The sequence below is a fragment of the Dermacentor variabilis genome, chromosome 8 (genome assembly GCF_050947875.1).
Source record: "Dermacentor variabilis isolate Ectoservices chromosome 8, ASM5094787v1, whole genome shotgun sequence".
NCBI classification, from domain to species: Eukaryota; Metazoa; Arthropoda; class Arachnida; order Ixodida; family Ixodidae; genus Dermacentor; species Dermacentor variabilis.
The window spans coordinates 150,289,625-150,361,713 of record NC_134575.1 but is presented as its reverse complement, the minus strand read 5'-3'; the positions used below and the strand labels follow the sequence as shown (position 1 = coordinate 150,361,713).

Here is a 72,089-nt window from a genome sequence, read left to right as displayed (position 1 = left end):
ACTTTGGTCTCCTGAATGGCTACAATATCAAAATCATGCTCCGTTACGAGGCGGTAAAATTGGTTTTGCCGCCTCTTGGCACTAAGCCCTCGGACGTTAAGTGTTGCAATATTTATTGACCTGTCTAAGGACTCCATATTGGTGAGTGACACCAGACCGAGCCTACAGCGCTCCCCCCACAGACCTTGCCTCGTAGCAACACCCAGTTCAGTCGACGCTCAGGGCATCGACTTGCCGCCGCCGCGTGTAAGCGACACCGACCGCTGATGGCTGGTGGCCACCTGAGGCTTTTTGGTTCCAGGCTCGGTCCCACGCCTCTCCGTTGCTCGTAGCCGGGTGTCTTGAGAAGCCGTGCTTGGTTTGCTGTGTCGGCGCTTCGTAGGTGTTGCCTCGGCGTCCATTGCAGCCTCATCCATCGAATCACTGTCTTCGAGCGTCGCAACGACCTCGCTTACTGCGGTCTTGAGTTCAGCTGTTTTCTCACCACTCCCCGACGCACTTAGTGGCAGCTGCTTTCCTATGGAGTGGGTTTCAGAAGGGCGCTCTGCCGAGCCTTCTTCGTACTTTCCTGGAACGCTAGGTAGCGTCGAGGAGTGAGGACGTGTTTACGCCGGCTCCGCGAACAACCAAGGATTCTGGTGGTTTTTCTGGCAAAATGATCTGCGATAGTGCTACAATCGATTTTCAGAAGTGACAAGGACCCTGTGGACAGAATTGTTTGTGCCTGTGAGTCGATTTTTAGTGATTTTACGGCTAAAGAACTGTACCCGGAGCACAACGCCACGCTAAGCCTCACCTCGGCTTCGGCATGGCCCCGGCCGTGGACGGCGTCGACGGACAGCTCCAAGCCAGCGGCGGCTCCCAGAGAAGCGGCGACATGGAAGTGACGGTGTAAGGCAACGAAAAGGATCGTAAGGGACCCGACAACGAAGGATGGTTCACCGTTTTGGCGAAAAGGAGGCAGAAGACTGTGCCAGCTGGCGCGGAGACGATGCTCGGACGCTCGGCGGACGCTCGGCGCGACGCGCTCAAGAAGGGAGCAGGGAAGAAGGAAGCGGAGCTATCGGTAGCATTGAACCTACCGAGACTGCCTGCCACGGGCTGGAAAGTGACTCTACGACTACGAGAAGGCCTCTCGGTGCTTCAGAAGGCACCGGAAGTGAGCCTAGGAAGAGCAGTGCGCGAAAGCGCGGGCGTCAGCCTACAAGAAGCCAAGGGAGACCGCTTCGTGATAAATACCAAACAAGGTACGATTATCTACCACACATTATCGATGGAGAATGCTAAAAAAATAAGCAAGATAGAGAAGATCAGAATCGGAGACAAAGATTACGGGGTCGTCACGTACGTGAACGCACCGGAAAGCTGTGGGCGTGGAGTCATTCACGGCATAGAGGAAATGTACTCCGACAAAGATGTCCTACTCAACCTCAACGAGGATGAAGACAACCCGACAATCCTAGAAGCAAGAAGAATGGGCAAAACCAGAACTTTCCTCCTAACTTTTGACGACGAGGAAGTTCCACGCAAGGTTTTCTTCATGGGCGCTATTCTACGGTGCTTCCTATACAAGAAGAGGTACGAAGTATGCTACAAGTGTGGCGGACTCGGGCACAGATCAGACGTGTGTGACAATGACGAACCGAGGTGTAGAGGCTGTGGGGCAACCAGACCGCAAGAAGGACATCAATGCGAGCCGCAGTGCCAGCTCTGCGGCAAAAACCACGTCACCGGGGATAAGAAGTGCAGGAATTTATTCCGCACCCCGTACATCGTGAAGAAGAGACGATGGGAGCAAAAACAAGCGGCCGATGAGGCGAACCAAGAGGAACTTCGTAAAATCAGGCCAAGCGAGAGATCGAGCAGCAGGACCAGGAGCCGCTCGGAGTCCTTCCCGAGGCTACAGACGCCGCAACAGCAGACACAACAGAAGGAAACAAGTAACAAGGTGAGCTGGTCAGGGAAAGTCTCCCAGGATTCAGAAAAGGATAGAGAAAACCAGGAGCTGAAAGAGCTTATTAAGAGGCAGGAAGAACAAATCAGAATACTGATTGAGGATAGGAAAAAGGAGAGGGAAGAATTTTTAAAGATAATCGAGGAGATGAAAAGAGAGAAGGGTGGAAACAGTACGAGACAGGAAGAGAGTGTAGGGGACAAAGAACCTAAAACAGATCGGCCCCCGCTCAAAAAGAAGAGAACGGGAGAGACAGACTCAGACAGCAAGATGGACAAAGTCACTCAGGATATTACCCTGATGAACGGAGCTATGATGCAATTCATGGAACAAACTCGAGCGGAATTTGAAAAGCGCGACATCGCCCTCAAAGCAGAATTTGAGAAACGCGACTTCGCTTTAAAAGCGGAATTCGATTGATTTAGAACACAATTAATTAACATTCAAAATGCATTGGCAAAATAACACGATCTGGCAGTGGAATTGTAGGGGCTTCCTGAAAAAGAGAGCAGTCCTACAAACATTCCCAACTAACATCGATAAACCAGATGTCATTGCGTTGCAAGAGTGTGGGAAAAATGCAAAATTGGCCGGCTACACAGCCTACACTGGGCAAGGAGAGAATCGGCAGACAGCTATTTTATTTAAAAGAAACTTAGCAGCAGTACTACACGAGACTGACACAAATAAGATTGATCACGTCCTAATTGAACTAGTACCGAGGAAAAGAAAAGATAGAAGCCTATACGTTCTTAACGTATACAGCTCTCCTAAGCAAAAAAAGAATTGTGGCTTCGATCAGCTCATCGAAAGGTCCAAGAACATTGCAGGGAACAGCCCCATAGTCATAGTCGGAGACTTTAACGCGCAACACACGGCTTGGGGGTACAAAACCTCGCAACAAAAAGACAGAGAATTATGGGATACTATCTCCAAGCATGAACTAACTCTACTAACAGATCCTCAAATCCCGACTAGAAAGGGAAATAGCGTTTCCAGGGACACCACACCGGACCTTACTCTCATAGGGGGACACATAACCGCACGATGGTGTAACACGGGAGAGGACTTGGGGAGCGATCACAGAATAATAGAGACGGTGGTAGAACACGGCATACCAACTCCCAAACCCAAGCAGTTCGAAGCGGTAAATTGGAACCTCTTTAGGCAGAAATGTGCCGAAAAAGTGGAGCTCAAGGATTTAAGCAGTTGGAGCAAAGCCCTCTTGGAAGCGGTTCAAGAGGCCACCGAAAAGGTGGAGGCGGACGAAACGCAAGAGGTAGTAGACCGGAAAATGGTCGGATTATGGCGGAAAAAGAGGCAGCTAGAGCAAAAATTGAAAGAGAATAGAAGCAATAGAAACATTAGGAGGGCATTAGCGCACCTGAATGGAGAGATTGAAGAATACGCACTCGAACTCACGAAACGAAATTGGAATAGCATATGCGAACAGATGGATCACAAAATTGGTAAATCAAGTACATGGCAACTATTGAGGCAGCTACTAGATCCCCAAAACAGCAAATCAGAGACGCGTAGCAACATGCAGAAGCTAGTGTATAAATACGAAGGTAGTAATGGGCAATTGTTCGCTGAAGTTAAGGATAGATATCTTAAATGTGGTCCGCAACAAACGCTGCCGGACTACAAAGGCGAAGAGAACCCCCTCTTGGACAGCCCCGTCACGGTAGGAGAAGTCAGGGCCGAGTTGAATCGACTCAGAACGAAACGAGCTGCAGGACCGGACAGAATCAGCAATCGGATGTTGAGGAACCTAGACAACAAGTCAATAGTAAACCTAACGAATTTTATGCAAGAGTGTTGGGAGAAAGGTACAATCCCCAAAGAATGGAAGGAGGCTAAATTACTCCTAATTCCAAAACCGGGGAAAAAGCTCAGTCTCGAAAACCTCAGACCAATATCCCTCACGTCATGCGTCGGCAAACTAATGGAACATGTGATACAATCTAGAATCAGCAGATACTTGGAAGACCAAGACATATACCCTCACACAATGATAGGCTTCAGAGCACACCTATCTGCGTGCGATGTCATGCTACAGCTTAAAGAGCAAATTATCGACCACCAAACGAAGGACACGAAAGCCATCGTTGGCTTAGACGTGGCCAAAGCATTTGACAACGTAGACCACAGGGCAATCTCAGAACAATTGAATAGCCTAAACGTAGGGAGACGTACCTACGAGTATATAAAGGACTTTCTGACTGACAGAACAGTAACGGTCAGTCTAGGAGGTAACGAGGAGAAAGGGATAGTGCTCAGTAATAAGGGGACACCGCAGGGCTCTGTGCTCTCACCCACTCTCTTTAACATAGTAATGATTGGACTCCCGCACAAACTTAAGGACTTACAGGGGCTAGAACATACGATCTATGCGGACGACATCACCCTATGGATAAATAGAGGCAGTGACGCCCACATAGAAGCAACGCTGCAAAAGGCCATCAATATAATTGAAGAGCACTTAGAAAAAGCCGGACTTAAATGTTCAGCTACGAAGTCGGAGGCTCTCTTCATCAGTCCACAGAAAATGCGAAAGAAAATCCCTAACCACGGGATAAAACTCACTGTTAATGGGGACGCGATTCCAAACGTAAAAGCTATACGTGTGCTAGGCATGCACATTCAGGACAATGAAAGAAATACGGAAACGATTAGAAAGCTTGAAATGAGCGTAAGCCAAACATGCCGACTCCTCCGAAGAATCGCCAACAAGAAGGCAGGCATGAGGGAGGCTAACCTATTAAGGATAATACAGTCCTTCGCGATCAGCAAGATCACATACGCAACACCGTACCTTAAACTAACAAGGGCCGAGAAAAACAAAATAGAAATCCTCATTAGGAAAGGAGTTAAAACAGCCCTAAACTTGCCACCATGCCCATCTACGGAGAGGATACTAAACATGGGCATTTCAAACACCCTAGAAGAGTTGATCGAAGCCACACTAGTTTCCCAGCAACAGAGACTAATGCGAAGCAGAGGTGGTCTGAGAATTCTAGCGAAACTAGGATACAAAACTAATAACAAAGTAAGAAACACGGGAGCCATCCCGTCACAAATCAGAGACAGGATACGCATACCAACACTCCCGAAGAATATGCATCCCAGTCACCACCAGGACAGGAGGAAAGACAGGGTTAAAGCGTTACAAAAATCACTAGATAAGCAGAAAGGGGTGTTCTACACGGATGCAGCAGAATATGAAAGCAGACCAGGTTTTGTCTCAGTGACGACACAGGCTAACGGTGAGAACTCAAAGAGCTGCAGTACCCCGCAAAACAGTGTGGAGGTTGCAGAGGAGGTGGCCATAGCCCTAGCTGTGACTCAAAAAGGGGTGAAAATCATAGTGTCAGATTCCAAAACAGCTATCAGGAATTATACCGCAGGGAGGATCTCCAAAGAGGCGCTCAACATATTGGAGAAAGGACCAATTCCAGAAGAATTAGTGAACCTTATACGGACTCCTGCCCACGAAGGCTCGCCCGGCAATGGGAAAGCGCATGCATTGGCCCGAGAGCTTATTTACCGGTCCACCAATGCAGCCTCTACAGCCAGGGAGCCCCTACAAAAAGAGGAAGGTATAAACACTTAAAGCGAAATTCTCGATTATTATAGAATGGGAAGGAAAACACTGCCAGAGGCGCATAAGAAACTAAGTAAGCAGGAAGAGATAACATGGAGGCAACTCCAAGCGGGGGTGATCTGCAACCCCTACATTCTGAAGAGATGGCACGATAGCATTGAGGACATGAGTTGCAAACACTGCGGGGCAAAGGCGGACATGATCCACATACTATCGACATGTCCTAGATACAATAAACCAGATAGGGATAGACAATCCTGGGATACTTTAATGACCAGCTCGAAGGAAGCTAACCAAAGAGAAGTCATCCGCATGGCCCTGGACACCGCTGAGCTCCAAGGAGCATCAGCCAGCTGAAAGGGGAGGAGTAAGCCGGAGAGACAGGAAGACTCTTGCCTCCTCGGGGCTTCTTTTTGCGGGTGCAAATAAATGTTATTTCTCTCTCTCTCTCTCGTACTTTCCTGTCGAAGCGTCTTCCACAGTGGCGTCTCCTGCCCGAGCGTCTGCAGCCTTGTTCTCTTGCGAACCTGCTGAGCTGGTGGACGCCGCCACTGCGGCCGCGTCGCTGATAGACGCCACCATCCCAGCCACGTTCTCCGCTTCCTCTTCGTCCATGAGCATCTCGCTTCGGTCTGCTTCACCGCCTACGCTTGCAACTCTGGCGTACGAGCGAGTACAATTAGCCTGCTCGTGCCCGAACGCTCGGCAAGCAGCACACCTGGGCACTCGGCGTTCACGTCGTATGTGTCCAGCGTTGCGACAACGAAGACATAACGGGGCACGTCCAGGCGCAACCACTAGCGCAGTGCCGCTACCAAGACGCATCTGATGTGGGATGCGTCTTGCGCAACGGATCGCGCAGCAAACGACGCACTTGACGAGTCGTTGACTCGGCGCCCTCAAAGTCCTCGGTCTTCCACCGATCACTGATGACTTCCTTTATATCGCCATACTCTCGGAAGGCTCGTCGAATGGTCTCAGAGTTGTCGTCGAACGCGACCCAATGTAGCTTAATCCTGAGTTCTTGCCTCGCTGGATCAATGACGAGGCATGGCCAGTTCTTCACCAGTAGTGGTCCGGCGTCTAGCAGCGTCTGCTTTGCCTCATCTGTCTTCATGTTCAGCAGCCACACGTGCGACATTTGGTAGGCACCAATTCCACCTACTTGCTGAATTACTCCAGCATCCTTCAAGGGCTTCCGGAAGTCGTCGATTCTATAAGGCGGTCCAGTGACGTCGCAGTGCAATACAACTGCGCGCCTTTGTCCTTCACCTGTTGGTAACGGAGGCAAGATTACACGTTAATCCTTGGGCAACGCTGAACACGGGGTACCACGGCCAACGTCGGCCGCTTTCGCAGCTCTCGAGGAGCCCTCCATTCTGCGTCCGTACTGCACGGCGTACAGAAGCAGAATGGCCACAGCTTCCTTTTTTTTTCTTTATAGCCTGACTTTGACAAAGAAAGAACAGCAATAGCAATACACAAAACAAAATATAAAGGATACCATGACCACGTGGTATTGACATAATCCGCCTCGTAGGGAGCTGGCTTCGCCACATTAAAATTCATTTTGAGCCATCAGTGGCTCCACCCTTGACAGCCACTCGGGAGTATCGCCACCGGCCTTCAAAATCTCAACAAATCGATGCACAGCTTCACGGAAATATATTTGCGTTGGTCGTGCGTCGGGATCGCAGTAGTATCCTGCCATTCGAGAGCGCCAAATAGTGTGGAGGCCAATTAACATTATTAAATCAAACGGAAAACCATCCTCGTTACTAATGGGTAGATAACGTATCCCGTAAGGGTCGAGGGGAAATTGTTTCTTTAGCGTTCTTTCTAGTACGTCCCAAAAAAATACCCCTCCTCAGCAATGAAGAAAAACATGATCTATCGTTTCTGGTTGTTTGCAGATAAGGCAGTGAGGACCCCATGGAAGAAATGAGCCCTTTTCCTGTAAGAACATTTTTATTGGCAACGTTTCAGTGTGTAAATTAAAAAAAAAAGGTTTTAACCCCTGGCCCAACTTGCATTTTGTTTACTCTCTTTAATACGTCCCTACAAGGGCCTCCACTGTACAAAACTCTGTACATGGGCTCCAACAGAACAACGTCACACAAATCCTTGTGCATTTTTTTTCTTTTTGATAGTAGATAAATATTCATGTGAAAACCTCGTTGCAAGGAATCTTACACTTGCGACAACTTCTCTAAAATATCCAAAAATGCCTCCCGTGAGTGTTTCGGTTGAAATAACAAAGTCTGGCAACGCGCGCCCGAGCCTTACCTGGCATGCGGTGCGCAAAAAAAGGATCGCTGACGTCGCGAAGGAAAAGAAACCTGTTCACAATCTGCCACAAAAAAAGGTGTCCCAGGCCCAATCCACCATTCTTGACTCCTTTGAAGAAATTCGTTCGGCTGCACCTTTCCCACTGCGTATCCCACACCAAAATGGCGAAAATTCGATGCAGCTTCTGTACATTGAGCCTTGCACAATATAACACCTGCATTACATACCACAGCCTACTAATAAAGAACAGATTGCACACGGTGGCTCTAGCAAAAATCGATAAGTTTGTTCCTTTCCACATTTCCGCCTTTCCACGTGTATCATGCGTCTGCGCTGTCCAATATATCGCGCTATCACGATGGCATTCTAGAGGTACTCCCAAGTACCTCATTGGGGTCGTAACCCAGGACACGTTTGCAAAGCGGTCGGGCGTCGATTGCCGTTCTCCGTGCCAGAGCCCTAGTGATTTGGCTAAGTTCACTCTGCTGCCTGTGACTTGGCGGAAGTTCTCTACACATTTAATAGCCTCAGTTACACCTTCCCTACTGGTTGAAAAAACCGCCACATCATCCGCATATGCCAACAGCTTGACTTCCGCTGCTTGCAACCGAAAGCCAGAAATTGTCTGTTTTTTCATGATGTTTAAGCACATCGCCTCTATGTATATGCAAAACAAAAGAGGTGTAAGGAGACAACCTTGGCGTACCGACCACTGCACACTAATGGGTGCCCCCAGACTCTGGTTAACGATCAATCTCGTCGTGCAGTTCCGATACGCCAGGGCGACACCCTCGCGAATAACAGAACCAACATTAACATGGTCTAGTATGCAAAGCAAAATTTCATGCGTGACACAGTCGAAAGCTTTTTCAAGGTCTAGTTGCACTATGGCCACGCGGCTATTTTTAATATCGCAGCACTCCAGCACGCATCTTGCTGTCTGAATATTAGTCGTAATAGATCGTCCCTTGATCCCGCACGTTTGATGCGGTCCAACGATTTCCTGGATTGCTGACTGTAATCTTCGCGCTAAAACTTTCATATAAATTTTGTAATCCACATTTGTGAGTGCAATTGGCCGGTACGCTGTTACTTGTCGTAACTTCTCTGCTTCGTCAGTTTTAGGGATTAAGAGAGTGTGTGATCTTGCATAAGACGGAGGCAATTCGTTAATTTCGTAAGCTTCATTAAACACTAACGTCAATATTGGCGCGATTCCACGCTTAAAAGCTTTGTAAAACGCCGCGCTTAACCCGTCCGGTCCTGGCGATTTACCAGGGTTTAAATTGTCTATCGCCGTTTCTACCTCTGATTCGGTTATTGGCAGCTCTAACCTATCCTTCTGCTCATCGTTGAGCCGCAGCAGTGCCCCAAGAAACTTATCCTTAAACGTGTTCGTGTCGGCAACATGTAAAGCGAACAACTCCTGATAGTACTTAAAAAATAAACGGTTAATGTGTTCGTTATCCGATAGGACACCTCCCCATTCTATGTTGTCTACGTGATTTCGACTAGCGTGGGCTTTTTCAATTCCGAGAACAACGCCTGATAGTACTTAAAAAATGCACGGTTAATGTGTTCGTTATCCGATAGGACACCTCCCCATTCTATGTCGTCTACGTGATTTCGACGAGCGTGGGGATAGAGTTTCTCGCCACATTACCTAGAGGGAAATCTGGCGCTGCTGCGCTGTGGTATGCATGGGAATGCCGGTATATTGTGACTTCCGATTGGCATCGTTCTCGTAGAGACAGGACACCTTGAAGACGCGCTTGGCAAGTACCGTTCCGTCTGTCATAATGATTCACTTTCTACTAAAATAGCACGTGAAAAGCTGTTTTAGCTTTATTATTACGCGAAAACATGTTTTGTTTAACTATGAGAACTTGTTAATGCGTGTACGACTATATGTTACGTAAAAAGTATCAGCGGGCCGCTAAAGTTGGAGGACAGACGACAAGGTTCGCGCTCGCTTTGAAACAGTTGGTCGTCTGTTCTTGCTTTTCTTCGCTTGGTCATGCACTGTGGGTGAGTAAAGATGTAATATGCGTGAATGGAAACATTTTATGAAGATTTTACTTTGAGAACGCGTTATTTGCGTAGCCATGTCCACGTTTTAGACGAAGCCTCTTACAACACCAGCCAACACGAGCCTCGCAGACACATATACCGTCATTCCCATGACGGCACGGTGCCCCCTTAAGAAACTCCCATAGACGGTGGCGCCAGATTACCCTCTAGGTGTTATAGTGAGAAACTCTATGAGCGTGGACTTTTTCAATTCCGAGGGCTCGTTTAGACGGCGTCTCCCCGGCAGCTACATGTTCCGCTCTCGCCCGAACCAGCGCACCACGATAACGTTCCTCTTCTATCACTTCAACTTTTTGTTTCGTTTTCCTAATGTCATCTATCCATTTATCAGGCGCTTCGCGTTCTTTTTCGAGCAGTTTTGCAAGCCCAGACCTTAGATTACGTTCATTTAGTCTCTCCTTGTACGCCATGGAACAAGACTGCTCTATTGCTTCTATGTTAAGTTGTTCCTTACAAAGCTCCCACTGTTGCCATATTGTCAGTTTTTATTCGGCTCTATTTTGCCGATTTCTTCAATTATCGCACGGTTGAAAGCATCGTCTTTAATCAGCTTGTTATTTATCTTCCACAGTTCCCAGCTAAAAGCACTGCCACGTTTTTGTGCCCCAATTCCGCACACTACTAAACAGTGGCCTGAGAAAGAAACCGGCACTACTTGATAACTGTTGCATTTTGGAATCACGTCCAGCGTTACATAAATGCGGTCAAGACGGGCATGACTTGCACGCTGGAAATTTGTGTACTTCACACCACCCGCGCCTTGCATGCACTCCGCCACATCCTCAAGGTTCCATTTGTCTATGATTTGCGACAGTACCTCAGTACTTGCATCCCTGAACCCCCGATCACTAGTCTTATCGCAAACACTCAGGACACAGTTGAAGTCACCCATGATAATCAGCTGTTTATCGAAACAGACGCTGCTCAACGCTTCGAAAAAAATCGACCCTTTCATTCGCAACATTTGGTGCGTACAAACATAACACACGCCATTCTGTATCGCTGAATGTGAAATCAACAGCAACACACCGACCTGACGAGCACGAGAAATTAGCATGCACGACCAGAGCCGGCAACTTCTTAATAAAAAGGACACAACCAGCAGATGTGTCGATGGCATGGCTTACAGTAGAATAGAATCTAGACGTGAAACGTCGCACCATGCTTCCGGTCTCATCCTCCCCGTCAACTTTTGTTTCCCGCACGGCCAATATATCAATGTCGTGCTCCGCTAAAAGCCGATACACCTGACTTTGCTTTTTCTTTACTGCCGAGCCCCTGACATTAAGTGTAGTCACCTTCAACGGAGATGCAGGAGCCATTTTCGCAAGGAAGTGAAAACGCCGAGAGCATGGAGCTTACCCTCCGCGTCTAGCGCGTGGCTAGACGCCATCTTTGATGCCGGAGCCACCCTGTGCAGTCGCCGAACCTTGCAGCGTCGGTGCGGGATCGCCGGTTCGCCTCTCAGGCGAGACGTTCGGTCGCTGCCGGAGACTGGCCCGCCTGGCTTGTGTTGTTTTTGCAGGCGGCTCCACGACGCTGGTGGCTGCCACCTTATCCCCTTCGTTGCTGGTGTGGCCATAAGGGAGCTTGGCTGGCGCGGAGGCGCTGACTGTGCGGCCGCCGTTCAGGTCCGCGTTCGGCGGGCTGTTCGCTGGTTCGACGACCTTGGGTGCCGGAACGCTCTTCCCATTCTCCGACGCCTTCGTCCGAGACGCAGTCAATTTCCTCGGGGTGCGTCTCTCCGTTGCTTGACGTGGTTGTATGACCACTGGCAAGCCCCGACGGGTCGGTCATTCCTGCTGGCTTGCCCACTTCTTTGGCTCCTTTCGCTACCTCTTCCGCCTCGTCGACGTCCATCAGCAGCTCCGTCGACTTGTCTTGCGATGCCAGCTCCGTAGCCACCGCGTATGTGCGGACGCAATCGCTGTCGACGTGGCCATAGCGTCTGCATATTGAGCACTGTGGCACCTTGCATTCACGTCGAACGTGGCCCGTACCACGGCAGCGTAGGCACTGCATTGGCCGCCCAGGCGCCACCACAAGGGCTAACTCTCCTGCAACGCGTAGCTGGTGAGGTAGATCATCGACCTTCAAGCCGGGTTTCAGCTTCTGGAGCACGGTCCTCGTTGTGGACCCCTTCTCCTTGACACCTGAGACACGCTAACGCTCCCAGGTCACTTCGGATACGTTGCCGTAAGCAGCGAGAGCCGTTCGAATGTCGTCGTCCGCCACGCCGTGCAACATCCAGTGTAGGCGTAGTTTCACCTGTTGGTCATCTGGATCGAAGATAATGCAGCGGCGTCCTTTTACTTCCAGTTCTTTGATAGCGGCCACCTTCTTAGTTGCTTCGGTGCTGTTGAGGGTCACTGCACAAACATGGTTAATTTGGTACGCTCCCAACGCTACCATGTCGGGAAGCGCACCAGCGTTGGCTAGGGCGTCGCGGAGGTCCTCAACCCTGTAGGGCGTAACTCGTGTACGTCGCCGTGCAAAAAAAAAAAAACGGTGTTAACCACAACACGTCCGGTGGGCAATGTAGGCAAAATGATGTCGTAGTCCTGACCATCATTGTCTTCGATCCTGTTTCCGCCGCTAGCAGAGGCCGCTATCGCCGCTCCACTGGAGCACAAGATTCAGCGTCCGCACCGAACGGTAGCCAGAAGAAGAATGGCCACGGCTTCCGAGGCTTCGCCCAGTGGTACGCTTATCATTTTATAGATACCACGTGAATTTTCACGACAGTGTTACAAAAATAGTTTTGGGAACAGTGTTACGCCATGTGTGGAGAGTCGAGACAGGCATTGTTGCCTACTCCAGGGTAGCGTACCGTACTGCTGCCGAGAAGTAGCGGCGCCTGCCTATCGAAGCTTGACCGACATTTCTTATTGGGTAGCGTGGCGTTGTCGGCGGGCTGCAGGCATCCGGTAGATCATGGCGACGAAGCAGGGGCGAGACGATTTGCTAGTGCGAAACTGGCACGGTTTATTCAAAGGTAGTTGAAAGAAAATAAGAAAAGCATGAAGTATGAAGTCGCAAGTATGAAGTCTGTCAAAGTACATTTCGGAGCCCCTTAAATAGGCTCTCTACAAGTTGTGGGCGGGATCTTACTTCCGTCGAATGACACGTGACAGGCACGGAGAGAGGGCCCCCGTGGGCTCCGGCTCAGGGGGGGTGAAGGGGATGAGGTAAGCACGCACGATGCCACGACCATGAGAGGAGGGGAAGAGGTCGCCCGTGGGCTTCGGCTCAGGGGTTAGGGTGAATGACCTCTCCGGCGCCCGTGGGCTCCGGTTCATGGGGTAGGGTGAATGACCTCTCGCCACGTGGTGCCAGACGCCAACCCTAACAGCATCAATCGAAAGCTGAGTCTCCGGACTACATACGCTGCACTGGGTATTACGATAGACGCCGTAGTTTATAAGGCATCGTTATTGCCTAGAAAATCGAGTAAAAATTTTCGTCATTTCCATAGGCTTCCATTACTAAATCTTTAACCGCTGTGGGAACAAAATTCTTACCATATCCAGCTTTAGTGGACACGTACCAACCAGCGCCCCAAGCGGCCCTGGCACGAAGCAAAAGCGTTTTCAATGGAACGAGCAGGTTTTTCGCGAATAGCAAAAGCTGCAGGTCGATTATCGAAAAAGGCAGGTGACAGACGTGTTCTGGAAGACAATCCACACGAGCCAAATGGAGTGATAACTCTGTGGGACGTAAGAATTTTGTTCCCACAGCGATTAAAGATTTAGCAATGGAAGCCTATGGAAACGACGAAAACTTGTACTAGATTTTTGAGGCAAGAACGATGCCGGTTATAAATATGGCGTCTATCGTAATACCCAGTGCGGCGTATGTAGTCCGGAGACTCAGCTTTCGATTGATGCCTTTCTCGACTCTCCACACATGGCGTAACACTGTTCCCGAAAGCGTTTTTTGTAACACTGTCGTGAAAATTCACGTGGTATCTATAAAAAGATGACCGTACCATTAAGCGCAGCCTTGGAAGCCGTGGTCGAATGTTTGGAGCAATCCCATAGCATGTGCTCCAATGTGGCTGTCTCCCTGCAGCACGCTCTGCACTTGTCATGGGGGTGCGATTCTGGGTACATCCTATGCAAGAGCGCCGGGCTTGGAATCGTTCTCGTTTGTAGTTGCCTGAATAGCACGGCCTGCGACCTGCTCAGCCCTTTGCAGGGCGGCGGGAGAAGTCTGCGGGCCAGCCGAAAGCCTTGGTCAGTTCGTTATAGCTGATCATCCGGTCTTTGGCGCTGAACCACAGCGGGCAGCCGTTGCCTTGGGCGCGGTGAGTTAGTCCTCGCGCTCGGGCATGTGCCGTTTCGTTGTGATTGGCATGCTTCTCCGACGCTTGCCCTGCGTGCGCCGGGAACCACTTGATTCGAGTCCTCTTGTCGCGGTCTGCCTGTCGGAGCAGGACGCGTGCCGCCGTTGTGGCAATTCTTCCTTTGGCGTAGTTCCTAACCGCCTGTCAGGAGTCGCTGAAGTTCATGTGGCATTCTCGGCCTACGATGGCCAGGCCGATGGCTATTTCTTCTGCTTCCTCCACTTGCTTGCTCGATGTGCTGGCGGTCGCCCGCACTTTGCCTCCGGAGTCGACCACCGCGATCGCGAAGCCGTTGCGGCCGCCATATTCGGCCGCATACACGTATCTGGCGCCGGTGTCTTCCGCGTGCAGGGCCGTCATTGCCTTGGCTCTAGCGCGTCTTCTGCCTTCGTTGAATTCCGGGTGCATGTTCCTCGGCAAGGGCTCAACCCGCACGTTCCGCCGTACGTGGTCGGGGACGGGACATTTTGGTCCCTGCTGTTCATGATATAAACGATGCCTAGAATGCACAGGATCTTTCTGCCGGCCTTTGTTGATGACACTCTTTCCAACTGAGCGGCTCTTTCCGCTTCGGCGAACTCGTCAAGCGTGTTGTGTATGCCGAGCTGGAGGAGACGTTTCGTGTTGATAGTTTCGGGTAGACCGAGTGGTGTCTCGTAAGCCCTCCGGATTAGGATGTCTAGCTTGTTCTTTTCGCTTTTCACCCACTTGTGGAAGACTGCCACGTACCCTATGTGGCAGAGTACGAAGGAGTGTATAAGTCTGACGACGTTTTCCTCCTTCATGACTCCCTTCTTGGTGGTAACGCGCTTGAGCAGTCTGGTGGCGTTGGCCGCCTTACCCATGATGCGGGTGATGGTGTCTTCGTTCCTGCCGAGCGCTGCGATCTTCATGCCCAGGACTCGGATCTTGCTGACCGCCGGTATTGTGTTACCATCGCTGGTGCGGATCTTGATATTTTCGTGTTTTCTTTGCTTCTTGATTCTGTGCGTTTTGATCGGTTGGTAAAGCAGGAGCTCCGACTCACTTGGGGAGCAACGCAGTCCCGTACCTTCCAGGCTTTCTTCGATCGTCTCGGCGGCGGTCTGTAGGGTGGATTTTATGCGGGCATCACAGGCCCCTTCCACCCACAGCTTAATGCCGTCCGCGTATATCGTGCATAGTCTTTTGGCAACTTGAATGATAACAAGGTTAAATAGCATGGGTGAGATGACGGAGCCTTGGGGAGTGTCCTGGCTCCCTAATGTCTTCTCGTCCGTCCTCAGGTCGCCCGCTCTGAGCTCCGCCGTTCAGCCCGGTGAGGAAGTTTGAAATATTCGTACGACCTCTCGCCTAGGTTTAGATGGGATACCTGGGCGAGGATGACAGAGTGCGTCACTTTGTCGAAGGCGCTTTCTAGGTGGAGTCCGAGGACGGCTTTGGTGTCCCTGGTTTCGCCGTCGATGTCCTGATGTTTGATAAGTAAACAATTTCAGTGCCCTCGCACTCTGTGAAGAAAGAGGACCAGCAAAGCTGTGTATGTGGGCCCCTTAATGGCGAACTGCACTTCCGCCGTATGTCGGCCCCGCATTGCACTGTGTTCGGGATTGGCCCACGTATGGGGAGTGCCTAATGCCTGCTTCACCTCAGCCGCAGGCAATGAAAATTGATATCACAATTCTGTACATCGTATCTAACAGCACATCTAAAGCGGGGAAAATTGATATATTACGCATGAATCTAAAAAAAAATTAGTAATGCGGAAATACAACTTTTCCACAACCCTTGTTCTCAACGTAACGACTTCACATAATATATAAATCGGCATATTGGATTTGTCCGCTTTGAATTGTCTAAAGGATGGTGTTTACAGAACCGCGATATCAGTTCTTGATGAGGAGTTATTAATTTGTAATCTTCGTGCTTCTGTATTTTTCGCACTTATGAATATTGGAAAATCTTTTACCAGAATTCAAGCCCTAAATAGAAATTCCGCTTCCAATAGTCACTAGAATTTACCTTTCTCTCCCGAATACAGCAAATTTCATTAAAATCGGCCCAGGGGTTATCTCAGAAAAGAGTATAGGCGTTTTACATCTACTTGAATAGGCCGCGTCGGAGTTGGGCCCGAGTTAAAGCTTACTCTTAACGACTTCGTTGTAAAAAAAAGGAATAAAAGAAAAAAAACCCTCGGCCCTCAATATCGCCGCCTCAGATTTCGCCATGATGGCACCGCCACCATCGGCACGGCTCCCTGAGCAGCTACTAAGCTGTTCACTTTCGTTATCTTCCTTCCCTCGGCGGCAGCGCATTGTCTTGATGCCAGCGACGCGCTAAGTCTGCACAATCATTCCGTCATGCATCGCTTCTGCGACCAAGCAAGATTTCGGCGGCACACGTTCACTGCCGTATTGACACTAAAACTTCAAATTGCTTGCCTTCGAGAAAGCAGCATGAATAAAAATGAAACGCGACTAAGTGGCCATGGGGAACATGTTCACGGGGCCATACTATTGATGACAGCATCACAAAAGGTTGGATGTGGTCAGGTTGACTTTACAGGTTCGGAAGGAATGACTGACGGGCTAGTTGCTTCATATCACATAAAGAACCGCGCTTAAGGTTAGCGCAGTTTGTGTGCGGTTCCTCTTTTGTGTCCCGTCGTGAAGTGCTGTTCTTTCTGTGGCTTGACAGTTGTTCTTTTTCTGCGTCAGTTACGTCTTCCAAGAGCGTTTCCTTGAAAAATTTTTGCTCGCATGGCTCTTACAGAAGCACGCTTAGTCGAAATTTTTTCGCTTGGCTGCATAATCTCGAGGACGGGCTCCAAACTGCTCATTTTCTTTAGGCACGTAAGAACCATTACTGAAAATTTAATTAACGTAGCTTTGTTAATTCCGCAAACAACTTCTCAACTTACTCCGCATCTAGAGGTTACCAATGTGAACAATCGAATGATAAAATGATGTTAACATTGTTTGTATCGTTTCAATAGTTTTGTTTCGTGCAGTTAAAAGCAGCCGGCATATTGATGGTGCTATAGACTTCTTATAAAGTAAGTGTGAAAGCTTGGACAGGTTATCTTGGCACAAATCAACTTCATGAGCTTAAGCACATGGCCAACCTTGCACGTCTGTCTTTACAACCGATTCTCATACATTATACAAGAAGCACCTCAGCGCTACGGTACATCCCACAAGGTGTGCGAGAACATTGTGCGCGCTCCCGATTAGGTTTCTGAGCGTTGGTGGCATCAGGCTCGGTTTCTTGGCATCATAAGGAATAAACAGCTTCCTAGAGGAAAGCATTGGGCACATTTTCAGTACTTTGTAACATATGGATCAGCACAGATGTGTACGTTAGAACGAAAAGTACTGAAATATTAAGGTGAGGGTTTCGCTGGATGTATTTTAGCTGTCTAATGATAAATTCTAAACAAGAAAATACTGTGATTTTGTGGCAATTAATGCTGACATGAAATATGAGCTGCGACACAGTACCCGTGGTGAAACTGGCACCTGGAATACAGGGCTACGTTGAACCACGATATGCTGGTTTGATAAATACCAGTAATTGGAAAGTTGTTCGCTCTTGAATTTCCTGTATGTCGCCGCCGCTGTGCAGTGTTGGGGGCCCTTTTTAAACCACAAGCACTATGTTTCAGCTAATATTGAAAGCAACTGTACTATTTTTTTTGGGGGGGGGCTTTTTTTAGCGTCTAACCACAGTTCCAAAGTTATCACTAGCTCAAGATGCGCCTGCATGTGTTTCTAATATCCAGTATGTTGTCACGGATTCAATAGCGAAAGAGCGTTATCTTATCAGATTGCGCGCGTGAAGCGAATACTGACGTACTGACGTACATTCTCCATCACATTTGACGACCCGAGATTGCGCTGCAATGTACGAGCATTCCAATCTGACGAACCGACGCCTTGATCCGTAGATCGGAATCAGATAAAGCACTTTGCGGGCAGTCATCGTTATGTTTGAGTTTTATTTTCTTTTCCAGCGCAAGCTCATCTTATAATGAGTAACATTCGTGACTGACGCTTTTGGGAGTGTTTTGTTCTTGACATTACTACGACGTGAGAGTATAGAGGTGCTCCACCTTCATTGAGTGAATACTGGGAAACGGACTAGGCCTTTCCTTGCGTCTGCGTTTACACATTTACCGCACCAATTTATTGTTCATAACTTACTTATTAATTTAGGGGGCTGTAAAGCGCAGCAACCTTTTATTAACATGATTTTTTAATAACACAGAAAATTTAAATGCTTATTAGTCGGCTTTCACCTCATGGTAAGGAATTTCAATAAATATATACTTATGATAATTAAAAGCCTATCCGTTTTACAACGTTTCATCTGAGTTCCCCTTTGCAAGGTGATACAGACTTGCAGGTGGTTCATATTGGGGACACTCGACATATGTCCAACCGCCAAACAAAGGGTTATTCTTAATGTTTAATTTCAGGAAGGCGTGTTACCCTCCTGTCTTTGATTCCCGTTCGCAAACACGCATAAGATGAAAGTGCTGCGTGAAGAGCGTCGTTAGTCCAAGCCAACCAGCTACCATAACTCACCTCGCCTATATCGCTGTCATTTATGCTTAGATAAGAAATATATATTTTTTAAATCGACACATCACGAATCCAAAAAGAGCTGCCTGCGACGAGCCAGCTAGGTTTCTTTCATTTCATACTTCGTCGTAGCGGCTAAGAGTAGCTCACGAAGCAGAGCACTGAGTGTGGATATGGCAGAGAAGGTTTTCTATATACTGTCTCGTCACCCGCCGAAAATTGCCCGCCGTGGTACTGGCCATTTCTAGAAAATTGTATATGTGACGCCCAGCCATTTGCAACACAGCAACTTTGTTTTGCGATGGGAGAGTCCAGGTGAGGGACAGGGTGGTTATGGAGATAATAATAATAATAATATTTGGTGTTTTACGTGCCAATACCACTTTCTGATTATGAGGCACGCCGTAGTGGAGGACTCCGGAAATTTTGACCACCTGGGGTTCTTTAACGTGCACCTAAATCTAAGCACACGGGTGTTTTCGCATTTCGCCCCCGTCGAAATGCGGCCGCCGTGGCCGGGATTTGATCCCGCGACCTCGTGCTCAGCAGCCCAACACCATAGCCACTGAGCAACCACGGCGGGAGGTTATGGAGATAAAGACACGCTATTTTCTGCAGTAACTTGGGAATGCATGAATGAATGCCTTCATTTATTGAGAAAAAGGAGGAGCAAGCATCAGTGGAAGCACGTTTCAACAGATTGGGAAAGAAGAGGGGGACAAAGAGGAAAAGCTGGGGCCCGAGTGGCAGGCGAAGTCGCAGCTTAGGGGCGAGAGAATATAAACAAGAGTTGGCGAAACCCGTTGAATTCAAGTGTAGATGTGTGATGTGCCGAGTAAATCATGGGAGTCACCGCGCAGCATCCGTACTTTGCGGCAGTATAAGCTCCCGCTGTTCTTGGCAACAAACGTTTACTGAAAACCAATCTTCGCAATTACTTATTCATCAGCCATGCCTAGCCACGTATTCCTCAGGGTCAGGGTCTGTGGATTACAACTAGGCTGTCCCGACAAGTTACGACCATAACGTGACGCTTGCGGTTATGGATGCCAAATTCGTGACTCTTACTATACTACTACTATACTGCGCGAATACTATAAACATGGGTTTACTGCACAAGTTAGTGAACAGACATTTTAGAACCGCGTTTTTCGCCTTACATACGCTCAACGCAAGCACCATTGGAGCATGTTACGGTGCGCGTCCCTTCAAGACAGAGACGCGAACGCAAACATAAGAACGCGTTAGAAGACAGGGTCTTGGGCCTAGTGCCAAACATATCCAAGCCAACAATATGTTAACAATCATGCCGTCGTTTCAATGCAAACAGGATATGTGTTTAAACTTCTGGAGTTACAGTCCAATCCGCCACCTACGGGAGCGCGTGAAGCCGCTGGGGACTGCATTGTTAGAGGAAAAGGAGCGCGGCCACAGTACGTGGCTGCGGTATACGCGCGAATCAACTTGTGCTTGCGGTTCTGCGATGAAAAAATAAAATGAAACCCTTTTAGGAAGTATATCAGTCCGCCACTGTGTGTCGCTGTTGTCAAAAATAAAATGTCATGGTGGTGGGTGCCTTGTGTTCTATGTACAATATGTTGCGAGAACTGAAAAACACTCGTTTCCTGTTTTCTTCATTTAGTAACCTGCCGCGTGCATCGGCACTGTGATGCCCTTTCGTCAATACGTGGTGCCGGCCGGTATGGACAAAACGACATGACCTCGAAATATAGTATCCTTATGCCATTTCTTCAAAATAATCACTATTTGTGTAAATGAGCGTTTGTGGTTTAAACCTAGAAAACAAGAAAAAAATATTCTACAGTAAGTCTCATTTTTGTCCGGCATTTCAGTTCTAGCTGAAAAGAGTCGGTGAAAGCAAATTTACAATAAAGCTAAGGCGACCCACAATCTGCACGCAGCCGCAAGCCTACATGCGCTCCAATGAGAATAACCTGCCAAAGTTAAGGTCATGTGTCAGCTGGCGGCTCAAGCAATCTTTACTTTTTTTTCGTTTCTGCATCCGTTGTGCCTGCGTCTGCGGCAAAAACGTGAAGTGGGAGGGCAGATAAACAGAAATTGGTGGAGGCAGGTGGTAGCGTAATGGTTAGCGTGCCCATCTCCCAAGTGCAAGATGGTGCATTTGGGAGATGGGCTCGAATCCCGGTGGTTTGTTTTTGAAGACAGCTTTCTGTGCTCTCTGGTGACTGCGAAGCTCAGAATGAGGCGGCATCCTGACGACAAAGGTTGTCGTCAACGTAAGAGAATAAGCGGGCGTGCAAGGTCACACCTAAAGCCGAAAGTACATTCAGAGGAAATACACTACGCTCTTGTCACAAAAAACAAAAACGTGGCGAGTAACGAGCGGTGTTGTTGAGCGAGGCTGTAGACGGACAATGTCACCATAGACAGGACCACGGTCCAATCCCGGTGCTCAGCGGAAATATACGTCGACAGCGTGTGAACTAGCGTGTAATTAATACTTCATTAAGGTCGTTGCGTGTTTGTGTTGTGTCTAGCAGGAGCGAGTAGTGTAAGAGATGACACTGGAGAGAAGGCGGTGAGAGAAGTCCGCGAAAAGTAATTGAGATTAGCCATATTGAACGTCGACGCCATGTTGAATAAAGCCTGCGACTTCAATTGCTCAGCCGCCAGAGAGGCTTGAGTGGTAGCATACCGCTGGGCGTATTTGGTAACCACAGCGATAGACACACACTTTGCGGAAGTAAACAGAGGAAAGGGACGTAGTCAGTTGGCCGCCCTTTTCGAGCTCTGGCATAGTTTGAAAAATGAATGTGGCGAAGTATGACGCACAAAATAGCATATGTCAACCCAAATGAATCAGCGTGGTCATACTTGCGCGACACGCCATGGTGGCCTGCCACCAGGACATCATGAAGTTGCAGCAATGAGAGTTTTCATTGGGTACTTGAGAATAAAAACGAACACATCAAAGACGTCCGAGGGACATTTCTAGGGTACGAGAGCACATCGCCCCCCCCCCCCCCAAAAAAAAAATCAAGAATAAAAGTTTACGAATAGGCACATCACAAGATCGCGCTCTACGGCGTTTGTTGATCATGTTTAGGATGACGTCAGCATTTCATTCAGCGTTTGTCTCTGAGAAAATGAGTTGAAATTCCGTTTATTTGCATCAGAATGGCAGGCGTAACCAGGCAAACATTGACAGCATTTCATTTGAGAGTGCCTGTCTACTCTGTGGAGATTACATATGACAATGACAACAAACACAAAGATTTGCTTACATCGATTCGCACAGACATGGGATCCGCATAATTTTCTGACAATCAATTTAAATGCTTAAGAATGGCGCTCACTAACGCAATACTTCCCTTCACAGCGAGCAAAAGCGACTGTCGTATCCACAGTAGAATTGATTTTAATGGCTTTAATCCCATGGACATTATATCGTTGCCAACTTCCGTGGGATTGGAGTCGTCAAAATGGAATGCAGTTGACAGGGAAATCAGGAGGCTAATGAACGGCAAGAAGGCAGAAGCTTGCGCAAGACCTCAGGGATATAAAATGACTTTTTGAGCAGCTTGGTCAGGGGGCCACGCAATGTTTTCCACGTCTATTAAAAATCCTCCAAAACCTGAACAGAGGCCGACAAAAATGCGGGCATTTTGGGTAAGGTGAAACTGCTGGAAATTTCCGGACAGCATTAGCCTAAATATAAAGGATGACTGAAATATAAGAAAGGATAACGTTGACAGGGTGGCCAAATTCTGGCACAAATAAATTGGCTGTTGAAGCAGTTCAGCTGAAACGCAATGGTGCGAAATAAGGCGAGAATGTCGGCAAGTGTTGAACAAAGGTCAAGTAGGTCCTGTGGCCGACGCCAGCGCTCGGCAGCTGTCAAGCGACTGCACGTATTAGCGAGATGCCTGGTCGTCAGTAGTTACAGTATTATTCGGGTCTGAAATATTGGACGCGGACTCCATCACACTGTATACAGTGCATTCTACGGTGTCATTCTTCGACAGATGGTACCGATTCTCGCGCAATGAGGATAGGAACAAATTGTCTCATGTGTCGGCTGTCACCTTCCTCCTACTGCCAACTTTCCTTCCCCTCCGTAGTTGCTTAGCTTTATTGGGTTCGGCTGATAATCACGAGGTCTCGGGATCGAATCCCAACCACGGCAGCCGTATTTCAATGGGTGTGAAATGCGAAAACCCGCGTACTTAGGGTTAGGCGCACGTTAAAAAATCCCAAGTGGTCTAAATTATTCCCGAATCCTCCACTACGGCGTGCCTCATAATGAAATCGTGGTTTTGGCAAGTAAAACCTCATAATGAGTTATGTAACATTCGTTAAGAATGTCCTGGGCAGTCGCAGAACTCTTGAATACAACTAAGTGTCAGGAGTTGTGCGCGAGGTATTTGAGTATGTGGATAGCCGTTATGGCGTTCGATAGCTGCTAGTCTACATTGCGGCTATGTAATAAAGGCGGAACGGCAACATGGTAGAGAATGTGGAGGACTTAGAAATACCGCATATAATACTGCACAATAATTTTAAATAGCGTTCTTGCTTCTCGCACGTGGATAACCGCCATAGTAGACTACTTTGGAAACTAACTGCAAGTACTGTATATGTCGTACCCAAGGGTGTGCCTGGCCTAGAGGCCCGAAAATGGAAACGTAATATTGCGAGCAGCGTCGGGCATAGCATGCTGATGGACGACGACACAGACTGAAGTGACTAGCGGAAGAGTGGACAGGGGACACTAAAGACGCTACAAGGACAAGCGCCAAGTTGGAAGTTTGCGCTTATCCTTGTCGCCTCTTTAGTGTCCCGTGTGTCCCGTGTCCACTCTTGCGCTAGTCACTTTAGCATGGAATGCCAACTCACCCGGTTTCACACCCTGCGACGACACATTGACAGTTTGCTCAACTTTTGTGTCGTGACTTTTGTGTCACTGTGAAAAACCAACATATCCATGTATATGTCTTAATACTTAAGCACATCTAGATTTGCTGCTGCGGCGGCAGCCCATGAGTGCGCATTGCAGAGTCGCTAGTGAAATAATTGTGTGCACCGTAAGGAATTCGATAGGGGAAAATCAAAATCCGTCCACGACGGCCTCTCTAGTAGACGCTGTGCGATGTTCGGACGTTAACAATGTGTGCCGACTGAAGAAAGGCTGCCCCGAAGTGCTTCTGACGGTTAGGCTAGCTTCTTTACTCCGTAGAATGAAAAAAAGAAAAAGAAAAGAAAGAAAAGAAGAAAAAGAAAAGACGCGCATCAAAAACCCGGATTCAACCATTGCTCGTCGCGACTAAACGCTCTTAGGATGACGAGTAATTTCCAGGCGACGAGCGAATACGCTTTATCAAGAACATGATAACGCCGGCGGGACAAGCATTGTGGCGAACTTCAATGCGCAGGGATAGCTTTTTTTTGGCTAACGTCATCACGCGTCACCGCGGGAAGTTGGAAAAGTTTAAGGTCAGTACGCCACGTGAGTGGCACTCACGCGAACTAAACCCCTTGTGTCCAGAAAAGCTGGATACGGTGCCATAGAGTGATCAGTGCATTTGGCTCGTGTGGATTGTCTTCCAGAACACGTCTGCCACCTGCCTTTTTCGATAACCGACCTGAAGCTTTTGTTATTCGAAAAAAACCCGCTCGTTCCATTGAAAACGCGCTAGCTTCGTGCCGGGGCCGCTTGGGGCGCTAGTTGGTACGTGTCCACTAAAGCTGGATATGTAAACCGCGCACGGCTACACGCGGGAGGGTCCAACCCTCGCGTGGTCGGGTACGTGGTGTCGCAACACATAAAACGCTGCTGACGCAGACGCCCCTGCGGGGAACCTCTGAAGAAAGAACTCTAGCGAATGACACGTGCGGGCATCATCGTCAGAGAAAGGGAGCCCACAGACTGTGTAAGCCCTCTGGTCTTGGTAAAGAAAAAAGACGGTGCTCCAAGTGTTTGCGTGGACCCCAGAAGATTGAACACGTATTTCAAGAGGCAACACTTCCCCTTACCAAGGCGCGAGGACTTGGAAGCACGACTAACAGGCGCTACCTATTTAAGCTGTCTGGATGCAAACGCAGGATTCCATCAGGTGCCCCTAGACGAGAAAACGTCCCAGATCTCTACGTTCCCGTCACCTTTCGGCAGATACCGCTTCTTAAGGCTACCCTTTGGTATCACGTCCGCACCTGAAGTGTTTCAGCAGGCGCTTTGCGAGATATTTGACGGTTTACCTGGCCTGATAACTTATAGAGACAATATCCTGGTCTGGGGCTCAACGAAGGAAGAGCACGATAGGCGCCTAGTAAATGTCTTGAAAGCCGCTGAAACAGCTGGGTTAAGGTTTAATCCTCAGAAGTGCAAGTTCGGCGTACGAGAGCTACGCTTTCTGGGTCATATCATAGGCGAGAAAGACACATAGTCAAATCCAGGGCTCGCTAAAAGTTTGGTTCAAATGGCGGTGCCAATGTTCACCGTATGTTTGGTGTGTTGAACTACATCGGTTAGTTCGTGCCGCAGCAATCTGAAAGAACGGCGCTATTAAGAACTCTTATCAAAGCTGGCACGGAATTTAATACGGTAGTTTACTGTAAGGCCGCGAGGCCGCGCACGAGTTTGTGCACGAGGCCCCGCTTCTTTGGTATAGCTCGCATGACGCTCAAAGCACGCGCCGCGTCAGATAATAAAGGGCCGTCGTCCACTTCCACGTCGTCGTTGTCGTCATCACTTTCGCTTGAAGATTGGCGAGGTGTGACGGCGGCAACACTGTCGCTATCTGAGAATTCCGCGAATGTAACTACATTGACGTGTCGATAACATAAACACGACACGCCGCAGCAAAGACCTTTGAACCCCACGACAACACCACGACCGCAAACACACTGGTGGAATGAAGAAAATAAAATCATGCAGGAACTTCTCAGAGAGTTGCCTGAGTATGCGTAAGCATTGCGCCACTTTCTCATCTCCATGCAGCCCGGTGTCATTATCGATGTTATGAAACTTGATCCGGCGAGTACAAACAAAGGACAGCGCGGCGGCGACACGAACTGGTGCGGACGGCGGCGCAAGGTGCATTGATAACGCAAGCAAAGTACATGTACTGCAGGTGGCGGCGCCCGATGTGCTCATGTCGTTTCGATCGTTATAAGCCGTTATCGCTCATTAGTGCCTTATCCATCCGCGTCGAACCATTATGAACCGTGATCAAATTTGCACTGGTGGTGCTTGCGCATATGGCTCGGCCGCGCAGACCGTATCTTGAAAGCAATCTGCGATACGGACAGAGAGTGCCGACTGCTAATAGCTCCGCGTGCTGCGTCTGTGACGCTGCGCGCTGATGAGAGACGTGCGGGCGCACTTCTTAGAAGCGATCTGCGAAAGGGACAGGGTGCGGCTTGTGCAGAGAGCTTCGCAAGCGCTGTGTTGTCGCCGCCTCGTTAGCAGTGAAGTGACAAGCAGCGTGAAGGTACAGTCGCTTGCTCTGCGGGCTTTATACTGAAAGCGGTCGTCCTACGGAACGGACGGACGGAGGGGCATTTTTCTCATTGGGTAAGCATCAAAATGCCTAGGTATTTAAAAAAGAAATGTGCTTTTGTGTGGTTACTACAGTCAAATCTCGTTACTACGAACCCCACATTAACGAATTTCTCTTATTTATAAATATTTTAAAAAATCCCTGCCATATTGCTTATGTGTTCAATGTAAAAATATTTCAGAACTACGAATTCGAATACAGCGAATATTTCAGAATAACATATGTAGTCTATTTTCTCCTGTATAACCGAGGAACATCAGTATTGTGAATTCGGCTAAAAGTAACTGCGCTCAACTCTCATGTGAAACAGAGATGGCGAGTGCAGTAGCTGTCATCATCACCATGTTAAGTGCCAACTGCTTCACCACAAACTTCACCAAGAACTTCACGACAAAAGTTTGGCGATGTTCGCGTAAGATCCAACGATGGATGCCAAGAAGCGAAAGCAGTTTTCATTGCCGGACAAATTGGACGTATTGCAGGAAATCGACGCAGGGAAAAAGCAAATCGACGTGTACAGACAGCGTGGCGTGGCCCCATCGTCAGTCGCAACCATTTTGAAAGACCGAGACAAGATTGTCAATTGTCAAGCTTCACCTGGAATCGCAACTCGCTCCTACGAGGAAACGGCCGCAGCTGGGAAACTTTCAAAGTGTGGACCAAGCTGTTCTCACGTGGTTCAAAGATGCTAGACTGCAAAACGTTCCCGTGCCTGGCCCAATACTCCAAGAAAAAGCCCGCGAATTCTGTCGATGCACTTGAAGTAACTGGGTTCGATGCCAATGCGGGTTGGCTTTTTCGTTTCCGCCAAAGGAGGTGGTCTCATTAGCGTGGTGGCCGGCACATTACCGGATCGAGACGCGTCCGTAATCGCGGCCGTTACCACAGTACGGGAAGCCTCGAGCTCGCTTCTTCCCGATGCCGCCCCGGCTGCGGGGTCCGCCGAGGACCTTCTCCATCGGCGTCGCCGCCGCTGGGAGGCGGCTCTCAAAAGTTCAGAGTTTGCAGACCAGCTCTGGGCCGTCCGGCAAGCCGAAGATGCGGCCCGAGTCCAAGGACTTTGAGCCGCCACCTGAGGCCACCACTACGAAACTGCCAGACCATTCATTAATAAGGTTTCTTCTCTCTCCGCCAAAAGAACGGAATATCTTGGCAGGTAGTCTCGGGCAAGGAAAAGGCTGCTGACAGAGAAGGCACGTATTCCTGGTGCAATTATAGTTTTCTACAGGTGGCTGAATCGTGCTCTGAAGACTATAATTTCAGTGCGGATGAGACTGCATGTTTTTATCAGCTCCTGCCAGACCGGACAATGCACTTCAAAGGGCAGAAGTACAAAGGAGGGAAGAAGTCGCATCTTCGCGTGACAGTCCTGCTCTGCTGCAATGCAACAGGCACGAAGAAAATTGAACAACTCGTCATCGGTAAGTACGCGAAGCCTCGCTACATGAAAAACATAATGTCGTTAGCGCACAACTACCGCGCCAACGAACGAACCTGGATGACCAGACAACTCTTCCGAGTTGCTCATCAAACTCGATGACCAAATGGAGAGGGATGACCGAAGAATTCTGCTGGTTGTCTACAACTACTCTGCTCACATTGTGAATGTTCGCTTGACGCACGTTCGCTTGGAGTTTCTGCTGCCAAACAACACGTCCTTGTTGCAACCCCTAGTCCAGGGCATTGTAAACAGTGTGAAAGCATAATTTTGTAAGCGACTTGTGCAGTGGTTGATTATCAACCTCCGCCTAAAGCAGCCGACTGCAATCAATACCACCACCACCATCAGCAGCAGCAGCAGCAGTAGCAGCAGCCTGGCTACGCCCACTGCAGGGCAAAGGCCCCTCCCATTATTTTCCAACTACCCCGGTCATGTGCGAATTGTGGCCATGTTGTCCCTGCAAACTTGTTAATCTCATCGGCCCGCCTTACTTTCTGCCGCCTCCTGCTACGCTTCCCTTCTTTTGGAATACAGTCCGTAACCCTTAATGGCCATCGTTTATCATCCCTCTTAACTACATGTCCTGCACAAGCCCATTTCTTTTTCTTGATTTCAACTAAGATGTCATTGACTCGCGTTTGTTCCTTCACCCAATCTGCTCTTTTCTTATCCCTTAACGTTACACCCATCATTCTTCTTTCTATAGCTCGTTGCGTCGTCCTCAATTTAAGTAGCACTCTTTTCGTAAGCCTCCAGGTTTCTGCCCCGTAGGTGAGTATTGGTAAGACACAGCTGTTATACATTTATTTTGAGGCATAATGACAACCTGTTTATGATCTGAGAATGCCTGACAAACGCACCCCGTCCGATTCCTATTCTTCTGATTATTTCAGTCTCATGATCCCGATCCGCGGTCACTACCTGCCCTAAGTAGATGTATTCCTTTACCACTTCCAGTGCCTCGCTACTTATCGCAAAATGCTGTTCTCTTCCGAGACTCTTAAACATTACTTTAGTTTTCTGCAGCTAAACTTTTAGACCCACCCTTCTGCTTTGCCTCTTCAGGTCACTGAGCATGCATTGCAATTGGTCCCCTGAGTTACTAAGCAAGGCAATATCATCAGCGAATCGCAAGTTACTAAGGTATTCTCCATTAACTCTTATCACCAATTCTTCCCAATCCAGGTCTCTGAATACCTCCTGTAAACACACTGTGAATAGCATTGGAGGGATCGTATCTCCCTGCCTGACGCCCTTCTTTATTGGAATTTTGTTGCTTTCTTTATGGAGGACTATGGCGGCTGTGAAGCCGCTATAGATATCTTTCAGTATTTTTACATACGGCTCGTCTACACCCTTATTCCGTAATGACTCCATGACTGCTGAGGTTTCGACAGAATCAAACGCTTTCTCGTAATCAATGAAAGCTATATATAAGGGTTCGTTATATTTTGCATATTTCTCTATCACCTGATTGATAGTGTGAATATGGTCTATTGTTGAGTAGCCTTTACGGAATCCTGCCTGGTCCTTTGGTTGACAGAAGTCTAAGGTGTTCCTGATTCTGTTTACAATTACCTTCGTAAATACTTTGTAGGCAACGGACAGTAAGCTGATCGGTCTATAATTTTTCAAGTCTTTGGCGTCCCCTTATAGATTAAGATTGTGTTGGCGTTCTTCCAAGATTCCGGTACGCTTGAGGTCATGAGGCATTGCGTATACAGGGTGGCCCGTTTTTTTAGAACAATCTGCCCACCATCCTTCGACAAATCTGCTGTTACCTGATCCTCCCCAGCTGCATTTCCCCTTTGTATAGCTCCCAAGGCTTTCTTTACTTCTTCTGGCGTTACTTGTGGTATTTCGAATTCCTTTAGTCTATTCTCTCTTCCATCAGCGTCGTGGGTGCCACTGGTACTGTATAAATCTGTATAGAACTCCTCAGCCACTTGAACTATCTAATCCATATTAGAAATGAAATTGCCTGCTTTGTCTCTTAACGCATACATCTGATTATTGCCTATTCCTAGTTTCTTATTCACTGCTTTTAGGCTTCCTCTGTTCCTGAGAGCATGTTCAATTCTATCCATATTATACTTCCTTATGTCAGCTGCTGATCTTACGCTTGTTGATTAACTTTGAAAGTTCTGCCCGTTCTATTCTAGCTGTAGAGTTAGCGGCTTTCATACATTGGCGTTTCTTAATCAGATGTTTCGTCTTCTGCGATAACATACTGGTATTCTGTCTAACGAAGTTACCGCCGACTTCTATTGCGCACTCCTTAATGATGCCCATAAGATTGTCGTTCATTGCTTCAATACTAAGACCTCTTCCGAATACCTGTTTTGTAGCTTGATCCGGAATTCCTGTATTTTCCCTCTTACCGCTAACTCTTTGATCGGCTTCTTGTGTACCAGTTTCTTCCGTTCCCTCCTCAAGTCTAGGCTAATTCGAGTTCTTACCATCCTATGGTCACTGCAGCGCACCTTGCCGAGCACGTCCACATCTTATACGATGTCAGGGTTAGCGCAGAGTATGAAGGTCAAAAGCGTGGCAGTTTGGACGAGTTGGTATGTCATGACTGTTTTAGGCATGTAGCGCAGCTCAGAAAGAGCAAAAAAGGAAGGAGGTAGGGGTAATCAAAGTGAACGGAAAACAGAGTGAGCGCTAAGATTCAACTGATGGTTTATATCGTGACACAAAAGCCTACTTATGCACTCGGCAAACCATGTGACATCAAGAGATTACAAAGAAACCAAGCAACAAAACCGATAGTAACCAAGTGACAACATATTCAGATAGCCCGTGGCTGCAGTCGGAGATACGCCAATTCATTGCTTGATAATAATAATGAAGGTGAGCTTACACATGCATGGCCCAGACCAATGTTAGCCTTTGCTTCGATGATTTATTTTGTGAGCTGATAACGACTATGGCCTACAATGACGCATTCCTCTAAGACAGGTTCGCCACCACACGTTTTGCAGTGCTGCGCAAGAAACCCCCCAGCTGTAATACAATTCTTAACATTGTAACCATGTTCGTGCAGCCTGTCATTCAGCCATCGGCCAGTTTGACCAACGTAACGTTTTCCACACTTGAGTGGAAAGCGATAAACAACACAATGTGTGCATATAACGAACTTATTTTTGTGATTCTTATGACAGCTAAGAGGAGCTTCCTTATTCTTCTTTATTCGGATTAGTGAACTTGCAAATCCTCATAAGCTTGTTAGCGGCAGAAAACACTACACGAACATTCGCTCGCTTGGCGATTTTCTTAAGATTATGTGAGACGGTGTGAATATAAGGAATGATGCTTGTCCTACCCCGAGTAGTTGCAGGATTATCTGCGTGCGTTGTCTTTTCTAAACTCTCTTAGAATTAGTTCTGCTACTGACACTTGTAGGGACACGGGATAACCAGCCTGCGAAAGCCGTTCGCACTGAGAGGCAAAGCTAGACGAAACACTATGGTGGCACGACTTTTTCAAAGCATTATTAAGGCAAAGGTTAGCAATGCCTCTCTTGACTAACTTAGAATGAGCAGAATGAAACGGAAGAAGTGGTTTGTCAGCACGAGGTTCATAGTACCAACACGTATGAATATCCGAACAAGCTAAGCACAGATCCAAAAACCGGATCGTATGATCCTGTGGGAGCTCTCAGGTAACGTCAAGGGGCGCAAGGCATTCTTTGACTAATGGCACTACCGTGGCAACTTCAGTCTCAAGGTCAGCCGGATAACACTGAATACAAAACAAAAAATTGTCCACATAACGAAATATTTAAAACAATATTAGTCTGATTAAGGTTCACTGACATTCCGACGTCTAGGTGAGATAAAAATAAATCACTGAGGAGCAGGGCAATGCACGAACCGATGCATACTCCGTTTTTCTGCAAATAGATGGTGTCATTCCATGTAATGAACGTTGATGACAAATAAAAGCTCAAAGGTTCTAAAAAGTGATTACTAGACAGTCCAGCATTATTTTGAAAACGGGTGACGCTAAACTCATCAATTGTCTGCGAAATAGCTGACATCAGGTCATTGTGAGGAATATAATAGTAGAGGTCCTTTTTTGGTCTGAGCTGCGCTACAAGCCTAAAACAGGCAGAGTATGAAGTCTATTTCATTTCTACTCACGCCATTCGGGCTCCTCCACGTCCACTTTCGGCTATCCCGCTTGCGGAAGAAGGTATTCATTATCCGCATATTCCGTTCTGCAAACTCTACTAATAATTCTCCCCTGATATTCCTAGAGCCTATGTCATATGAGACTGACTTGTCTCCAGCCTGCTTCTTGCCTACCCTGGGATTGAAGTCGCCCATCAGTGTAGTGTATTTTGTTTTGACTTTACCCATCACCGATTCCACGTCTTCATAGAAGCTTTCGACTTTCTGATCATCACGAGTGGATGTACGGGCGTAGACCTATACGACCTTCAACTAGTACCTCTTATTAAGTTTCACAGCAAGACCTGCCACCCTCTCGTTAATGCTATAGAATTCCTGTATGTTACCAGCTATGTCCTTATTAATCAGGAATCCGAATCCTAGTTCTCGTCTCTCCGCTAAGCCCCGGTAGCACAGGACGTGCCCGCTTTTTAGCACTGTATACTTCGTTTGTCCTCCTAACCTCACTGAGCCCTAGTATATCCCATTTAGTGCCCGCTAATTCCTCCAATAGCACTGCTAGACTCGCCTCACTAGATAACGTTCTAGCGTTAAACGTTGCCAGGCTCAGATTCCAATGATGGCCTGCCTGGACCCAGAGATTCTTAGCACTCTCTGCTGCGTTACAGGTCTGACCGCCCCCGTGTTCAGTTGCTTCGCAGCTGCTGGGGACTGAGGGCCGGGGTTTTATTGTATTCATATAGAAGGTTGTGGCCAAGTACTGCACCAGGGTGGCCAATCCTGCTCTGGTGAGTGAGTGCGTTACTGGTTCTGGTCACCGGTATCAGGCAGCAATCAATACGTATTCGTCAGGCAGCGGAAATGCTTACAGGAGCTTGGTGGAAGTTGAAGGCGTCCGCCATTAGCAACTGCTGGTGAAAATCAGGGCTTGTCATATTGCCTGTGCAGCTTGAAGATGACCTGGAGGTGACCGACAACAACCCAGGAGACCTGTAGACCGAGGTTGCGGATCTGCTGCCCGCCGTATCTTCCTTCGACGACTACGCGGAGAGCGACAGCGCAGCGCTAACGGCGGCCGACCTGACAACCGAAGAGATTGACTGCGTTCGCGACGTCTCCAGTAACGAGGATGACCTGAAGGAAGACTACTGTGGGTCACCGAACACAGAAGATGAGGTTGTGTCGAACATTGATGTTTTAGTGAACATGAACAAAGTCTGCACTTTCATTGCTCTGTGCAATGACCTACCTGATGAGGTATTGCGCAAAATGGAATATGTAGACGCATTCCTAATCGGTCGTGTGTGCTGCACGTGCCAGAAGAAAATCACTGATTTCTTCAAATAAAGCAGCTTTGAAGTGAGGGAAACATTTTTATTTGAGAGTATGCTTGTCTGCTCATGCGTCTACTGCCAAGGTATGTCATTTTCATTCCTAGGTTTGTCCATTCGCTTTTAACCGCAAGTTTTTCATTTCAATGATATTTCAAAATAACGAAAGATTTTTGGCAGTCCCGCCTAATTCGTTATATCGAGATTTGACTGTACTCGGATTGGATTGCGTTCGACAGCGACAGCGAATTCGCACCCCTACCAGCAGTTTCTTTGCATTACAGGATGCCAATCTCGCAGGCCATGCTTTTGTGCGCTGTAGTCGGCAACAGGTGTATGAGCAGGAACGACGTCACGGTGGCCATGTTTTAACGTCACAATTGCTGGTGGCTGTCGTCCGGGTGTCACAACTCGGGAATCGAACGTCTGCACACATGAGATTTGGCCGATTTTATGCCTGTGCGTGTAGAACACGAAAGAAAATAGTACGCAGTAACTGTTAGGTGGGCACTGAGCGACTACGGCTTAAGCGGTCAGCCAATACATGGGGCTCAATGGGGACTGGCCGGGGGTATCTTCTGCGGGGGGAAACCGCAGTTACACATCAAGCGGGTACGTATTAACGAGGTTTGACTGTAGCTAGGAGGATACCCGTGTCTGGCGATCTGCTGAGACAAAAACAGAGATGCTGGCCCTGTGCATGAATATTGATGGCTGGCTGCGGAATTTCCAAAGAAGGTACGACCTGACATTCAAACAAATGTGTGGCGAAAGTGGTGCTGATGACAAACTGATCACAAACTAAACGCCTATGAGACTGTAGTAAGACCCATTCTTGGTTACAGCACCATAGTTTCGAACCCCAATCATTCTTATCTAAAAACGAAACTTGAAAGAATTCAAAGCCTAGCACTTCGTTTTATTTATTCCTGTTACTATCGCTGCGATAGCGTGACACTTCGCCGTAAAAGGGCTAGCATCTCGACGTTAGAATGCCTACGACTAAGTGCATCAACCACGTCATGTGCATACGACCATTTGCTGCCAGATGTGATTTATTGAAATTTGCATTTTTTCCTCGATCCATAGAACTATGGAATAACCTGCCCCACCATATTGTGAATGATGTGTCACTTGATGCTTTTGTTGCGAATGTTGAATATTTCTTTGAAGAGCAGTCCCTTTTGTAAATCTGTTGTAGCCACAGCTTTCTTGATTATGAGTCATGAATTATATGATTATACAGCTCTGCACAATTCCGACTCGAGTATTTATGTAAGCTGTGTATTTTCATTCATCTTCCGGAACACCAAACCTGTTGTACATTCCACTCTTGTCAGAGCCTGAGAAAGGCTCACAGTATTATGAAATAAATAATAAATAAAATAAAACCCTTGTGTCGAACTACCGCGCTGTCAAGCTGTGTGCACTGCTGCACCAGTACTTTCTGTACAACATCTTTAACGTGAATGAGATGGGCCTCTTTTATAAGATGTTGCCCGATAAGATGCTTACTTTTTCCAGGGAACCCTGCCACGAGGGAAAGCATAACAAGGGGCGTCGGACAGTTGTCGTGGGAGGCAACATTTCCAGAGACGGAGAAGCTTCTGCTCCTCATTATGCGCATGTCAAACCATCCGAGACGCTTTATAGGGGTTAAGTCGCTGCCTGTCTGGCATGAGGCAAACTCGAAGGTCTGGATAACCCAGTATCTTCTTGAAAAATGCACACGGAAGCTCAACCGGAAATACGAGCTTCAGAACCGCGAGTTGCTAATGTTAATAGACAACTTCAGTGCCCATGGACACAAACAACCTCAAGGCTATAGATGTAGAGCCTTTTCCCCAAATATCACAAGTTAATTGCAGGTACTGGACCAGGGCATGATTAAGAAATTGGAGGTTCGATACCAATCGCGCCTCTTGATTTGTGTGCTATTGTGTGGACCGCAGGAAGATCTACGTTGTGGATTTGCTCTTGGCCATCAGCAGGCCTGGAAGGCAGTGACGCGGGTCGCACTCTGCAACTGCTTTCACCATGCAGGATTTGTCTTTGATAGTGAGAACAGTGCTACAGGCCAGGACCAATGGCTGAGATGCCGCCTGCCGCAGCAACAGACATTATCAATGACATCCATGCTAGTGGGGTCGATATGCCCGCTGTTACGTTTAAACTGACAATTTTGACGATGTCGTCCTACCGTGCGCCGAGTCGGATGATGAATAGATCGTCCGTCATGTTCTTGAGCCGTCACAAGTGGACAGCGACTGCGATGACGACATGTCGCCCACCCCAGAGCCACCAAACGCAGGCTTAGCGCAGGTCCTAACAACGCTATTGTCTTTGTAAAGCGATGGTCAGACACGGGCCGATATACAGGCTGACCTGGCCGTGCACAGGTAGCAAGATAGACTAGAGCGCTGACTCCACTTGTCTGGAAGGGACTGATCTTGAAACGCTTGCTGCTGGTTCACAGTGCATTTGCCAGGTCGGCGCTACACACAAGAGGAAAATGCAGGGGGAGGGGCTGCTACAATCAACCGAATGAGTGGGTGTGCCGCTGTGCCAAGCCCGTCTCTCGGCCATTGCTATAGCAATGGTGCTAGGTCGTGCTTGGCCATGCACCTTCTTGCACATTCGTTGTCGTCTGCTCTGCACATGTCCTGGTGCCAGTAGTGCGCGTATGTATTGCGGTTTGCGGAGAGGTGTTAGCAGACGAAACATGTCTTCATTTCATTTTAATTCATATACTAAAATTATAATTTACAGGCCCCCATGCCGGGCCTTTATTAAGAAAGGCTGCATGGAATTGTGCCAGGCACGGTAACAAAAAACGCAGAAAATAAACTAAACATGAAGACTGCAAGAAAATATTAAACAAGAAATTGCGGTCGGGGCGTATGCAACGGCCGTCTGTGTGGCCACTAGCTATGTCAGAAGACATTGCACACAAGCTTCTAGGGCGAGGGTGGCATTTATTACTGTTTCTGTCTGAGCTTCGTTCAAGTAGGCAGATGCATCGCTTGCTTCTTTTCTCGCGACACTTTTTCTGTAGCCCTGCTCTCTCCGTACCTTGTGGCGGTTTCACGGAGGCGGGAGCTTGACTCTTTCTGGATGCAAAAATCACTCCAGCAAAAGTGAATTTTTACTTTCTCTCGAAGAATTTGTGCTGTCATTATTCGTGCTGTGGAGCTCCTTGAGCCACTTTTTTGGCAAAATTGGGCTTGCAAGACATTCAAACCATGCTATTCAAGATCCCTGTAGACACCAGGCTGCAAATAGTTGGAATCATTATCTTCTTGAAGGTAAGGCTGAGAATTACCATTACGGCGCGTACCTGAATAAGGGAACGCACCTACAGTGTGTGCAGTTGTGGACAAGTTGTCCTTCTGCCTTTCCGCATCGACTTCTTGGGGTGGCATTCAGCATCAGTGAGTTGCGCCTGGCTTCCATAGAAAATCGCGGAAACTGCTTTCTTTCGAAGTCAATCAAAGGACGTTCTTTTCGTCTTGCAGGACATTCCCTTTATCTTCGCTCCAGTACTTATAAAATATTGGTTTCTACTCAAAACATGATGCGTATGTTTTGTCCTTTGTTTTAGGCAATCGCATACTTACAGGAATTCTGTATCACCGCCACTGCAGCAGCTGCGGATCAGGTAGTGCTACTAAGAGAGAAAACTTCTCCCGTCCTTTGCCATATCCAGATTTATAGCGGGGTACAAAATACTGTAATTACTGTTCAGTTGTTCCGCTTTTTCAAGCACGAGTGTTAACACACACTGCTCCATTGGGCATTATTAAACATACTGCACGCATAGTAAAGAAAGCACCACAAGGGCTTTTTTGTGAATGCTTTTTTGGACTGTCAATTATTCGGACTTTTCAACGGTTCCCGTCGAGTCCGAATAAACGGTTGGCCACTGAATACAATATCGCTGCTATCTTTCACCAGATTTGCTGTAGTTCATCTCCTTCTGGTACTTTTCTCCTGGATGTACCTTGCAAAGCCCTTGTGACCACTGGATGCCTAGTTATACTTAGAATTTCCATTAGTTATTTCCAACTAGTTGACAAATACCTACCAGTTAGAAATGAGCAGGACCAACCACTTCCATCAGAATACAGGGGAGCCGCTCAACCTGAACTCGACCAACCCTTGACCACATCCGAAATCCGGAGGGTGTTAAACGAACTAAATCGAAAGTCAGCCCCCGGTCCTGATGGAGTAGCAAACAGATCACTTAGCAAACTCGATGAGCCGTCAATTGAATCGCTGAAAGACTTCATCAATGAAGCATAGATTTCAGGCGAGGTCCCAGACGAATGGAAAACTTCCCAAGTTATACTAATACCGAAACCGGGTAAACCTCCAAGCTTGGACAACTTAAGGCCAATATCACTTACATTCTGTGTAGGGAAGGTCGCTGAACACGCAATCCTTAATAGGCTAAAGGACCACTTAGAGGAAAATAATATATACACTCACATCATGCTGGGTTTTAGGTCCGCACTTTGCACGCAGAATGCCATGAAGCAAATTAAACACCACATACTCGACGGATATTCTAGAAATACTAAGGCCATCCTCGGATTAGACTTGGAAAAAGCGTTCGACAGCATCAAGCATGAGTACATCCTCAAAACGATAGAAAACATTGGACTGGGATTGAGGATGTTTGAATACATCAAATCCTTTCTAGAAGCACGCACAGCGAATATAAAGGTCGGCGACACAAACTCCGAAGTGTTTCAGCTCGGAGTTCGAGGAACCCCCCAAGGATCGGTGATCTCTCCTGTCCTTTTCAACCTGTGCATGATTGGTCTGTCCAGAAAGCTGCGCAACAGAAAACTTCAGAAAGCTGTCCAGAAAGCTGCGCAATTGACCATACCATATATGCTGATGATCTCACTGTATGGTATGCTGGTGGCAATGAAGGGCAGATACAGGACGCACTGACTGAAGCGATCAAGACGGTGGAGGAATACCTGAGACCTACTGGACTCAGGTGCTCCCCACATAAATCGGAGTTGCTACATTATAGACGTGAAAAAGGGGGCAGGCCTAAGGGCTGGAAACCTCTACATACAGAAATGGTGTACCTACATACAGAAAATGGTGTCAATATACCCAGAGTCAACGTGATCAGGGTACTAGGCTTTTTCATTGATGCCAACGGTGGAAACCATACGGAAGTCAAGGAAATCGCCCTTAAAACGGATAACGCGTACAGGATGATCAGACACCTGGCAGGAAGACACAAGGGCATGAAAGAAGATAACCTCATCAGGTTAATCAACTCTTTCGTACTCTGTCATATCTCATACGCCACTGCCATGTACAACTGGACGCAGGTTCAACTCAAGAAGCTTGACGCAGCGATCAAGAAGGTTGTTAAAAGCGCATTGGGGCTCCCAATTCGAACCAGCACTGAAAAATTGCTCAAGTTAGGAATACACAACACGACCATGGAGATCGCGGAGGCTGAAGAAACATCACAAATAGCGAGATTATCTACAACAAACACGGGAAGATCAATCCTGGACAAGATCATGATCAACCCCATTACGAATCCAGCAAATTACACTAAAGTTCATCAAGATTTCGCAGACAAAATAATTGTCGCACCGCTACCCAGGAATATGCACCAAAAACATAACATCAGCAGGAGAGTTGCACGAGCCAGGGCGTTAATCATGAAAATGAATAAAGGGGGCAGAGGAGCCTGCTTTGTGGATTCGGCTGCCTACTAGGATCGAACTAAGTTCGCGGCGGCGGTAGTGGATCATCAGGGCAAATGCACCAACTGCGCCACGGTCTACACTAGCAAACCTGAAGTCGCTGAACAAGTTGCCATTGCATTGGCACTAACAGACGATAGATTCACAGAAATATACAGTGACCCGAAAACAGCTATTAGAGCTTTCAATAGGGGAAAGATTGCCCCCCAGGCTGCTAGAATAATTAACCAAATGCAAACAAATGTAGCACGTTACATTTATTGGTTCCCGGCACACCTTGGTTCACTTGAGGACATTCCTGTCAATCCAAATGAATCGGCCAACAGCGTCGCCCGCGACCTTACAGACCGGGCCGCTGTTACATATGGTTTTGATTCTGCTGGATTGGAGAATCTACAGAGAGATACGCTCATTACATACAATGAAATTACAAAACATTACTACATGGAAAGGAGGGAGTTTCCACCCCCTCACTACAGGCTAAACAGAGCACAAGAAGTTACACTTAGGCAATTACAAACACAATCTTATTATTCACCTGCACAAATAAAGGAATGGTATGACATTACAGACATGAATTTTATGCAAAGCATGCGAAAAGGAGATATGCACGCTTGAACATCTGCTCTGGGAGTGTGGGTCGCTCGGCCCTGGCATTTCCCAGAATCGGTTTTTAGGAATGATCACATTTTCCGATCATATCCCTCAAGTCCTGGCGGTCCAGTACGCCCGTGATAGGGCTAGGAGGCTTGACCTCCCGGTCCGGACATGGGACTAGCCAGGCAGGTGGCAACACCTTGGACAGGACCAGAATAAAGTTTTTTCCTCCTCCGGCTCCTCCATTTCTTTGAAAATATGCCTAGTTGTGGTTACTTGGCTGTTCTGGGCACTGTGTAGTTCAGTACAGCGGAACCCCAGTTATACGTCTGGCTATTTTGCAACGCTCTTGGTTTTACGATGGATTAGTGCAGTCCGGTTGAATTGCGCATAGCGACAGTGCTTTAAAAATATCTGTTATACGACGCGAGATTATACACGCCTCGTCTCGTACGACGACCCGCGCGAAACTGCAAATACAGCTGCGGACATGCGAAAGCGCTGCGAACTTCTGGCAGCACCCCCGTGACTTCGTCCTCCCTGTCAGAAAGGGGAGAACGCCCCTTCACATGCGACTGAGCAGCCCGTGACTTTCTCACACTGTTTGTTATTCTTTCTAAGCTTCTCCCCAGCGTGTCTGAGCCACGTTTTTACAACGTCCTCAACTTCACTTCTTTTTACAGTTTCAAATGTGCACTTAACACTTTCTGCAACAATAAGGAGATGCTCTGTAGTTATCTTGACAGTCAGTCATGGCATAAAAGAGAGCAGGGTCGTAACAGAAAGGGTAACAAAAGATGAGCGGGTTGCAGTTTAGTTTACACAATTTAATGCTGTATATCAGCTGTCAATAAAAATATTCCTGAATATACATTTAATTCAGTTATGTTACTTATCCGGCCATGATGGGAGGCAAAGGTTTATGAGCAAGCCAGTGATGAACTATTTTATATAGCAAGAGCAAATAGTGTCGGCTTAATAGTGGAGAAAGATTCAAACTTCACAACTTGCATGTTTCAGACATGCGGCTAGAAACCACACATGGCCTTTGAAGGTGTTGTGTGCATTCAATGTAGCCCTCCTGATTATTTTATCAGCCAACAGGTAGCACTTGTTCAATTTATACTACGCATGATGCACCTATGTGGTTCTTCACAATAAGTGGCTCAATCGTACACATGCTCTCTTTATTGTGAGCTTATTTGGTATTCAGGCAATGTGTGCACGCAGTTCTTGTTGAGACAAAATTAAAAAAAAATTATTATAAGTCAATAGCAGAAGTACTCCTTAAAAGTGTAAGGCGTTGAAGGGCCTCACAAAATATCCTGGTGCACAACAGCAACCTGCTGAAAGCTGCATTATGTGTGTAGTTTAACACTAGAAGTCCCTTTCCCTGCAGGGTGAAGGGGAAGAAACTTGCCAAAAGCAGAAACAGGATACTGAAAAAAAGATGTTTGTGGTAACTGACATAAGTGCAGTCGTGGATAAACAAGATACAACGTCCACTAGGTAACACTTGAAAGACAACTGAAAATTGAATCACATAATCAAGCAAGTGTACTTACCATATATCAAGTCGCAGGTTGTCAACGACAAGAACTTCTTCTTTCCTTTTTTTCCGAGCCAACTATATTGAACAGCCACTTCCTGGGTCATGAGGGCTTCAAGAATGCGACGCGTAGACAAACTAACATTTCTTCCTCCTAAGGCAGCGAGTTCCCGTACTTGGCATTTACAAGGTTTTATACCATTACAGGAATACCAACAGTTCAAAGAACACTAAGCAATTTTTATAGCTGGTGAATTTTCAAGCCACCCACTGAGTGAAAGCGAGTTTCAGGCAGCAGTGCAGGGTTCAATAAAACAAGATTGCAGATTTTAAAGCATAAAGAATCCTAAACAAGATATACATCTTATACCAAACATGCTACAAGTTTCTAGCATGGCACTATGTTTTCATCGGTGTTTTATACCTCAGAGGTCAGCGCTTAGCATCTCACAAAAAATTCTATGCAATTCCAAATGACAGGCAAAGTATTCGTCTTGTTTTATTTCATTTATGCACTTAAGCACTACAATGGCGCTGCAAAAACCTTTAACATCATTGCTATACCCTCTTCAGTCCCACTGGCCACACCCATGGACAACTTTCATCCTTCTCATAAATAAACCTGAAGTGATAGGCTAATATATTTGGTGTAATGGAAAACCGAGTGCAGGTGGCCGCATATGTCAAGCGTGTAATCCTTTTGTCGCAACCAGCTTTTCAGAAGGTTGAAACTTTGTACATTATGTACTGCTGTACCATCAATGACAAAAATTATGAATGTGCAGTACATTTTAAATGCCACTAGATATGTAGTCATGCAAATACATAGTGGCATGTAGAAGCTTTCTATGGTAATGCCGCTAGAAAACTGTAGAAATGGCTCATTCTCCACGCACAGGAGTTGCTGATATGAGTAATTGCTCACACCATCTGTTCAAGGAAATAGCCATTTTCAGGTTTGCAAGAGACCAGTTGACATAAATACTGGCCTTGAAAGGTACTGTGTTATGTTGGATCTGACGAATATACAAGTACACTGTTCACAAAATTAGTCCTTTAAGATATAGCTATTATACATTACGTTTTGTTTTTAAGTGCAAAAAGCTAGGTACATTTCACGCTTGTATATTTTCATTATTTATTCCCCGTGATGTTATGTAATATGTAACCCCCTATGTAATACCTGTAAAAAGGCCTAGGTACATGAATGAAAAAAACGTTTTTCTACCTGGAATTAAGAAGTGCAGCGCACATAAAACCTTCTGCGTATACTACAAGCAAGGATACTTGCTTATTTCATACACAGAAACCTGGAAAAGTTTACCGTGAGATATGTCAGTCAACCTCACGCTTATCAAATTTGTGTATAACAATACTCCACTAAAAACGCTTACCAACTTTGACTTCATTGCAGCACTTTCGGAGAGGCCTGATCAAACAGTTCGAACTCCGTGATGTCACAAAATGTTTTTCTAACAAATCTGCTTCAGGCTGCAGTTGTTGGTCACAAAGCTTTGCTTTTATTACGTCTAGTTGGCTTCCCAGGTGCTCGACTCTCAAGATTACCGTTTGTAGAAGCCTGATGACCTGCTTAATGCCTGAAATTCACGAAGAAAATGTGTGAGGACACTATGGCTGATCAGTTAATATTCATGCAGTTGCCCGGTTTAGTTTGGTTTGTTTAGTGTGATGCAGTCCTTCATTGATAAACAAATAACTAGCTCGTGGCCAACTGTCAAAATCAGTTGACTGGTGTGGAACTTCAGCACAGTATAATCACTCATCCTTAATTCTTGCCAAGCCCACAAGAGTGGTTGTTCTGCTATTACAAGAGCATCAATAAAAAATAGAATTTAATAAGCTTCTTTAGTGCCCCTTTGCTATATTGAGCTCATTTGTTGGGCTCTTGGAACCCAAAAACATTGCTCTGTCAAGCATTCTGTCCACTTTTAGTCAGAACCCGCACAGTGGAGGCACTACATCTATAAGCTATACGAAGAACAGTGTGAAAAGGTAGCACAGGCAAGTTTTTTTCAGAGGGAAATCCGATTAAATTTGCCAAAACATTTTCCTTACTGAAATGCAGCAAATATTTGAATCAGGAATTGCCATGCTACCAATTATAATGGCAACATGTTGTGTAAAAAGAGATGGTACTGTATTGTTAAAGTGGCAGTGCCAATCATGTTTCGTGTTAACATCATGAAAAATAAGGAAAAGCTCTAATGTTACATCGGTGTCACACGGCCACTTCTTATAATGACTTGAGCCCGATCCTGATAGAAATTCTCAACCACAACTGACTCCCTCCAGCAATATTGCAGGAAGGAGCCAATCACAAGAGCCAATCACAACCAAGAAATCCGGTAATGATGGAAAGTGTGCCGTGCAACACTACCATTACTGCACACAATGCAGTCCAAAACATTTCTGGTTATTGCACAGCTCCTCTGCCCAAAGTAAACCAAAAGGGAGCAAACTTCCTGCTTAGGCATCTGGTCTTCATTGCGACTTTATCGCATCGAACGAATATATGTTGACGTTCATACACTAGTCAATAAGCAGCAGTCAACAAGTTAACGGAGTACACAAATGGTGCTCTAGGCCATAGTAACATTAATACGACCCCCAAAGAGCAACTGGCTCCCATAAGAAGAAGCTTAGCTCGAAGGCTCCTATCTAAATACCTGGGAAAGGAGAACTCGATTTTCTCGGAAACCACTGCACCAAATTTGATGAGGTTTGTTACAGCGAAAAGAAAAAGGATGTAGTGAGTGTTTCAAATTTTTATTTGTCGTCGATTTGTTAAATAAAAATAGGCAAAAATCGCAAAGTCTCAGAAATGAAACTATGATGTTTTTTGTAACTCAGCAATAAAAAATGATATCACAGTTCTGTAAATTGAACCTAATAGTCCATCTAAAGTGGACGAAATTTTTAAGCAACAAATTCATATATTTACACATCGAAAGTAATGATGAACATCTAGAAAAATAATCTATTGTTGTAGCTCAAAAGTTTCCTTAAAGGTTGTGCAGGGCCTTCCTAGAGCATCTAGTACATGGTTTGCATCACTGTCTTGCTTACAATTGCTCCGGTCACTCTGAATGCATGACTCTAGACAACTTGGAAGATTACTCAATCCTCTAACACATAAAACCTCTGGCTTAATATGAATTCTTAAATGCTTACCATCATCTGAAATAGGTGCAACAGAATGACTTGAATGCCACCTCTCATTGTTGCACTGTATTTCCCATTTGGCTTGCTTCTTTGCATGACAAAAAAAAAGAAAAATACATAATCATGTTCACCAGCAGGCCTTTAAGGTGTGTTACTGCTGAGTAGTGCTTGTGAAAGGAAGCCAGTTCTGTTACAAGACAACGTTTAGAAGTTAAGCTTTGCACATTTTGCCTACAACTTCAAGAGGTTATGAATAAAGGAAAAATAAGACATCCACCCGTTCGCAGCAATTGCTACAAAGGAAACCCATACGGGTTCCTCGAAAGAAAAGCCTCATATTTTAAGAAAAATTCGACCTGTTTTTTTTAAAATATGAGGCTTTTCTTTCGAGGAACACGTATGGGTTTCCTTTGTAGCAATTGCTGCGAACGGGTGGATGTCTCATTTTTCCCTTTATTCATTACTTCTCTCCACCTTGCGGGTTTCCGCAGAACTACTACGTCAAACTTCAAGAGGTTCTGTAAGAAAGGAAACAGACAATGCTAGATTACATACTTTTCATCAAAGAGTGAGCTGTGAACGATCGTTTAATGCCTGATGATTCTTGCTTTGCATCTTGTTCACCTCCAGACTCAACCTCACCCTCAGATTCTGAAGTCTCGTGTTGCAACTTAACGCATTTTCGAAGTGCGCGCACCTTTTATCGCCTCATCTGGCGATCCTTCGGGTTCGGACTATCTCTACTAACAGGTGCTCCTTTCTATCTTCCTGCCACTCGGCTACTTATATATACGCTCTACACCTTTGAATAAACGTTCATTTTGTTCTACTGACTACGCTGAGGCTTCACTGGTCTGACGTTATTGTGAGCACGCCATGGCTATGCTACAGTGGCGACGAAGATGGACATCGCCCATGCAGTGAAAGTCGACGCTGAACCGGAACCCACGCAGAACCGAGAAACCAAGGTCATCATGGCTCACCAACTTCCCGACTTCGAAGAAGGCAAAGATAAGTGGAAGCCGTACCTTATTAAAGTAGAAGCATACTTCGAAGCGAATGCGATTGAAGACTCGACTAAGAAAAGAGCATTGCTTGTTGCTGCGTTAAATACGCATACGATCCAAGTGCTGGCAGGGAAGGTGGCTCCACGCAAGCCAAATGCATTGACGTATGAAGAAGTCGTCGAAGTTTTGAGTGAGCACTACAGTCCCAAAAGACACGAAATCACCGAAAGCTACAAGTTCTTCAGTCGTTGTCAAGCGGAGGGCGAGCCTGTTAATGAATTCCTGGTAGACATTCGCCGAATAGCTGACAATTGCAATTTTGGCAGTGCTTTGGATCGCATGCTTCGAGATCGCATTGTTTGTGGAATACGGTCAGGTGCCCTGCAGAAGCAGCTACTGGCACAGCGAGAATTAACGCTACAAGACGCTGAAGCGATGGCCCTCGCAGCTGAGGCTGCGGGTAGTGATGTAAAAGAGATGATCGGACCGGCAACGACACCCGTGTTAAAAGTACAGGCGTATCGGAAAGAAACTCTAGTGGATGAGAGGAGGGCTGCCACACGTCAAGAATGCGCAAGGTGCGGTAGTACAAAACATAATGACGCGTGTTGCTCCTGGTCTAACGCTCGCTGTTACCGCTGTGGACGACGTGGTCACCTTGCAAGGAAATGTCGAAGTCGCGGGGCTAGAGAACAAGGCACGGCAAGGACAGCCCAAACTAACACCCTCTTGGGGACGGAAGCCTCAGCCGACAAGGAATCCGAAGCCACCCACATTTGGACTTTGGTATCCCAACGAAAAAGCTGTCTGGAACCGCCGATCCGCCGAACGTTTGATTGGTGCGGTGTGCAGCTGAGCATGGAAGTTGATACCGGGTCGCCCGTTTGTGTCATCCCGCGTGAACTATATTATAAGCACCGTGAGCAATGGCCGAAACTGAAACCGTCCAGTCTCAATTTATCTTGCTACACAGGACGCCTTCCAGTACTTGGGGAGCTTGCGCTCCAGGTTTGTCATAAAGGGGTGACAGTGGAGTGTGCGCTGACAGTCTTGGACTGTGCGGGACCAAGCCTCTGCGGTCGCGATTTAATCCAGCGGCTGAACAGCGCAGGTGCTCCAGTGGCTAGTTTTGTAGAGAACTCGGCGGCAACAAATGACTCGAGCGAATCCAGCGTGAACAGCATATTCAATGACTACAACGACGTGTTCTCCGAGGAACTGGGCCTAATCAAGGGTCCTCCAGCCAGCCTGCACATGAAGGAAGGCGCCGTACCCAAGTTCTGCAAGGCCAGACCCATTCCATACGCGCTACGCGAGCGAGTGTCACTCGAGCTAGACCGTTTAGTTTCTGTGGGCGTGCTGTCGCCGGTGGCACACTCTGAATGGGCAACGCCCATAGTCGTAGTGCTTAAGAAAGACGGCGCAGTAAGAATCTGCGGCGATTTCAAGGCCACAGTAAATCCAGCGTGTGCAACTGAGCAATACCCATTGCCAATCATTGAGGATATGTTTGCCCGATTACACGATGGGGACTATTTCAGCACTTTGGATTTACGGGATGCATACAATCATGTGGCGCTAAACGATAACGCGAAGAAAGTTTGCGTCATTAATACGCCAAAAGGGCTCTTTTGCTACAATCGACTTCCTTTCGGTATAGCCTCAGCGCCCGCAATATTCCAAAGGAAAATGGATGAGGTGTTGGCTGGCCTTCCAGGAGCACAGGCTTATCTTGACGATGTGCTCATTTCCGAAAAAGCGAGTGACGGCGGCGAAAGGCTGAAAAACGTCTTACAGCGCTTCCGAGAGCGCGGTGTAAAGCTAAGGTTCGATAAATGCAACTTGCGCAGCCCAGCAGTAACTTATCTAGGCCATCGGATCGATCGTGATGGGCTTCATCCGACAGAAAAAAACCTTGACGCTATCATGAAGGCACCGAGCCCCTGTAATGTCAGTGAGCTTCGTTCATTCTTGGGTATGATTACTTTTTACGCGCGGTTTCTGCCGAACATGTCAACCACACTTGGCCCATTGTATCAACTGCTTGAAAAGAACGCACGCTGGCAATGGAAACAGCCGCAAGAGCACGCGTTTGATCTTGCCAAGCAAAGCCTTAAAACAGCCAAGGTTCTAGTTCATTTCGACCCTTCGAAGGAACTCAAACTTGAGTGTGACGCGTCTCCGTACGGTGTGGGAGCTGTCTTGTTTCACACGACCGGTAACGTTCACAGGCCCATTGGGTTCCGCTCGCGAACATTAACGCAGGCGGAGCGCAACTATTCGCAGCTCGAGCGAGAGGCACTGGCACTGGTATTCGGCGTCACGAAATTCCGCGACTACCTTCTAGGTCGGGAATTTACCTTAGTGACTGACCACCAGCCATTGTTGGGCCTGCTGAAATCGGACAAGCAGACGCCCACAATGGCCGCCGCACGGATACAACGTTGGGCACTCCACCTGGGGGCCTACCGCTACCGGCTACAGTATGCACCAGGACGACAGATGCTGAACGCTGACGCCCTCAGCCGACTTCCGCAAAGATCTTCGGAATCTGACGATGACGGTGAGCCGCCCGAATATGTGCTGTCGCTAAACCAGCTGAACAATGGCACCATAACAACGCGTGAGCTGAAAGCATTAACGGCTTTTGACCCTGTCCTGGTCGAGGTCAAACGGTACATATTACATGGGTGGCCCAGAAACGCAAACGGAATGGCCCGGGCCGTACTGCCGTTTTTTGACCGCAAGCTCGAATTATCCGTAGCACATGAACTGGTGTACTGGGGTAATAGGGTCATAATACCGACCGAAGCTAGGGAGCGAGTGCTGCATCTTCTACATGAAACGCACCAGGGTTCACCGGCAATGAAATCTGTCGCTCGTTCTTTGTTCTGGTGGCCAGGCCTCGACAAAAATATTGAAGACGTGTCTGCACAATGCCAGTACTGTGTGCAAAATCTGCCGATGCCAACTGCAGCTCCCGTCGTTAACTGGCCTGAAACAGGCGAAAGGTGGTCCCGTATTCACATTGACTACGCGGGTCCGATCTGCGGAAAAATGATACTCGTAGTAGTCGACGCACACACCAAATGGCTCGAAGCAATACCTTTGTCACATGCCTCAACGCAGACTACCGTTGACTGTCTGCGTGGCATTTTCAGCAGGTTTGGAATACCGCGCACGATCGTTTCTGACAACGGGACCCCATTTGCCAGTCAAGACTTCGCGTTGTTCGTGGCAAACAACAACATTGTGCACCTTCGATGCGCTCCATACCATCCCCAGTCTAATGGTGCGGCGGAAAGGGCAGTGCGAACGATAAAAGATGGTCTTCGAAAAATGACGAAAGGAAAACTGGAAGAGAACCTAGTACGGTTGCTATTTAACTACCGGAGGACTCCGCGAAAATCGGGTAAATCCCCAGGAGAGCTCCTTTTGGGCTATCAAATACGCTCACGCTTGGACACATGCTTTCCTCCAGCACTTGCAGGGCCAAAAGAGGACCAAGATGACTGGCTGCCGCTACCTGCAAGTGAAGTGTATACCCGCAATTACGGTGTGGGGAGCAAGTGGACGCCCGGTCATGTGAAGGCGACGTCGGGAGCGAGAATGGTGACCGTGGAAACATCAGACGGAGTCATCCAGCGGCACGTGGACCAGGTCCGCCCTCGACAGGAAGTACCAGGCGTCAAACCGACAGTAACTACAACCACCACACATCGCAGTGAGCCGGACCAAGCAACACAACTACAGCATCCAGAAACGGTGAATCCGGATGAAGGCATAACCGCTCGGCGCATTCCAAATGGCACCCGTTCTCCAGACTTTGCGGCACCAGATATTCCAGTGGCCCCGTTGCATACAGGTGTCGCCCAACAAACTCTGAGATGCTCAACGAGAGAACGCAAGCCAGTGCAACGCTTTCATTTCTGAGGAGGAAGGAATGTTGCAACTTAACGCATTTTCGAAGTGCGCGCACCTTTTATCGCCTCATCTGGCGATCCTTCGGGTTCGGACTATCTCTACTAACACTTGCTCCTTTCTATCTTCCTGCCACTCGGCTACTTATATATACGCTCTACACCTTTGAATAAACGTTCATTTTGTTCTACTGACTACGCTGAGGCTTCACTGGTCTGACGTTATTGCGAGCACGCCATGGCTATGCTACATCTCGCTAGCACACATTTGTGCACATTGCACTGTGCCTTGACACCTAAACAAAGGAGAGGAAACACACCGACTCATGTGAATGGCTGACAAGCATCAAATAATGTAGCAAGCAAATCATAAGGAAAATCAGTAAAGATAACTTATTCGACCATCACCAACAAAATACACAAAGTACAAGAGCTCATGCCTAAGACTAAAAAAATGTAACTGGGGTTTTGCATGCCACATCTGTGACGTGGTTTTGGAGCACACCATAGCGAGGGATTCCAAGTTAATGTTGACAACATGGTGCTCTTATGATGCACCAGAAAGCCACCGAAGCCAAGGTGAAACCTGTGACCTCGTGCTGAGCAGCACAATGCTACAGCCACTGAGCTACCATGACGGGTTGTCTCTAAAACCGACTTATAGGTTTTAGTGTTCCAAAGAAACTGGAAGTGCCAAAGCAAAGGGCTCTTGTAAACCAAAAAAGTCATTGTACAGAAATAAGACACTGGTTGACAATCCTCAGTCAATCTTGTCTCAATTTTACTTTGTACATCAAAATGCACAGCCGTTAAAATGCCATTAGAAACTGCTTTATGTTCCACTTTTGCAACAGCTTCAGGTACAAGCCATTGTGGGCACGGGACCAGCGTTGTGAGCGTTGTGCTTAATCGGCACGTTTTTGCGATGCAGGCGGTGTTATCGCTAGCCCTTGCTTGGCTCTCGTCAGCTCCCGAATCCTGGACCAGCCCTACCTCACCGTTGCCGAGCTTCGAGTACAACCATGGCTCCTACCCCAATGATCCATTTCTGGATTCAACTTCCGTCGCACAGCTCCCGCCAGTCTACCCAGCGCCATCGTCAACGTCATCACTTCTGCCTGCGAATTTAAACAGCTGGCACTCTGGCACGCTCTTCAGTGGGCACGGGACCAGCGTTGGCAGCGTTGTGCTTAATCGGCACGTTTTTGCGATGCAGGCGGTGTTATCGCTAGCCCTTGCTTGGCTCTCGTCAGCTCCCGAATCATGGACCAGCCCTACCTCACCGTTGCCGAGTTTCGAGTACAACCATGGCTCCTACCCCGATGATCCATTTCTGGATTCAACTTCCGCCGCACAGCTCCCGCCAGTCTACCCAGCGCCATCGTCAACGTCATCACTTCTGCCTGCGAATTTAAACAGCTGGCACTCTGGCACGCTCTTCAGTGGGCACGGGACCAGCGTTGGCAGCGTTGTGCTTAATCGGCACGTTTTTGCGATGCAGGCGGTGTTATCGCTAGCCCTTGCTTGGCTCTCGTCAGCTCCCGAATCCTGGACCAGCCCTACCTCACCGTTGCCGAGCTTCGAGTACAACCATGGCTCCTACCCCGATGATCCATTTCTGGATTCAACTTCCGTCGCACAGCTCCCGCCAGTCTACCCAGCGCCATCGTCAACGTCATCACTTCTGCCTGCGAATTTAAACAGCTGGCACTCTGGCACGCTCTTCAGTGGGCACGGGACCAGCGTTGGCAGCGTTGTGCTTAATCGGCACGTTTTTGCGATGCAGGTGCGTACACGGTTCTTACCATACACTAAAAAAACTGATGAACTCTGCCTGATTGTCTTCCCGTGCCCACGGGTGTTGTGCGAGTCGTTGCTCGAGTGCTACGCAATGGCGATTTTATTGTGATGCGCTGGAGACATTGAATCTAACCCTGGACCTAACACACATACTGTCGCCTTATCTGAACTGGATGATTTACCAGATGATCCCGCAGACCAAATGAAGATCATGTTTAAACTGCTTAAGGACGTACACTCTCGTTCACTACAGTCTTCGAAGTATCAAACCGAGCTTGTTTCAGATGTCAAAGCCATTAAAAACGGACAGAAAAACATACAAACTGAGCTAGCAGGTATCAAGAAAAGGCTTGACGATTTAGAAGAAAAATCAAAATCCCTAGACCGTTTCGACACTAACCTAACACGCATGCAAGACAACGTAGATAGCCTCGCTGCTCAGAACAGCTCCTTATTATCGCGTCTGGATGATCTGGAGGACAGGTCTCGTCGCGATAATTTAATATTTCATGGCCTACCCGACTCGAAAGAAACCTGGCAACAGACAGAAGAAAAACTAACCTCAGTACTTAACGCTGCTCTTGGATCTTTTCCCAGCAGTTCAATTCAGCGAGCCCACCGGCTCGGCACTTACCAAGCTAGCAAATGTCGCCCGATAATTGCTAAATTTACTAACTACAAAGCGAAAGAATCGGTACTTTCATCACGCGCGCAGTTAAGATTTAGTAACATTGCAGTTAATGAGGACTTCTCACCCGCAACTCGACTTGCCCGTAAAAAACTAATTGAGTTTGCGAAATCGCAACCAGACTTGCCACAGTTTAAACTCAGCCACAAGAAACTGCTACTAAACAACAAATGCTACATGTACCATTCTAACTCGAATAGTATTCAGGAGATGCCAAGACGCAACTTCGGCCTAAACCATGTTTCAGCTGCCTCGCAACATGTTCCTACTTAGGGACACGTGAGGGGCAGTGGGCATGCGCAAAATAATCAAGTCAGCATCCTTTATACTGACATCAGAAGTGTTCTGAAAAACCGTGACTCATTATCATCCGCCATTGGCACGTGTTCAGCCCATACAATAGCTTTAACTGAAACGTGGCTCTCGAATGACATTCAAGACTCAGAACTGTTTCATGATAGCAAACAATTCACGATATACCGCTGTGACCGAACAGAGCGCCGTGGTGGCGGCGTACTTCCTGCCCTTTCGAAACGCATCCCATCATCACCCATTCACATCAGCACCAATCTAGAATCAGTGTGGGCTACAGCAACTGTGAACCATCAAAAGGTAATTTTAGGCGTTTGCTATCGTCCACCTTCCTCGTCTCCCGCATTTACCAATGAATTGCATGATATAATTAGTACCATTACGACAAAGTTTCCTTCTACACCTCTTTTCTTATTTGGTGACTTTAATTTTCCTAATATAGTTTGGAACAGTGATATACCTAACTTATCTTCTTCTTCTCATTCAAAAGATTTCTTGGGTATTTGTACTACATTTTCATTAACTCAATTAGTCACACAAGCCACGAGATCAACATCCACTTCCGCAAACATTCTTGATTTGATCCTAACCAATCGTCCCGATTATGCCCCTACCATTCATTACTTACCGGGTATCAGTGACCACTTATTACTAAATATTCACTTTAATACTGCGTTTGTGAAACTTCCGAAGACTAAAAAAAAATAATTAGAGACTATAAGAGAGCTAACTTAGAAGCAATAAATAATGAACTCAGTCTATTTCTTAACATATTCATGAGTGATTTTGAAAATCGTAGTGTGCAGTCAAACTGGAACATGTTTTCGGCAGAGGTAAATCGCTTAATCAATAAACACATCCCAACCCGTACTATAACATGCAACCCGCGCGCGCCTTGGTACAATAATCATTTAAAACGACTATCCAACAAAAAAATACGACTGTATCGTTCCGCGAAGCAATCACCCACTGACTCACGTTGGAAAGCCTACACATTAGCATCTAACACCTATGTAGCCGCACTAAAATGCGCTAAAGAAACATTCTTATCAACCACATTACCATCTATGCTGATAACTAACGTAAAAAAATTTTGGCGCGTCATACATCCACCTTCCGATGATTCTATCACTCTTAACACTTGCTCTGGTAACCCTGTTCCGAAAAACCTATGCGCAACTCTCCTGAATAATAACTTTGTTAAAAATTTCTCGTGCACAGTTGATATTGAACTACCTATCTTGAATGACTATAACTTCTTAACTATGCCTCCAGTGACTGTTGAAGTTCCCGGAGTTATTCGACTAATAGATTCATTGAAGATGGATTCGTCATCCGGCTTTGATAACATCAGTGCTAAATTTCTGAAAAACACCTGCACTTATAGTTCCATTATACTAACCAAAATATTTCAACAATCACTCAACACATGTACTGTTCCATCAGAATGGAAAATAGGAAAAATTATTCCTTTGCACAAATCTGGCAGCAAAACATCACCTACAAATTATCGCCCGATATCATTAACCAGTACCTGCTGCAAACTGCTAGAACACATTATTTTTACTAAAATTGCGGATTTTCTTGAATCTAATTCATTTTTTTCGTCATCACAACATGGTTTCCGAAAATCATTCTCATGTGAATCACAATTATTAACATTTACTCACAAACTACACCAAATACTTGACTGTTCTTCTCTTGCCGATTGCATCTTTTTAGATTTTTCGAAAGCCTTTGACAAAGTATGTCTTTACTTTACTTACTTTTACTTTATAAACTAAGCAAATTAAACCTCGATCATAACGTTCTCAAATGGATTGAGTCATTTCTCGCTAACCGTTCTCAGTTCGTAACAGCTAATGGCCATGACTCACCTCATAGCGACGTTCAGTCAGGTGTGCCCCAAGGTTCCGTCCTGGGACCTCTATTATTCCTTATCTACATTAATGACTTACCTTCAGCAATAACCTCTGACGTACATTTATTTGCAGACGACTGTGTAATCCTCAGAAAAATAATTAACGAACACGACATCTCCCTGCTTCAGGCCGATCTCAATAACGTCAGCAAATGGTGCCGATTGTGGCGAATGGAACTCAACAATAACAAATGCAAATTTCTGTGAGTATCCCGATCTAACGATAATCTGCCTGTGTACTACTTGAATAACGTTGCTTTAGAATCTACTACCTCATATAAGTACTTAGGCCTACATATAACATCTAAATTAACATGGAATCATCACGTCGAATACATAACTAATCAAGCTAACCGCTTGATGGGATACTTACGCCGTAACTTTTCTCATGCTCCCTCTCCTTTAAAATTACTACTTTATAAAACCCTGTTACGGCCAAAATTAGAATACGCTGCAGCTATATGGGACCCTTACCACGAAAACCTAATACATTCCCTTGAACTCATCCAAAACAACGCCACTCGTTTTATTCTTTGTAATTACTACCGTGGTGCAAGCGTTTCTTCAATGAAATCGAATCTGGGTCTTCAACCGCTAGCAACACGTCGAAAAATTTCCCGCCTTTCATTTTTTCATAAGCTGTATCACCACCCTACACTTCATCCAAAATTCATGTCGCTACCATGTTACTTATCTCACCGTACTGATCATCATCATAAAGTTAGAATTGGTACATGTAACACGACGCACTTTTTACATTCATTTTTGCCACGTACGTCGAAAGATTGGAATGATCTTCCTACTGACATTGTTTCCATTCATAACAATGATCATTTTCGAAAAGCACTAGCTAACAATGTACAATAGCAAACATTTGTACGAACTGCTCCTGGTGTTTTCCTTTTTCATGTTTAATGTTACTTTTATATGTCATGTTCTATTACTGCATTTATCATACTTTCAGCTAACATTGTATAATTAGCAAATATTATGTATATGCTCATGATTTATTTTCTTCTTATTTGTTGTATAACCCACTCCCCTCTCTAATGCCGAAAGGCCCTGAGGGTAAATAAATAAATAAATAAATAAGTTGTGAAAACAAGCCCTGTCAATTATCTATGTGCTCCATCCTATGCTGACTGTTTTTCGATAACATGCTATGCTACAGGTAGATTTTTAAAGATTATTGTGCCATTGCCAGACATCAACTTGGAGCAGTTCCTTCTCAATATTCAATTTTTTGCAATGACAGCATTCTAAACATGCATTCATTATATTATCAAAAGGCACAGACTTACTGCAAACATGGGATCATTAGCCCTATATGTTGATGCATGTGATGACTGCTTGTGAATACGTCTCCCATCCCTCTTCTGTGCTTCTAAAATTAAAAAATGACATTGAAAGGATTAGAGAAACAGGCTACAATTCCTTAGTGTACCAACCACATGCAATGTGATTTCAAAGCTCAGATGTCGCCAGTTTCTAGTGAAAGCAGAGAAATTCGTTTTACAGAGCTGTATAAAAATTTACAATGTAGAGGTGAATTTGCAAAATGGCAGGTCAGTGCCCACCTGCCAGGGAAACCCACATGTGTTTTCTTTAAAGGTGCAGGCCTACTTTGTATATTACTGGGAAAAATTATGTGGCATAGAAAAATTAATACAAAGAATATAGTGAAGAAAGCTTGCTAGTGTGAAAAACAAATAGTAAACATACTTTTCATCATAGAGGGCGGTGGAAGTGGTAGTCGCTGCACAATTTCCGGACTTGAGCTAAGGGCTCTTCGTTGCTTTTTTCTTTTGCCCCGTCCCAGGTCTACTTCACTCCCCAAGTATGACCCATCTTCAGCTTGCTTGAGCTTTTGTCGCGCTGCATCATTGTTCCTACGGAAAGTGAAAAATAATAATGAGCATAAATTCAAGCATTGCCCCAATTATTCAACTGAATGTAATTTTAGATAAGTTTTCTAATAACGTTAGGAGATCTAGAGTTACCATGTAACCTTAAACAAATTGTTGCGCCAGTGTGCATATGAGCTTTCATTTCTGAATGAAAAAGTGATTGTGAGCAAGTAAGCATGTAAAAACTACAGTTGTGCCACCAAAGAAAATCTTTCTAAAGTTACTTTTTAGTTCAGAGATGTATGCGCACAATGCAAGTTCAAGTACATTGCCAACATGAACATGGTTACTATGTTATGAGACATGCTACAAAAGAATTAGAAGAGAAATATAAAACTTACTGAATGTGTCTATGGGCACACATGGCACGACTTGCCAGTTGGAGGATGGAGAGGCTCCACATTTTGCTAAATACGAAACATTCTTGGAATCCTGTGGCCACAAGCAGACATCACCATGCAACCACTTGGTATGTACAAGAGCCACAGAGTTGCCTTCCTCTGGAAACTTGACGACTGCATATTGATCACCTTAAAGAAAAACAATATACGTATTGTACAATTCTACATAAAGGAGTTTCTTCATCATTTACATCTTCAGATGCACAAGAGGAAATACAACCAGCTTTTTTTATAATGGAACTCGCGTGCATTTTTCTGAGACCCATGTCAGAGGCGAACACCACAGCAAAGAAGGCTTGGACACAATTAATATTCCCAGTGCTCATGAGGGACAGGGTGTCAAATATACGTCATCTTTCTTCAGGAACTTCCTTCCAATTATGTATGGCATACCTTGTGCATTATGGGCAAAGTTCTCCACCACAACTACACTTCCATCAAGGAGCTTGCAGCAGTTATTCCTCCTACTAGTGTCTAAGACAATTCCTTCTGGAAACGTCACTTTTTTGAACTGTGACCCTTGGCAAAGAGGCGCAAGAGGCCCATCTTGATGTTGTGCAGTGAGCAGAGGGGAACTGCTTACAGTCACTCTTTTTCTGTACTGAAGCTTCTTTGCTTCAGCAATTCTGTTTGACAGTTGCTCCAATGGGTGCTGCGGCTTTCTCAGAAGCTTCTTGATGGCGCCCATGCGGCTCTCAAAGGGAAATGCACTCCATGAGTCCAGTGGCCCCAAATGTCTTGCGTCATCTGCAAGGTGGCATAGTAGCCCATGTACATTATGGTATACACGGTGCTGCCCATATATTTCTGCAACGCCTCTAACAAACAACTTCAAAAGCTCCTCAGCATAGTCTAGCTCGGCAGCTACTGCGCTTTGTGATGCAAGTATGGTTATTTCTACATGAAGACACAAAAAGTTTTCATACATCCCTTGTGGCACTACAGAAAACAACACCAGTGGACCACTGTAAAGCAAGAAATCCTGAATTCTGTTGCTTTCCAGCGATCTATGTCATGTAGACCTCTTGGACGTCGATTGAAGTCAGATGGTACAAAAAGAGAAAGCTCTGTTTGCTTGCCTGAAATGCGATTTTGTGCAGAAGCCCCTCGTCTAATCTGCTTGGGACCTCGAAACCACAGCAGAAGCAGTTTTCGCATGACTCCTAGACACACAAGATGCATATAATCCAGTGGTACGTCTTTGACCAAGTCAAGTGGCAACTCCTCAAGAACTGTATTGCCAATATAATGTTGCTCTTGAAGTTGGCCTCGAAATGTGGTGTCAGTGCGCAGATTCCGACTTTTTACCGGAAAGCACACTCTCCCTTCACTGTAGAGGCCTTTCACGGTGCATTTTGTACAGCTGTAGTACCCAATGTGGCCTCTTACACTCAGGATAAATGCTCTTGCAGGTGCATCGCAGATGATGGCATTTATTCTGATAGGTATAACCTGTGCACCAAAACAGATGCCAGAGCTAATGATTTCCTTAGCTTCATCAACAAAATGACGAAGGAGCTCATTTGCATCATCTGGTTTTTTTCTCGCCAAAGAAGACACTCACAACAATAGGGTCATGAGCTTCGATTTTCTTTACAAGACAAAGTATCGTCCAAAATTGTTTTCTCGAGCTCTTTGCCAGAGGGAGCCCATCAACGTGAAAACTGAGAGCAAGCTCCAATGGTACATCCTTTTCTATTTCTAGCAGTTCACGAAGAGGTTGCACGATACCAAAGTGGCAGTACCGCCCTCCAGCTATGTTGACTATGTTTAATGACTTTCTGGGGCGTTTCTAGCAGCGTTCTTGCTGATGGTGGAAGACAAGAAAAACATTCATGACCACGCAAGATTCTCAAAAGGGCAGTAACTGAGCTGTGGGAACAGCCGTACTGAATGGCCCATGCTTGTAATTGGTCGCTGAACGGCCCGACATCGTCTACCTCAGGTTGCTCTTCTTGATGCACACTCGTTTGCTTCATTTGCTCCTGTAGGCACTCAGAATCCGAACTACTGCTGCAGAACACGGAGTCGTGCTCGATGCTGGGCCGTTCACGTTGGTCGGATTCCGATGCAACATCGCTGAAGAATGAGCTCCCACTAGCAGCATCAAGTTGATTGCGCCAAGTGCTCTCTCCAGAGCCAGATGGGTACACATTATTCTGCTCGCTATTAGTTCCAGTTTGCGATGGATTTAGGATCATAAAGAATTCATCTACTCTTCGGTTCCTCAAGCGGCGAAACCATCGGTCACTCGCCGACATGGTGCACAACGGTACAGTACTTGGCGCCAAGCGTAAAGAAGTAGTCGTCTTTAGAATACCGCAACAAACTCCTCCACTTAACCTTTTTATTTCACTAACAAATAAAATGCTCTCACCTCCTTTTTCCGATTACGAGGGCTTGCCTCCGAGGAACAAAATACCGCAACGGAGGTCGCTGCAAACTGTGCCGCGGTAAATACAGAGAACGCGCGAAACGCTGACGGCTGACTGGCTTTCTGCTTGGACATGACTTTGTTGCACGCACAACGTTGCCAGCATTAGCCAATCTCAAAGGCCTTGTTTTTATGCACAAGTGCCGGAACCCTCCGAGATTGCTTTTTGTTGAGAGCCTGCACTAGTCTGCGCCATATATGTGTACCGGCTCTTCGTGCAAGCAAGCCACTGAAGCACAGCCTAGAAAAATATGAGAAAAAGGATGTTTGGGAGCGAAAAAACGTAAGGGAAACTCCCGTGAGAAATTGTTTGACAGTAAGTAATCATTGTATAGTATATATAACTTTAAAAAAACAGCAGTTGGCCACCAACACACGTACAGCTCACGCGGGGTTGTGAAGCATGAGTTTTATTTCAGCTCAATAAAAAATTAAGCTTTCACCATTCCACTATAGCAGACGAGTGAAAACGCCCGAATTACGCGCTTATAATTTTGTTTTTGTGGTTACCATCTTATTTAGGTAACAGGGCAAGTTTGAAGTACGAACTATTTGCAGGCTCGTGGAGGAACAGTGGCTAGCGGTTATGAGGGTGTGGGATCAGTCTTTTTCTGGGGCGTCCAATCAAGCTTGCTGCCTACATTTTAGTATAAGTTTCAGCATTCTTGCCTTGAAAATTAGCATAGGTTTAAGCCTGCTTCAGCTAAACTGTGTGTGTTCCAGGCATTGCACTACCATCGAGATCGGCCACTCACCTCCACTGCCTTGGTCGGCCTGGTATTGCGCTAACACCGGGTTCAGCCCACGTATGGCGCTTTACGTTACCCCATGTATTCCTACGGAGCGCGTAGATAAGTGTTAAAGACGAACAGATAGGCAGATTTCGGGGGAAGCTTAGCCGAAGAATGCCTACAGCATCAAAAGAGAGGTGCAGTTCACCTTTTTCCACACAGCGGCTAAGCAGCATGGGCGGATCGACGTTCCACCTGCACCTGCCTGCTACAGACACCATCTATATTGTCACGTGGTAGTGACGGTGAAGAAAGAAGCAATACGGTGGAATACAAAACTAGCTTTTATTGGGCGAACCTGTGCCCACAAAAACAGGCTACACTTATAGCACAACGATAGCGGCGAACACGGTCGGCGATCGTCGGAAAACTGATCAGCGGGTCAAGCGCGTCGGCTTTTATAGATCAGTCGTCGAATGTTCCAGATTAACTGATGGGACCCGCGTGTCTTCCACAAAGTTCTACACCATTCGTGTCACGCGATGAAATCTGATAACACAAGGTTTGGCGACAACAGACACGCGGATAGAAGCGTCGATAACTTTCCAGAAACGTCTGATACATGCAGGCGCGTGCCTCGCTGTGGGATTACAGTTGTTAAGCGGCGAAACGTAGTTGCCCGATAAAGATAAGTACACGTGTCATTACCCCCCTCTTAAAAAGCATCGACCCGATGCTGTAAACAAACGAAAGTAACAAAGAAAAGCACTCGTAGCAAAGAAAACAACAAACTAAAGGAAGTTCATCAGCGTCCGTAAAATGGTTTAAGGCGCACCACGTGGACCACTTCAGATCGTGCGCGGCGCCGCTGTGAGTGCGAAATGCCGTCTGGCACGACCTCATAGTCTAGTGTGCCAATACGTCGGATGACCTTGTAGGGTCCGAAATAGCGTCGCAGCAGCTTCACACTGAGTCCTCGCCGGCGTATCGGGGTCCATACCCAAACACGGTCGCCGGGCTGGTACTCGACGAAGCGTCGTCGGAGGTTGTAGTGTCGGCTGTCGGTACGCTGCTGGGTCTTGATCCGTAGGCGGGCGAGCTGTCGGGCTTCTTCGGCGCGCTGGAGATAGGTAGCGACGTCAAGATTCTCCTCGTCAGTGACGTGCGGCAGCATGGCGTCGAGCGTCGTCGTCGGGTTCCTGCCGTAAACCAACTTGAATGGCGTGATCTGTGTTGTTTCTTGCACCGCCGTGTTGTAGGCGAAGGTGACATACGGCAGGACCGCGTCCCACGTCTTGTGCTCGACGTCGACGTACATTACTAGCATGTCGGCGAGGGTCTTGTTCAGGCGCTCCGTGAGACCATTCGTCTGCGGATGGTAGGCAGTTGTCCTCCTGTGGCTCGTCTGGCTGTACTGCAGAATGGCTTGGGTGAGCTCTGCTGTAAAAGCCGTTCCTCTGTCGGTGATGAGGACTTCTGGCGCACCATGTCGCAGCAAGATGTTCTCGACGAAAAATTTCGCCACTTCGGCTGCGCTGCCTTTTGGTAGAGCTTTGGTTTCAGCAAAGCGGGTGAGATAGTCCGTCGCCACGATGATCCACTTATTCCTGGATGTTGACATCGGAAACGGCCCCAACAAATCCATCCCAATCTGCTGGAATGGTCGACGAGGAGGTTCGATCGGCTGTAGTAATCCTGCTGGCCTTGTCGGTGGTGTCTTGCGTTGTTGACAGTCTCTGCATGTCTTGACGTAACGGGTGACGTCGGCGGTCAGACGCGGCCAGTAATACTTTTCCTGTATCCTCGACAGCGTCCGGGAGAATCCGAGGTGCCCAGCGGTTGGATCGTCGTGTAGGGCATGCAGTATTTCTGGACGGAGCGCTGACGGCACCACAAGAAGGTAACTGGCGTGGACTGGTGAGAAGTTCTTCTTCACGAGCAGGTTGTTTCGTAGCGTGAACGAAGACAACACGCGCTTAAATGCCCTAGGGACAACGTCGGTGTTCCCTTTCAAATACTCGACGAGGCCTTTTAGCTCCGGGTCTGCTCGTTGCTGTTTAGTGAAGTCTTCCGCGCTTATTATCCCAAGGAAGGCGTCGTCGTCCACGTCGTCTTGCGGCGGGGGATCGATTGGAGCGCGTGATAAGCAGTCCGCGTCGGAGTGTTTTCTTCCGGACTTGTATATTACCGTTACGTCATATTCTTGTAGTCTGAGGCTCCACCGCGCCAGCCGTCCTGAAGGGTCCTTTAAGTTAGCTAGCCAACACAACGCGTGGTGGTCGCTGACGACTTTGAATGGCCTGCCATAGAGGTAAGGGCGGAACTTAGCTGTAGCCCAAATGATGGCGAGGCATTCCTTTTCAGTCGTAGAATAATTGCTTTCCGCTTTTGACAGCGACCGGCTAGCATACGATATCACCCGTTCAAGTCCTTCTTTCCTCTGGACTAGGACGGCACCGAGGCCTAGGCTACTGGCGTCAGTGTGGATTTCAGTATCGGCGTCCTCGTCGAAGTGTGCAAGTACCGGCGGCGACTGCATGCGTCGTTTGAGTTCTTGAAATGCGTCGGCCTGCGGCGTTTCCCAATTGAACTCGACATCAGATTTCGTTAGATGTATTAGCGGCTCCGCGATGCGCGAAAAGTCCTTGACAAAGCGCCTATAGTAGGCACACATGCCAAGGAATCTGCGCACTGCCTTCTTGTCGATTGGCTGCGGGAACTTTGCGATGGCAGCTGTCTTCTGCGGGTCGGGGCGCACTCCAGATTTGCTGATGACATGGCCTAGGAATAGAAGCTCATCGTAAGCAAAGCGACACTTTTCCGGCTTCAGGGTGAGCCCTGATGACTTGATGGCCTCTAATACTGTCGCAAGCCGCTTAAGGTGATCGTCGAAATTTCCGGCGAGGACGACGACGTCATCCAAGTAAACAAGACAGGTCTGCCACTTCAATCCTGCTAAAACCGTGTCCATCACGCGCTGGAACGTTGCAGGCGCTGAGCACAGTCCAAATGGCATAACCTTGAATTCATAGAGGCCGTCTGGCGTGATGAAGGCGGTCTTTTCGCGATCCCTTTCGTCGACTTCTATTTGCCAGTAGCCAGACTTGAGGTCCATCGATGAGAAGTATTTAGCATTGCAGAGCCGATCTAATGCGTCGTCTATCCGTGGGAGGGGGTATACGTCTTTCTTCGTGATTTTGTTCAGTCGACGATAATCGACGCAGAAACGTAGGGTTCAGTCCTTTTTCTTCACTAAAACAACTGGAGACGCCCACGGGCTTTTCGACGGCTGGATGATGTCGTCGCGCAGCATTTCGTCGACTTGTTGTCGTATAGCTTCGCGTTCTCGCGTCGAAACTCGGTAAGGGCTCTGGCGTAGTGGTCGAGCGCTCTCTTCGGTGATTATGCGATGCTTTGCGACTGGTGTTTGTCGAATCCTTGATGACGTCGAAAAGCAGTCTTTGTATCGTCGAAGCAGACTTCTGAGCTGTTGCTGCTTAATCATGGGGAGACTTGGATTTATGTTGAAGTATGGCTCGGGAACTACGGTCGTCGGGGTAGATGCAACAGAATCCGAGAGGACAAAGGCATCGCTGGTTTCCTGTATTTCCTCGATGAATGCGATCGTCGTGCCCTTGTTGATGTGCTTGAACTCCTGGCTGAAGTTCGTCAGCAACACTCTCGTGTTTCCTCCGTGCAGTCGAGCGATCCCTCTTGCGACGCAAATTTCACGGTCGAGTAGTAGACGTTGGTCGCCTTCGATGACGCCTTCTACGTCAGCGGGTGTTTCGGTGCCGACCGAAATAACGATGCTGGAGCGAGGCGGGATGCTCACTTGATCTTCGAGCACACTCAAGGCGTGGTGACTACAAGGGCTCTCCGATGGTATCGCTTGATCTTCCGACAGCGTTATTGACTGCGACTTCAGGTCGATGATTGCGCCGTGTTGGTTCAGGAAGTCCATGCCGAGAATGACGTCTCGTGAACACTGTTGCAGGATAACGAAAGTGGCAGGGTAAGTCCGGTGATGAATGGTAATTCTTGCCGTGCAGATTCCAGTCGGCGTAATGAGGTGCCCTCCAGCGTTCCGAATTTGGGGGCCCTCCCATGCAGTCTTAACCTTCTTCAACTGGGCGGCGATGTGTCCACTCATTACGGAATAATCGGCCCCTGTGTCGACTAAGGCAGTGACGGCGTGGCCGTCGAGAAGCAAGTCAAGGTCGGTGGTTCTTTGTCTGGCGTTGCAGTTAGGTCGTGGCGTCGGATCACGGCTGCGTAGTGTTGAATTGAAGCTGGAACGTCGCTTCTTCAAGTCATCTTTCGTCGGTGTAGTCTTGGCTTCCTGACTTCGTCGGGACGGCGGCGTGTCGTCATTAGGTCGTCGAGATGGTTTCTTCGTCGTCTTCGTCGGCGGCGGAGGATCTTCGTCAGTTCGACGAACAGCAACCGCACCTCCATCGGTTGCTGCTTTTAGTTTTCCGGATATGGGCTCGCAGAGCGGCCGCGGGCTGGGCCGGTGTATGGTCGGTGCTGCGGCGACAGGTAGCGGCCTGGTGACGGCGAACGGGACGGTCGTCGAGGGCTCCACTAAGCAGCGGCGGGGTAGTCGGCGATGTCACGGGGGCGTTCACCTTCCCTCGGGCGCTGTGCGTTCACGGCGAAGCCTCGCAATCCCAGGTCGCGGTATGGGCATCGGCGGTACACGTGGCCGGCTTCGCCGCAGTGGTAGCAGAGCGGGCAGTGGTCGGGGGCGCGCCAAATGTCCGTCTTCCTCGCGTAGGTGCGCTGGGCGACGGGTGGGCGTGCTGGCGGCGGCGGCGGTGGACGACGGAATTGCGGCGTTACAGGGCCCTGGCGTTGTCGCGGAGGGGGCGCTTGACGGCGTGCGACGGCGGCGTAAGTCATCGCTTCTGGCTGGGGCTGCGGTAATTGTGGTTGCACCTCAGGAACTCCTAGCGATCGGTGCACCGCTTCTTTCACGATGTCGGCGATCGAGGCCACTTGAGGCTGCGACGATGGCAAGACCTTGCGCAGTTCTTCGCGCACGATGGCCCTGATGGTCTCGCATAAATCGTCCGTGGCCAGTGATTGAATTCCGGAGTAGCTTGTTGGCTTGGTGCGTCGGTCAAATTGCCAATTCCAGTGTCTTCTCGATGCCCGTCGCCTCACGAAGAAACTCGTCGACGGTCTTCGGTGGGCTTCTTACCATACCGGCGAAAAGTTCCTCCTTGACACCACGCATCAGTAGACGTACTTTCTTCTCCTCGGAAATTTCTGGGTCGGCGTGGCGGAACAGACGGCTCATTTCCTCAGTGAAAATCGCGATCGTCTCATTCGGCAGCTGCGCTCTTGTCTCCAGTAGAGCTTGGGCTCGCTCTTTTCGCAGGACGCTTTGAAATGTTTGCAGGAAGCCGCTTCGGAAGAGGTCCCACGTCGTCAAGGTGGCTTCTCGATTCTCGAACCACGTCTTGGCGGCGTCCTCCAGTGCGAAATAGACATGGCGTAGCTTGTCGTCGCTTGCCCAGTTGTTAAACGTAGCGACCCTCTCATACGTTTCCAGCCTGGTTTCCGGGTCCTCAAATGTGGAAACGCGGAACGTCGGTGGTTCCCTCGGCTGCTGCAGCACGATGGGGGACGCTGGGGCTGCCATTGCTGTTGCCTTGGCCACAATCTTCTTGGTCTTCTCAGGTAAAAGTCCGTGCTCCGGGGGCAGCTGTTGAAGACGGCGGCTTGCTCGGTGGTCCAGGACTACGTTGGTGTTCTGTTTGCGGTCTGGGCTGGGATCACGGCTTGTCGGGGGCGTCCTGTACATGGACGAAAAGCACCTCCACCAGATGTCACGTGGTAGTGACGGTGAAGAAAGAAGCAATACGGTAATAAGCAATAAGCAATAAGCAAACTAGCTTTTATTGGGCGAACCTGTGCCCACAAAAACAGGCTACACTTATAGCACAACGATAGCGGCGAACACGGTCGGCGATCGTCGGAAAACTGATCAGCGGGTCAAGCGCGTCGGCTTTTATAGATCAGTCGTCGAATGTTCCAGATTAACTGATGGGGCCCGCGTGTCTTCCACAAAGTTCTACACCATTCGTGTCACGCGATGAAATCTGATAACACAAGGTTCGGCGACAACAGACACGCGGATAGAAGCGTCGATAACTTTCCAGAAACGTCGGATACATGCAGGCGCGTGCCTCGCTGTGGGATTACAGTTGTTAAGCGGCGAAACGTAGTTGCCCGATAAAGATAAGTACACGTGTCAATATCAGATGTACGCATTCTCACTATATATATATATATATATATATATATATATATATATATATATATATATATATATATATATATATATATATATATATATATATATATATATATAATCTTAATTCCAAGACAGATTTATGCCGGCATGCACAATCCATGGCATAGATACGATGGTTAGCATACATATCGTTCGTTGCTGCAGGCATGTGAACTTTTGTCACTATCGCTAATTGACAATGAATATGCTATACATGTATAATTCATTTATAATTTTCTGGATAATAATGTAGGCTCTTTTCAGGACTTGCAGAGGACGTCCTATCACGAAAAAATTTCTGTATAAAAATGTAGGCTCTTTACGGGAATTCCTGAGGATGTTCTATAAGATACATTTTCTGGAACAAGATACCAGGTCGTGCTAGGGATGTCCTCAATTCGTCCGCTGCGGGACGAGGACATTTTGACCATTTGAGGACATCCTGAGGATGTTTTGTGTTGTCTGGGTCGTATTTGAAAATGGTTGGTTGGTTGGTTAGTTGGAGTTTAATGGCACAAAGGCAGCTAGGCCATACTGCGCCAGTCACAAGACAAAAGGAAACGCAAGGCTAGAGCAGGCAAACCTGCATTGCATTATAGTTCGTGTAAATAACCAGTTGTCTCTAAAGAGTGGAACAGGTTAGTGAATGGCACTAGCGGGTCATCTGCCAGTAATAGGGCAGGGTGTAACGGTATATGTAAATGATATAGATTGTGTAAAAGCTTCCGTCGCTGTGTAAACTGTGGACATGTTATAAGGATATGTATTACTGTAAGAGGTTGATTGCATTTCTCGCAAGTCGGAGGGTTTTCTTTTCAGAGGAGGAAGTTGTGTGTTAAATGTGCGTGCCCAATCCGAAGTTGACACAGGATCACCTCATAGAACAGTTGCTGGTGAGTTCACGACTTCCACTCGCCAATTACGGGTTTAGTAAGATGTAGCTTGTTGCTTATGCAATGGTCCCATTCCTGTTGCCATTTTGACGTCAAGGCCTTCCTAATCGCCGTAATACTATCCCGATGTAGAAGCGCTGTGTTAGTTATGCATTTTCGCGCTGCCATTGATGCACACCTATCCACTGCTTCGTTACCCGGCATACCAACATGGCTTAGTACCCAGCAAAACCTAATTGACCGGCCGTATTTGTTTAATGTTACCATGTTTAAAATATTCCCTATCAGGGTTTCACATTCGGATTTCGCGTGGAGGTGCCTTCAGTGTGCTTAATGAATCAGTGTATAATACTGTGTTTTCGTGTTTGTCAGCGATGCTCTATTTAACTACACTCTATATTGCGCAGACTTCGGCTGTGTAGACAGAGGCATGTTCTGGTAATCTAAAGCTTATTTGGCAATGTTCCGTTACGGCCCCCACACCCACGTGTTTTCTTTCTTTTTTTTTAGCGCCATTGGTGTAAAATTTTATGTAATTTTGGTATTGTCCTGAAGAGCGCGGAATTCTTGTATAATGTGTTCGTGTGGGGTGTCTTTCTTTTCTAAATGTGTCAATGTCCAGTCACATAACGGTTCCAAATCGTACCACGGGGCCAAACGCTGTGGCTTTCCGGTAACCTGGCGGACTTCGCGAGGAATGCCATAATCCCGAGCATATTGCTCATATCGCAGGACAAACGGCTTAATCATGTTCGGTTTGTTTGTATAGTGTAAGCGTGTTTTGCACTGTGTGACAATGTTGAAACATAGGTGTTGTGGTGAGGACTGAATTCTGAGTACATAGGAGAAAGTTAGTAGCACTCTGCGGTGCTGTAAAGGAGGTTCATTACAGTCAACATATAAGCTCTGGACAGGCGATGTTCTGTAAGCACCACTTGCCAGTCGTAGTCCAAGGTTATGAATTGGATCAAGTCTTCGGACGTGAGATAGTCTGGCTGAACCATATATGATGCTACCGTAGTCTAATATGCTACGCACCAAAGTGCGGTAGATGCGTAGCGGGCATTTACGGTCAGAGCCCCAGCGCTTCCGGGACAGGACTTTGAGGATGTTAAGAGCATTGTTCGCTTTAATTTTAAGGCTATTTATGTGTGCCAGGAAGTTTAACTTTTTATCAAATAGAACCCCCAGAAACTTGTGTTCTTGTTTTACCGGTAGTGTGGCTTCTTGTAGCTTAAGAACGGGATCTGGTTGCAGGCCTCTTTTTTGTGAAAAGACAACACTAATAGTTTTTTCAGTTGAAAAGCGAAAACCGTTTTCAGATGCCCACTGCGTGAGTAATTTGAATTTGTCGTTCGCAGGTTGCCAAGTTCGATGCACGACATGCCATTTGTAGATCATCAATATATAATGAGTGCATTACAGAGGGTGGAATTAAATTACTGACCGAGTTCATTTTCACCACAAACATTGTTGTGCTTACTACACACCCCTAGGGCACGCCATTTTCCTGGATGAATACGCGTGAGAGCATCGTTCCTAAACGAACTTGAAATGTTCGGTCGAACATGAAATCGGCAAGACATTTGAGCATTCTACCGCGGATCCCTAAATTCACTAAGTCCTTTAGAATACCAAACCTCCATGTTGTGTCGTACGTTTTTTCTGGTTCAAAGAAAACAGTGAGACAGTACTGCTTGTGCAGAGAGGCCGCAGGTATCTCGTCTTCTAGCCGGACTAGGTGATCTGTTGTGGAGCAGCCTTTCTTGTATCAACACTGATGGTTATCTAGCAGGTTCTCTATTTCAAGGACGTATGTCAATCTTATGTTGATGATGGCTTCATAGGAATTTGCAAGACAACTTGTGAGTGCAATGGGTCTATAGCTGGTTGCTGTTGTGGGAGGTTTTCCAGCTTTCAAAAAGGGATTATGATGGCTTTCTTCCACTCGTTGGTCATTTTTCCCGTTTCCAAGATTATGTTGAAGAAATGAAGCAAGGTCTCAACTGCATTAGGAGATAGATGAGCTAGCATTGCGTAATGTACCCTGACCGGACCGGGTGCTGTTTCTTTGCCAGTAGTAAGTGCTCTGTTGATTTCTGGAAGTGTTAAAGCGGCATTATACAGTCTTTCTGAACTTCCTGTCGTCGGAAGCTTTAGTTTTTCTGCTGATTGCTTATGTTTTAGAAATGCAGCAGAGTAGTTTTCTGAGCTTGATATGTCGTGGAAATGTTGCATTAATATGTCTGCTTGTTCGTGTATATTTGTTTGTGTGCCTGGTGGTGAGAGTATGGGGATAGTGTAATAAGCGTAGTCGCCTCTAAACTTACGAAGCTGATCCCACATTCGTTTGGATGTTATTGAGCTATATATAGACGGGAAAATTTTTCCAGGGCTGTCTTTCGGCTTGTATGCGAGTGTACCTGGATTTCGCTTTTGATTTTTTGAAAGAGAGTAGATTTTCTTGTGTCGGCGATACCCCACGCTTTGTTTTGTAGTTTTTTGTTTGTTTACATTCCTTCGTCCATCAGGATTTCAGGTTTTTTTTCTTGAGAAGCCAGAGGATTGTGGGATTTTCTGTTCTGCTGCGGCAAGTATGCAGGCGGTAATCTTGTCATTCATTTCGTCTATGGTTAACTCTTCTGATATGTTATCCAGAGCAGCTTTTTCAGTGAAAAGGCCAGTCTGCTAGATGGAGTTTCGGACGGGGTGGTCTTAATGATATGGTAGGAAAAGGAGATGTTCTTTTAATAATAGCAGGCATATGGTCACTACCATAGGGGTTGTCAATAACACTCCACTGAAAATCGCCAAAGAGAGATGGAGAGCACAGTGCCAGATCGAGGCAAATCATAGCTCCTGTGCTTGGGGAGTAATGAGTTGCCACACCGGTGTTTAAAAGGCATGTCATTTGTTAGGATAAAATCTTCAGGCGTTTGACCCCTGGTGTCGGTTGTTTTACTACCCCATAACGTGTTTTGTGCGTTAAAATCACCGCCTATTGAAAAGGGTACAGGTAGATGGTTTAACATTAACTCTAGATCTCTTACGGTAAAATGTGAATGCGGCGGAATGTGTATTTAACAAAGGGTGATGGTTTTGTGAGCTAAAATGATGACAGCAACGGCTTCTATGTGAGTGTTAATGGAAACTTCTCTGGCTGCTATACCACCTGGCAGAACAATGGCTTCACCACCTGACAGCCGGTTCGCCTGAGTACGGTTGCGCCGTACAACAGTGAAACCTTTTAAAATGTTTTTGTGTTTTTCGCCTAGGCTTGTTTCCTGCAAGCACAGTGGCACAGTAGAGAAGTTAAATAACAAGTCTTTGATGTCACCTAAGTTATGTAAAAGACCTCTAATTTTTCACTGGATAGTAAAAGCCATTATGAAACTGAAAGGTAAAAAATGGCATTAGCGAGTGAATAGGAGATAAGAAATATGTTAGGTGACATAGATCTAAAGAAGGCTGATACAAAGGAGCGATAACCTTTAGGTTATCGCTTTCTTAGTTAGGGTGGTTATTGGGACTTTGTCCCTCCTTCCGCGCTCGAGGGAGCACTTGTCCTTCGGCGTCGATGACATGGAGTCACATGACATGGAGTCGATGACGGGGTTCTTCGGTCGACCTCCATCGGTCTCTTTGAAGCGCTGGAGGACCGAGAGTTGGGCGCCGAAACACGTGTCTCGGGCCTTGCGGCTCGTTTGATCTTAGGGCCCTGCGGGACTGGTGTCTGGAGCGCCTTCGAAGATGATGAAGCAGCACTGGCTGCTTCTACCACGGGGGCGGGAGGCGTCACTACGGGACCACTGTGCGTGGGCTCGCAGGACTCCTCAGGCCTCTGTGACGATGCCCCCACCTTCGTCACATCGGCATAACTACGTCGCGAAAAGTATGACAGTCGCTTTCTAGCTTCAAAGAACGAGATTTTTTCCTTCACGGTTAGCGCAATTACCTCTTTTGCTTTTTTCCAGCAAGGGCAAGACCGCGAGTAAGCGGGCTGATCTCCTTTGCAGTTAACACAATGTGGGGAAGAGGTGCAATTCTCAGATTGGTGTTCGTTGGAGCTGCATTTAGCACAAGTTGTTTGTCCTCGGCTTGCATGTGAAGCATGTCCAAACCTTCGGCACTTGAAACATCGTCTGGGGTTTGGGATATATGGTCTCACATTGACTTTAACATAACCTGCATCGAGCGAAGTAGGCATTACGCTTGTTCCGAAGGTGAGTATAACATGTTTGATGGGGATTTCTTGGTCGTTTCTGCGGATTACTATTCTTTGTACTTTAGTAACATTTTGTTCCTGGAAACCGTCCAGCAGTTCCTCATCGCTTAATCCAATAAAGTCTTCTTCAGATATTACTCCCCTGCTTGTATTAAGTGTTCTGTGGGCTGAAACTGTTACTGTCGCGTCGCCAATACTGGTAAGTTCAGAGAGCTTCTCTGCTTGATATTTATCATTCAGTTCTAGGAGGAAGTCCTCGCTAGACATTTTGGAGGCTTTGTGCGTCGGTCCGATTTTATCTTTCAGGCATTTGGCTACCAGGAATGGAGAGAGCTTTCTAACTGGCATGTTTCTTTCACTGTGGATTACATAATACTTGGGGAAAGGCGGAGCGTTGCTCCGAAAGAAGAATTGGAACGGTACTCAAGTGCGGCATCTTTTCAGGCGCCGATCATAGACAACAGAGTCTTGCGCTGCCATAGGAAAATGTGCATGTTCGGCAACAGCGCCGACCGCCCACCACGGAGCCCAACGAGGGGACGTGGCAGAGCTTGTATACCAGCCTGCCCGACGCCAGTCGTACGCCGTCACTATAACCAAATATGGTGTATGGGATACCCACACAAGGCCCTTGCCGCAAAGGAGAAAGGAAGTAAACAGAAGAGAGAAGAAGATAGGAAAGGCCAGAAAGCGAGAGAGAAAGACGAAGATTCGAAGAGAAAGAGACGGGAAGAGGCGACTGCCGATTTCCCCCGGGTGGGCCAGTCCGGGGGTGCCGTCTGCGTGAAGCAGAGGCCAAAGAGGTGTGTTGCCTCCGCCGGGGGGCCTTAAGGGTCCGAACACCCGGCATCGGCTCAACCTCCAGGATCCCCCTTTCCCCGGACACAACTAAGCCGCACGCGGCTACACGCGGGAGGGTCCAACCCTTGTGTGCTCGGGTACGTGGTGTCGCAACACGCCAAACGCCTGCTCACGCAGACGCCCCTGCGGGGTATTTGAATATCTTCGACTCGATTTATAATGGGCTTTATAATTTTTCCTTTTCGAATATATTTTATTTGCTGTGCATTTTACTGTCCCCTACCTTCAGTTCTCCATTTTGAATAAAATAAACACTACTCTTTACTATTCAAACTGGATTAAGTTGTTTTTTTTGTTTCTTTTAATGCTTACTTGAGAGTG

The 72,089-nt window shown here is 47.1% G+C and overlaps 1 protein-coding gene across 1 annotated transcript; it reads left to right on the top strand.

Annotated features, from left to right (window-relative positions):
- The first annotated feature begins 45,266 nt into the window (after positions 1 to 45,266).
- On the top strand, positions 45,267 to 49,304 carry LOC142591605 (uncharacterized). Its single transcript, XM_075703908.1, has 4 exons — positions 45,267 to 45,881; positions 46,467 to 46,796; positions 47,526 to 47,934; positions 48,853 to 49,304. Exons 1-4 carry the CDS (start codon positions 45,267 to 45,269, stop codon positions 49,302 to 49,304), a joined length of 1,806 nt encoding a protein of 601 aa, XP_075560023.1.
- Positions 49,305 to 72,089: the final 22,785 nt, after the last annotated feature.

Bases quoted from the DNA above. Each gene is read 5' to 3' on its own strand.
- LOC142591605 (XM_075703908.1), top strand. From the start codon at position 45,267: ATGGACATCGCCCATGCAGTGAAAGTCGACGCTGAACCGGAACCCACG. The intron at 45,882-46,466 runs GTACAGGCGTAT...GATTTAATCCAG, and splicing joins CAACGACACCCGTGTTAAAA to CGGCTGAACAGCGCAGGTGC. The intron at 47,935-48,852 runs GTGAGCCGCCCG...GCTTTCCTCCAG, and splicing joins TTCGGAATCTGACGATGACG to CACTTGCAGGGCCAAAAGAG.